Source organism: Grampus griseus, assembly GCF_964374135.1.
Source record: "Grampus griseus genome assembly, chromosome: 6".
NCBI lineage: Eukaryota > Metazoa > Chordata > Mammalia > Artiodactyla > Delphinidae > Grampus > Grampus griseus.
Window position 1 is genome coordinate 111,322,177 of NC_139000.1, and position 72,089 is coordinate 111,394,265.

General features: G+C 39.8%; 1 protein-coding gene across 1 annotated transcript; it reads left to right on the forward strand.

Moving 5' to 3' along the window:
* Nucleotides 1-26,969: 26,969 nt before the first annotated feature.
* Nucleotides 26,970-45,704, forward strand: LOC309824226 (inactive polypeptide N-acetylgalactosaminyltransferase-like protein 5; the record flags this gene model as incomplete). Its single annotated transcript, XM_082656939.1, has 3 exons — nt 26,970-27,181; nt 40,697-41,538; nt 45,568-45,704. The coding sequence occupies 3 exons, from the start codon at nt 26,970-26,972 to the stop codon at nt 45,702-45,704; spliced, it is 1,191 nt and encodes a 396-aa protein (XP_082513065.1).
* Nucleotides 45,705-72,089: the final 26,385 nt, after the last annotated feature.

A 72,089-nucleotide genomic window follows, 5' to 3' on the forward strand; every position in this document is an offset into this window, starting at 1 on the left:
TCCACCTGACTCAGCACACGAGGGACGTCAAGCCACAACTCGTCAGCTGAGCCTTGTCCACCATGCAATTGTGAGAAGTAACAGGACATTTTTTTGGCTTAAACTACCCACTTTGGGGTGTTCTGTTATACAGCTAAAAGTAATCATATTGACACATTAATGAAAAATTTAGTGTGCAAATATATTTAAATATTAACTAGGAAGTTATTTTCAAAAGCAGGGAAAAGGAGACTTGGTTTTGATATAGTTAAGAAAAAAAGTAAGTAAAACCAAAGAGAAGACAATGAGACTTATTGAGGGGAATTGGTTTTGGACTCAGCCAGCCTTAACTTGTCTCTGAATCCCTGCTCTGCTTCTTCCTGGTTGCTGAGGTCTCTTCAACCTCAGTTTTCCCATCAGTAAATGGGAAAAATATTAGCATTAGGCATGAAACTTAATAGAAAATCAGGGTTACTTATTGCTGAATTCTTCACAAAATTCCTCTCTCCTATTCCTCTGCAATATCATAGAATATTGAAACTAAAACAAATGTTAGGTGTAGTATGCATTACCATGCATTACCATCTTTTCAGTGGTACTCTTGGAAACGGATGCATTTGTGTGTTTCTATGACAACCCCACAATGCCTTGATCATGATTTATAACAGGTTTTTTGTTGCATTGATTTTGTCCAGTATGGCAAAATATAACTTAGTAATGTTTCCTTTGACGATTACTTACAATACTCACACATTTATTCTTCTATAAGATATTAAATGATTTTCCATTTTCCACCCACCCCAAAACATCAGCAATAATATACATACAAAAAATAGATTTTAGTTGAACTGAATTACATTTAGAGATAATTTTGTAAAAGGTTAACATTTTTCTAATATAAAGACATGTCATCCAAAAGAGGTTGATCCTTATTAGAGATGGTAGGATTAAACTATAAAAGTAGTAACTGAGCATGAATCTTGAGGGATGAGTACATTTCTATTAGGTAGAGATGAGAAAGGGAATTCTAGGAAAAGAAAATAGCAAACCGTGAAGACAGGCATTACAAGTCACGTGTGTATAATGCACAGACAGATTTATGTCTGGCCAAAGAGCTACATAATAGTTTAAAAGAGAATAGGAGCAGACACTCATTCCCCAAATTAAACTTGTAGTGTTTTTCTCCATAGATTAATAATATGTTGTTCTCATCTTGGGGAGAAGTTGAGGATGAAAAAACTTAGCATATTATTTTAAGTCATGTTACTATCTTATATCTACTGATTAGCATCACAAAAACTGGCTTCCTTTTCTTTTTTCCCATCCAATGATTTATTGACTTGTTGAAGGTCTGTGAATATGTTTTCAACACTGATTTGTATTCTGCAGTTTACTACTTTATGAAGGAATTATTTTCTTCAAAGTATTTTATCATTTGTATGGAAGGCTGCATAAAATAGAACAATTGCTATTATTAATTCCAAACCAGTGCAGCATACAAAAGGGTAGAAATTGTTGCTGTGCTTTTTTACATCTTAAGAATGTTGGGAAGTTCCAAAGATTGATTGTAATGGGGAAAAAAAGATTAATTTGACAAAATGCAACTAAACTTAACCTTATTTCTCACATCATTTTATTAGCAAGAATTTTTCATGTTTTTCAATGTCTCACTTAAATGTTTCTCAATTAAGGTAGCTTCTCAAGCCTAGCAAATACTCCTTTTCATTTATTGTCTTTCTATAGCAATCCTATAGAACACTGATCTCATTAAAATGAGACTGGGTATGTTAAATGATATGAAAATGGGTCTGTTAATGATAAGTTGCTCACACCATACATGCAGAGGGGGGCACTGTTAACATTCAATGATCTCACCAATCTTTATAAAGGGACAACTTCTACTAATTTAGTGAAGTGTTCTTACCTTAACCATTTTTCTGCTTCCTCCTATGTTAAATCTAGAATTCCCAAAAGCATCAGAACGTTAAAGATGAACAGAGCAAAGGCTTTTCATAAAACTATCTTAGTAGTCAAGAGGCCAAGTGGAATCAATGTGAAAAATTAATCCTAACTCAGTAATTTTTAAAATAGGGGAAATGTTTTCATTAAGACATTCCGTTTACACGTATAGTTGTTGACTTTTTTTTCTTCCTAAATTTTTAAGGAGTGGATTTGAATATGGACTGAATGGAATACTATGGGGTGAGAACAAAATTGAGAAACTGAATCTCTCACCCACCTGCTAAATAACAGTATTTTCTTGGCCAGCTTGTTTCCTGAGTATTTGTGAAACAGATGTAGACAGCAGGTAGAGAGAAAGAGAAATTTTAAATGACCCAGATTTCCTCCAGGAGATTGAAGAGAGATCAAAATCAGCAGAAAGGGGATAGGAAGAAAGGACAGATCCCAAAGGCTGGGATTTCAGGGAGTGAGGATGGATGAGCAGAGAGGGGAGTTTGGGGGAGCGTCTGCCATTCACGTGAAAGTTGTTGATGGCCACCAAGACAAAGACAAAAATTTAAAAGACATTTCAATATACATTAAGGATGTATGGCATGCTCTTTGAAAATATTTTATCAGGAAGTCGATAAAATTGTGAATGCATATTAGTGACCATAGTCTGATGGACTATACTGTATTGAATGTGCCTTTGTACAGCATCAGGGCACATGGGCCCCAACTGTGTAAAACTTTCTTTCTTGTGTATGTGTGTCTGTATGGGTTTAGCTGACAACTGTGATTTAGCAATAACAGAATTTGTCTTTATTTATAAAAGGGGAAAAGAGGGGAAAAGAAGAAAAAAGAGAAGTAGAACTACCTTGGTATAGGAAACAATGTAAATACATTTCTGAAATCCATTTCAAATATGAAATACATTAATACGTGAAACTCAGATGTTTAGAAATACAGGTTTTATAATCAGTCAGTTTGTAATGTCCTGAACTTGGCACCTAATTCTGCTGCTGACTTCTACCTTTGTTCACAGATCAAGATCTGTACCACCTTAAAACAAAGCAAACACTGAAATAAGAATAATATGTATATACTATGGATATGAGACTTATGTAAAGGCTCCTCTGTCATCTTTGGATATTAGAACAGATGTTAGTGGTAAGAATATTGGGAGGAAGAGACACAAAGCCTGTAATTTCCTCATTTATTTTCATTTTTGTCTATGAATCCATGAGTCTGTAAGAACAAATATTTTACAGCTTACAGTAACCTGTTTTTTTTTTTTTTTTTAACACAGTTTCCAGGAAAGGGAAACATACGCATATCAGAGCTTTACCTTTAGTGAAGTTTTACAACTCCCGAAGGTAGAGAGTGTGTGTAGTGGGTGGGTGGGAAAAACAGGTGAAGGGAGTTAAACGGTACAAACTTCCAGTTATAAAGGTAAATCATGGGATGTAATACAGAGCACGATGACAATAGCTAATAATACTGAATTGCATATTAGAAACTTCCTAAGAGAGTAGATCTTAAAAGTTCTCATCACAAGAAAAAAAAATTTTGTAACTATGGATGGTGACAGATGGTAACTAGACTTACTGTGGTGGTCATTTCACAGTATATACAAATATCAAATTTTATGTTGTACATCTGAAACTAATATAATGTTATATGGCATTTAGACCGCAATTAAAAAAAGAGCTGACTTCCCGTGATTCACAGGAACATGTAATTAAACTGCTCAGGGCACCTTTTGAGGAAGCTGTCCTGTGAAGCTGATATGCCCGCCAGCAAGGTTTTCAAGGACAGCCCATGTGTTACAGAGAAAGGACTTTGGGTACTTGGATATAAAAAGTAGATATGCACTGAAAATAATCTAACCAAAGGAAATGTTCAGTAAAATGAACATTTGTAAAAGCATGAAAAAAATGTTCTTTAGTATTGAGGAAATGACTTCCAGAGGTGCATGGTATTCTCATTTTGCAGGACCTGTTCTTTTTTTGCAAATGATGTGGCCAAAAAGGGATTAATCTCCAAAACACACAAGCAGCTCATGCAGCTCAACATCAAAAAAAAAATAAAAAATGGGCAGAAGATCTAAATAAACATTGCTCCAAGGAAGACATACAGATGGCCAAAAGGCACATGAAAGGATGCTCAACGTCGCTAATTAGAGAAATGCAAGTCAAAACTACAATAAGGTATCACCTCACACTGGTCAAAGTGGCCATCATTAAAAAACTACAAATAATAAATGCTGAAGAGGGTGTGGAGAAAAGAGAATCCTCCTACAGTGCTGGTGGGAACGTAAACTGGTGCAGCCACTACGGAGAACAGAATGGAGGTTCCTTACAAAACTAAAAATAGAGCTAACATATTATTCTGCAATCCTACTCCTGGGCATATATATGGAGAAACCCAAAATTTTAAAAGATACATGCACCCCAGTGTTCACTGCAGCACCACTTACAATAGCCAAGACGTGGAAGCAACCTAAATGTCCAAGGACAGAGATGAATGGTAATGAAGATGCGGTATATATATACGCACACACACAAAGACACACACACGCACAAACACAATGGAATATTACCCATCCATGAAGAAAGAATGAAATAATATAATTTGCAACAACATGAATGGACCTAGAGATTATCATACCAAGTGACGTAAGCCAGATAGAGAAAGACAAATATCAGATATCACCTTTAAAAACTCAGGGTAACCCGACTCAAGTTCCAAACTTAGCATGTTATCTGCATTTTTCCAAAAGGAGCTGAATGTCAAGGAATTTACATGAGTACTATTTTCATTTCCACAATAATAACATAATTCTAAGGGGCAGTGCAATTGTTCAAATTAAACCTCTAAAAGTGGTCACACACGAAAGTCTGTGCAGAAGAAAGCAGCTAAGTGGCTGCAGTCCACAACACACAGCAATTCTGCCATTTCTTCTTTAGAAACAACATAGGAAAGAGAATGTCCCAGAGCAAAACTCAACCAAATCTCCCTTTTCACAGATTCCTTCTTCCATCACACACAGAAGGAAAGATTTCTTTCAAAATGACTACTTTCAGTGTTCCATAAAAAATGAAATCTCCTGTTTCCAAAACACAACATTTTATTCTGGAAACATCAGCAATCTAGAAAAATGTGTTAATTAAGCAGTGATCGTCTCAACTCACACCACTTCTGTGGAATAAATAACCTTAAGGGATGAAAATGTTGAGGGCAGCTAACCCTACACTTTTTTTAATATCCAGGAAATGACCCAAAACACGGTCATTATAGATAATCTGCATCAATTTTCAAGAATCACTTGGATTAACAAGTATTATGGCTTTGACCTAATTATAAGCTTATTTTTCATGTCAGAGACATGGTATCAAAATACATGTTTGACCAAATCAGAATTTTTCATGGAATTATGATTAATTCTTTGACGTAAAATACATCAAGATCTTTTTTGACCCACCTCCTAGAGCAATGAAAAACAAAAATAAACAAATGGGACCTAATTTAACTTAAAAGCTTTTGTACAGCTAAGGAAACCATAAATAAGATGAAAAGACAACCCTCAGAATGGGAGGAAATATTTGCAAATGAAGCAATGGACAAAGGATTAATCTCCAAAATACATAAACAGTTCACGGAGCTCAATATCAAAAAACAAACAACCCAATCAAAAAATGGGCAGGAGACCCAAATAGACATATCTCCAAAGAAGACATACTGATGGCCCACAGGAACATGAAAATATGCTCAATATTACTAATTATTAGAGAAATGCAAATCAAAGCTACAATGAGGTATCACCTCACACTGGTCAGAATGGCCATCATCAAAAAATCTACAAAATAATGAATGCTAGAGAGAGTGTGGAGAAAAAGGAACCCTCTTGCACTGTTAGTGGGAATATTAATTAATACAGCCACTGTGGAGAATGGTATGGGGGTTCCTTAAAAAACTAAAAATAGAACTACCATATGACACAGCAATCCCAGTACTGGGCATATACCCTGAGAAAACCATAATTCAAAATGACACATGTACCCCAATGTTCATTTGCAGCACTATTTACAATAGCCAGGATATGGAAACAACCTAAATGTCCAACAACAGATGAATGGATAAAGAAGATGTGGTACATATATACAATGGAATATTACTCAGCCATAAAAAGGAATGAAATTGTGTCATTTATAAAGATGTGGATGGACCTAAAGTCTGTCATACAGAGTGAAGTAGGTCAGAAAGAGGAAAACAAATATTGTATATTAACACATATATGTGGAATCTAGAAAAATGGTACAGATGAACCTATTTGCAGGGCAGGAAGAGAGACGTAGACGTAGAGAATGGACATGTGGACAAAGGGGAAGGGGAGGGTGGGATGACTTGGGAGATTAGGATTGACATATATACACAACCGTGCGTAAAATAGATCTAGTGGGAACCTGCTCTATAGCACAGGGAGCTCAGCTCGGCGCTCTGTGGTGACCTAGATGGGCAGGAAGGGGGGTGGGGTGGGAGGGAGGCCCAGGAGGGAGGGGATATGTGCATACATATAGCTGCTTCACTTCATTGTACAGCAGAAACGAATACAACATTGTAAAGCAGTTATACTTCAATAAAAAAGCCACGGATTTGTCTATATTGTTTTATATAAAGATGTTTTAAACCCTGTCAAGGTTTGCTACTTTATCCTACAAGGTTTTGGTTAACTGCCAGCCCTTGTTCTTACTTAGGTACCTCTGACTTTACCCAAAAATGAAAGGTCTGAACTACAAGAGCCTTGGTAAGAGAATATGAACAGCTGGAACAGGCAAAGCTCTGTGATCATTAACAAGTTGATGAAAAATCACTCTGTTCTTTGCTGTTACATTGAGGTCAGTCATGAATATCTTGCACTAAACGTGAAGACTGAGGTGATGGAGGGAGCGTGACCTGCACATTTTTTTAAGAATTTTCTGTATGTTGGGAAGGAAAACACAAACTACTGTGATGGAAGCAGAAGAAGGAATTTAAGACAGAAAAAAGCAGTAAGTAGAATTGCTCTTATAGCCTTCCTCATGTGATAAACTCCTGGGGAACCATTTTCTATCTGGGTCTCCATTCAGGGGATGCCAGAGGCTCAGAAATTCTAACTTAGAATGGATAAAAGAATTTCATCCATTGGGAATGTAACTATGCTTGAATACTATGTTAGATATGAACAGAAATTTGGAAATATTCAGAGTTTTTGATGCGTGAAACTGAATTTTAAAGATGATATAGTATCTACATAAACTGATAGAATACACTTAATATTGTTTACGAAAAGGTACCTGAAATACAGCAGGAAGTATATTTGTGTTAGGAGCAGTGAGCTGGGAATAAGAAAAATAAATTACATGCTTTATGTTCTGTTTATCCTTGAGTAATTTGGCTTAAAAATTCAGTGTCTACCTTTCATTACAATATACCTTTAAACCTATATGAACTTTCTAAATATGTGACCAGCAGAGTTGTGGAGACGGCAGCTTGCTTCTCTAAGTTCTAGGATGCCATCCTACAAAACACTACCCCCCAATAATTCATATATAATAAACAACTTGGAAATTCTGCTGTAAACACCCAGAGAGGCTATTTTGAAGGCTCTTGCAGGAAATCCCTCACTTTCAGATGTCTCAAAAAGGCTTAGGGAAAGGGGCCAGTTTTAGTTGCCACCCCAGCTGTCAGTGTCACTGGGCCACATTCTCCTGCACTTCACCCTTCTGAGCAGTTTTGATCCCTCCTCCTTCCTCTTGCTCTGTGCATCACCTGTTCTTCTTGATGTGGCCTCACTGCCTGAAATAGGACCCTCTCCTCCTCCAATGGTGGGACATCCACTCCTATACAAACCCACTTCCTCCTGGGAGCCCGGCTGGAGCAGGGCTGCTCTGTAAGGGGTCCAGCTGCATGCTCCTGTCAGCTCTCTGTCAGAAGACCCATCACGTGCCCTGCGATGTCTCAGGCACCTGAATAAGCTCTGAGCTCAGAGAGCGCAGACACTACGCCCCCCATCTCTACATTCTTAGCATGTGGCAGAATCTGTCCGTAAGGGCTCAAAAACATTCATTCACAGCTTTGGCTCCAAGGCCAAGTACATCGAATAAAGTAAATTCTTAACCTCAAGACACTTTGTGGATTTTGTAAAATGTAAGAGCTCAGAAGATAAATTTCTATGGGCAAAGACATTGAATGCAGCCTTTGTCCTTATGTCCTATAGCTTAGGTAACTCGTATCCTTTATCAGGATGGAACTATGTCCCAGACAGAGCCTTCTCATTTCAAAATAGTGAAAAGAGGGGCTTCCCTGGTGGCGCAGTGGTTGAGAGTCTGCCTGCCGATGCAGGGGACACGGGTTCGTGCCCGGGTCCGGGAAGATCCCACATGCCGCGGAGCGGCTGGGCCCGTGAGCCGTGGCAGCTGAGCCTGCGCGTCTGGAGCCTGTGCTCCACAACGGGAGAGGCCACAGCAGTGAGAGACCCGCGTACCGCAAAAAAAAAAAAAAAAAAAAATAGTGAAAAGACCCCATACATCAGTAGTACAGTTAAATACTAAATGATTCTAAAGGAATATGCAATGCTAATTATCAAAATGAACAGTATTCCATTTTGTGTGTTTACAATTAGCCAAAATTAAAGCATAGAAAAGCTAACAATATTTTGAAAGGGTTTATTCTTTTTCAGATAGCAATGCATAATGGGCCAAAGTGTCTGCCAACTCCTCCCAACAAAGTCACCTAATCTCACCTGAGAAAATACTTAGCAACCAACACTCATAAAGGTGTAATGGAAACAGCATGAGGGATGAATAACAGCAAATGCTGTTAAACGTTCTCATGTTTTATTCACATCTACCCCATAATGTGTAAGACCATCATCATTGAGGCTATGTTGTGTTATGTAATTTGCTCAAGGTCGTAGCATTCTCGAGCGCGAGACCACAATCATGTCTCGGGCTCCAGCGATGCTGGCTGGCTTCCCGTTTGTGCCTTGTAGGAAAGCTAGGCTCTGAGTTACCTTGGGCCACTCAGCTTCCTATCAGTAGAATCGTCATCATTTCCTGCCGAGGTGTCTTCCACCTCAAATAGTCAAAGATAGTATCATTTTAGAAGTGGCCTCTTTCTGATAGTAGTTTCTTTCAGATATCCTTTACACTTTATTATTCCCCAAATAATTTGGAAGCTTAGATTTTTAAGCACATAATAGTCCCCTCGCAAATGACATGGGAAATAGTAAAAGTAAAGGACAACCAAAAGAATCTACCCTGAGAAAGAGGCCTCCTTCTGAAGTATTATTATCTGATGCCTTTGCTAAGATGGGAAATTTGAACAGCTCATAGAACTGAACTCTAAAATGGTATTTCTTTAAAAGGACTTTTCCATTAGTAACTCTTTTTACCACTGACTAGAACTAATCCATTCGTGCAACGAATATTACTTAATGCTTACAAGGCACCAGGTATTACCCTAGGTGCTAGGAATACACCAGTAAACAAAAGAAGAAATCTTGGCTCCCCCACAGGGTTTATAATCTAGTGAGAGAAGCCGGCAATAAAAAAGAGAAATACATAAAACACAGAGCATGTGAGATCACAGTTAAGTGCTACAGAACAGAGAAAGCGGTAGGAAGCACTGGGAAAGTTAAATATCCTGTTTTCCTTCTCCTTACTTATCAGCTGATACCAAGAAGGTAAGCTTACTGTGAGAGAAAACTGCAGCACCATTAAGGTAAAGGTGAGTGTTGATAGGATAAGAGAAAATGTCTGGAGAGGTAGAAATATGTAACTGTATATAGGGGATTTACATATACATGTAAATACAATCTGGTCATGTTTGAAGCATCCCCATGTGTGCATGTACGTATAAACATATGCCATAACATACGTACATAAGTACATACACGCACGCATGTATATACACACATATGTAATACATATATTTTTTTTTTTTTTTTTTTTGCGGTACGCGGGCCTCTCACTGTTGTAGCCTCTCCCGTTGCGAAGCACAGGCTCTGGACGCGCAGGCCCAGCGGCCATGGCTCACGGGCCCAGCCGCTTCGCGGCACGTGGGATCTTCCTGGACCGGGGCACGAACCCGTGTCCCCTGCATTGGCAGGCGGACTCTCAACCACTGTGCCACCAGGGAAGCCCCATAATACATATATTTAAAGCAGAAGCAGCACCCATGACAAAAGCAGTTATAGATAAGTCATACAAACCTCAGCATGTGCACACACACCCATCCGAGTCGAGAGCAGAACGAAGAATTAATAGTGAGACAAAAGTCTGCAACTGAATTTTATTTTGGGACTCAGCATCTATTTCAGCTGAGGGAGGAACGACTGGTGAACGTATCTAACTAAGAGCAAGCCAGTATGTAAATCCTGCACATTCCGCTGTAGTTTCTTAACTGACCTTAGGAAACATAGTGCAGGTTTTTAATTTTATGATAAAATATTTCAAAAAAAGTAGTCTGATAATTTGCCATAGTACATCTCTCAGAGAGTAAGAATAGCTCATATCTATGTCCCCTCCCCGCCCGCTGTGCACACACACACAAACACACACAGGTAGCCAAAAGCAAAAAGCTCTCAACAGTCAGGCAACCTTGTATAAGAACACATATTTTTTAATCACTTGAAAAACTCTGAAATGAAGACTACTGAGGTCTGTCCTAATACTGAAAGGAGTGTCAAGATTGCCATACAAATATGTTACATAAATGTCCTACCTCCCCGCTCTGACCAAGGTCTTCCCTGCATTTATCATTAAGTCTTTCCCTATTCAAGATATATATTTGGGGATTAGATTTGACTGCTAAAAAGAAGAAACCACCCCCCATCCCCAAATCAGTGGCTTATGTTTATTCCTTCACGTTAAAAAAAAATAATAAAAAGTACAGAGATTGACTGAGCATCCTGAGTAGGCCCAGGACCAAGACACTCACCAGGACCCAGGCTCCCCCTACATGTCTCCTCTGTTCTCTCCACACATGGCTTCCATTCTTATGCTGAAGCGTGTCTTCATAATGGCTGCTGGAGCTCCAGACATCACATCCACACTGCAGGCAGTAAGAAAGGTAAAGGGATTCAGACCCTAAAGGAGGCACTTTCAGAATAAGCCATCTCACTTTGAAGAGTATGCCTAGATTCTGACACAGCACCTCACAATGGTTAAATCTACCTATGTCTTAATAATTAAAAATCACAGGCCCACACTTAGATGCAGGATGGGAACATTACCACTGGGAATGAAATCAGGATTCCTTAACTGATGAAGAAGCAGTGAGAAGATTTCAGGCAGATAATCATTTGTCACTCTCATACTTAACTTCTGAAATTTTTTGACCCTCAACCCTATTAAACCCTTTAGAAGAAAATACCCCATTGTAAAGCTGTGTGAAAACTAGGAAATGGATTAGTTTATCTGCTCAGTCACCCCACCTTTCATATGCATGACAGTCATGTTTCTGAGCAAAGACTAAAGTCCACAGAAGTATCATAATTACTGGCGCACACAATGCATGCATGCATGTACACACAGAATCACTACTATGCAAAGCTGGCATCAGGGAGCTTTGAAGGCAGAGATTTTATTTTTTTTAATTATCTTTTCTTCTTTATATTTTGTAATAGTCAAGAGGTTCACAGGAAGTTGCAAACAAATGTACAAGGAAGTCCTGCTTACCCTTCCCTCAGCCTCACCGCAGTGTTAACTTGTTATACAACTATAGTTCAATAGCAAAATCAAAATACTGATATGGGCACGATTCATAGACCTTATTGAGATTTCATGAGTGATACATGTACCATTTGTGTGTGTGTGTTTATAGCTCTACACAGTTTTATCACATGTGTAGCCTTGCATAACCCACACAGCAATCAAGAAACTCAATTGAATCGTCACCACAAGACTCCCTTGTCTGACCCCTTTAGAGTCACTACTCTCCTGTCCCCTCCACCTCCACCCCTAGCCTCTGGCCACACTATTCTGTTTCTCCATGTTTATAATTATGTTATTTTACAGTTGTTACATAAATGGGATTATGCATTTTGTATCTTTTTTGAGATTGCTTTTCTTCACTCAGCGTAACTTCATTGAAGTTCATTCAATTTGGTGTGTCTATCAATAGTTCATCCCTTTTTAAAAAGTTTTTACTTATTTTTTTAACATGCTTATTGGAGTATAATTGCTTTACAATGTTGTTAGCTTCTGTTGTATAACAAAGTGAATCAGCTATACCTATACATATATCCCCATATCTCCTCCCTCTTGAGCCTCCCTCCCACCCTCCCTATCCCACCCCTCTAAGTAGTCACAAAGGACTGAGCTGATCTCCCTGTGCTATGCAGCTGCTTCCCACTAGCTATCTATTTTATGTTTGGTAGTGTATATATGTCCATGCTACTCTCTCACTTCGTGCCAGCTTACCCTTCTCCCTCCCTGTCTCCTCAAGTCCATCCTCTATGCCTATGTCTTTATTCCTGTCCTGCCCCTAGGTTCTTCAGAACCACTATTTTCTTTGTAGATTCCATATATATGTGTTAGTATATGGTATTTGTTTTTCTCTTTCTGACTTACTTCACTCTGTATGACAGACTCTAGGTCCATCCACCTCACTACAAATAACTCAATTTCGTTTCTTTTTATGGCTGAGTAATATTCCATTGTATATATTTGCCACATCTTCTTTATCCACTCATCTGTCAATGGACACTTAGGTTGCTTCCATGCCCTGGTTATTGTAAATAGAGATGCAATGAACACTGTGGTACATGACTCTTTCTGAATTATGGTTTTCTCTGGGTATATCCCCAGTAGTGGGATTGCTGGGTCATATAGTAGTTCTATTTTGAGTTTTTTAAGGAAACTCCATACTGTTCTCCGTAGTGGCTGTATCAATTTACATTCCCACCAACAGTGCAAGAGGGTTCCCTTTTCTCCACATCCTCTCCAGCATTTATTGTTTGTAGATTTTTTGATGATGGCTATTCTGACAGGTGGGAGGTGATACCTCACTGTAGTTTTGATTTGCATTTCTCTAATGATTAGTGATGTTGAGCATCCTTTCATGTGTTTCTTGGCAATCTGTATATTTTCTTTGGAGAAGCGTCTATTTAGGTCTTCTGCCCAATTTTGGATTGGGTTGTTTCATGTTTTGATATGGAGGTGCATGAGCTTCTTGTAAATTTTGGAGATTAATCCTTTGTCTGTTTCTTCATTTGCAAATATTCTCTCCCATTCTGAGGGCTGTCTTTTCGAAACCAAAAGCTTTGTGAGTTTATTTTTCTGTGTGGTGTTAGGAAGTGTTCTAATTTCATTCTTTCACATGTAGCTGTCCAGTTTTCCCAGCACCACTTATTGAAGATGCTGTCTTTTCTCCATTATATTCTTGCCTCCCTTATCAAAAATAAGGTGACCATATGTGCGTGGGTTTATCTCTGGGCTTTCTATCCTGTTCCATTGATCTATATTTCTGTTTTTGTGCCAGTACCATACTGTCTTGATTACTGTAGCTTTGTAGTCTAGTCTGAAGTCCGGGAGCCTGATTCCTCCAGCTCCATTTTTCTTTCTCAGGATTGCTTTGGCTATTCGGGATCGTTTGTGTTTCCATACAAATTGTGAAATTTTTTGTTCCAGTTCTGTGAAAAATGCCAGTGGTAGTTTGATAGGGATTGCACTGAATTTGTAGATTGCTTTGGGTAATATAGTCATTTTCACAATTTTGATTCTTGCAGTACAAGAACATGGTATATCTCTCCATCTATTTGTATCACCTTTAATTTCTTTCATCAGTGTATTACGTTTATAGCAATACAACCCTACCTCAAGAAACAAGAAACATCTTAAATAAACAACCTAACCTTATACCTAAAGCAATTAGAGAAAGAAGAACAAAAAAATCCCAAAGTTAGCAGAAGGAAAGAAATCATAAAGATCAGATCAGAAATAAATGAAAAGGAAATGAAGGAAACAATAGCAAAGATCAATAAAACTAAAAGCTGGTTGTTTGAGAAGATAAACAAAATTGATAAACCATTAGCCAGACTCATCAAAAAAAAAGGGACAAGACTCAAATCAGTAGAATTAGAAATGAAGAAGAAGTAACAACTGATACTGCAGAAATACAAAGGATCATGAGAGATTACTGCAAGCAATTCTGTGATAATAAAATGGACAACCTGGAAGAAATGGACAAATTCTTTGAAAAGCACAACCTTCTGAGACTGAATCAGAAAGAAATAGAAAATTTAAACAGACCAATCACAAGCACTCACATTGATACTGTGATTAAAAATCTTCCAACAAACAAAAGACCAGGACCAGATGGTTTCACAGGCGAATTCTATCAAACATTTAGAGAAGAGCTAACACCTATCCTTCTCAAACTCTTCCAAAATATAGCAGAGGGAGGAACACTGAAACTCATTCTACAAGGCCACCATCACCCTGATACCAAAACCAGACAAAGATGTCACAAAGGAAGAAAACTACAGGCCAATATCACTGATGAACATAGATGCAAAAATCCTCAACAAAATACTAGCAAACAGAATCCAACAGCACAGTAAAAGGATCATACACCATCATCAAGTGGGGTTTATCCCAGGAATGCAAGGCTTCTTCAATATACACAAGTCAATCGATGTGATAAACCATATTAACAAATTGACGAAGAAAAACCATATGACCATTCAATAGATGCCGAGAAAGCTTTCAACAAAATTCAACACCCATTTATGATAAAAACCCTCCAGAAAGTAGGCATAGAGGGAACTTTCCTCAACATAATAAAGGCCATATATGACAAACCCACAGCCAACATCGTCCTCAATGGTGAAAAACTGAAACCATTTCCACTAAGATCAAGAACAAGACAAGGTTGCCCACTCTCACCACTATTATTCAACATAGTTTTGGAATTTTTAGCCACAGCAATCAGAGAAGAAAAAGAAATAAAAGGATTCCAAATCAAAAGAAGAAGTAAAGCTGTCACTGTTTGCAGATGACGTGATACTATACATAGAGAATCCTAAAGATGCCACCAGAAAACTACTAGAGCTGATCAATGAATTTGGTAAAGTAGCAGGATAGAAAATTAACGCACAGAAATCTCTTGCATTCCTATACACTAATGATGAAAAATCTGAAAGAGAAGTTAAGGAAACAGTACCCATTTACCACTGCATCATTCAGACTTTGATCACCCTTTATAGTTGTATAACATTTTTTTCTGTCCTTCGCTATCAGCTTATTCTCAAGGAACAAACTGCCTTTTCAGCAGCATTTCTTAGACTGACAGGTTGTTCAAAGTCTGCCTTCTTGTGCACTGCCTGCGCCAATTGATAATGCATAGGACCTCCCTGTGATGGATGCTGGATTGTCATTCCTTTAAGTCAGTTTGAGCTGATAAAAATAGAATCATGTGAAATGTGCAATGGAAACACACCATCTCTCTCTAGCTTTTTGGCTGCTCAACGATTGTAAAGCACACTCTGATATGTTAATAGAACTAGACCATTATATTCTCCAGAAGGCACTGAATGCCAACATGAGGTGGGAACACATGATTTCACAATGCATTTCATGCAACACAAGCATAGCCATCCCAGGACCTTTTCCCGTACCCCAGTGATGTGGAGTCACTGTCTTTTCACATTTACAGCCTTTGTCAGCCTTTGAAAACATACTAATCTTAGTTAATGGCATCAGAGGAGAGAGGAAATTCTAGTGATTTTTTTAAAAAATTGATATACATTCAGGAGTATATAATTGCACATGGCAAAAGTGCCATAAGTAGGAAAAGTCTCTTCTCAATTCATCGAACAAAATAAAGAATTTTATACAGTGACCAGGATAATTAATGTAGTCAAGGTACTTTTTAGAGAAGAAACTTTATCTAGGTAACTTAAGAAAAAGTAGTCCTTTTACCTAATATTCAGAGATAAGAGTAGCTGCAAGACTTAGAATGTAGTTCTGGCATCTAAGTGGTAATTCTGGGCACCAGTCCCAAGCCTAATGTAAAACCATCTGACTTTACGGTGTCTTCACTCATTTGCCACTAAGAGATCCCAGAATGGTGGCAATTTCCAGACTAATAAAATGAGAATAAGAACAGTACCCTTTTGGATAATTCAAAAAGTATGCTTTAGCATATAAGACTTCAAAGACAGTTTAACATTCAAGGAAATTAAAGAAGTATATTTCTCTTAGCAATAAAAGAAATAATTTGATTTCATTTAATGCCTTTCCCAGATGATCAATTTTCTCCTAAAATAAAAGATATAAGAAGTTCCAGAATTGTGAACACGTTTAAAAATACCTTCATCCCTGAAGTCTTTCACCATTTCATCTCTAAACTGAAATTTTGCTGAGCTGATGACCAGAGATAGCCTTTCTGACCAACCTTTGCAAAGGAGAGACAGATTCTTTTTACATCCTTTTTGCCCCCAGAATCCATTTTACAGACAACTAAACCTTTATTTATTTTTTTGATATGGCTTTCCAGTGGTTAACTGGAAGACTCCTGCATGTCTCAGAATGTCTACAGTAGATACATTCACTACCTTGTATGTATACATACATATCTATTCCATGGTTCCTACAAAACTTAATGATCTGCATACATGCTCTCTTAGTTGCCTATGGACCCGCCTATGAGCGGGATGAATAAGCTGGAGGTGGTGGAGACGAGCAGGAGGGAGGAAGTGTAGAGGGTCTAGTGCTTGAAATTGAGACAAGAAATGGTCCAACCTTGATGAAGGGCATAGGCAACCTTGACAAGAACAGTTTAGGTGAAATGGCATGGGAAAAGACTGATTGGAGTGAATTAAAGAGAGAAATGAATAAACATGAATGAATTATACTTACATCCAGTGACTTAGATAAATCTACTTACGCATAATGTCCAGAAAGAAAGCCAGTAATAAGAGCACATTTACTGTGTATATCATTCCATTTATACAATGCAAAAACCAGGTAAAACTAAGTCTCAGTCTTTAGCAATGTCCACTCAGACAGTAAAAAGATAAAGAAAATAAAAAGAGTGATTACACTTATGGAAGAACAATGGGGTCTAGACTGTGAATGTCAAGTTTGAGGACACATTTCTGCAGTAGTGGAAATGTTCTATTTCTTGATCTACATAGAAGTTTCATCAGTGGTTTCTTTTCTATTAAACAGTAAGTTGTATACTACATTTTATGTTTACACCTGTATGTATGTGTTTTGCAAAATAAAGCATTTTGAAATGGGAAACACAGTGGGATAGAATTCTACTTTCATCCATGACAAAATTACTGATACTGGACTTGGCCCACTGTTCTAAACAATTATAACACTGGAGAAAAGATAACATAAACTGTACAAATCTACAACAGGCATTGGCTAGAGAGCTTCAACATACCATGATTCTTAAGAGAAGGGAAACACGTGCGGTGAGTTCTACAGTGCCCTGGTTTCCTTTATTGGAGGTAGAGCCAAAAAAAATACCAGTCTTACTGAAATTGAAAAGGTAAAATGGGATAACATCAACAGAGAACAGAACCAACAAAAAACAAAGCCAAGTCTGTCAGGTTCAGAAAGTCTTCAAGGAATTCTACTGCCATCCACAACAAAAATCAAAGACCTATAAATGAAGAGAAGATAATCTAGATTCCCTACAACATATAATTCACAGTATCCAGCACAGAGTTACAACTACTTAGCATGCAAAAAAAAAACAAAAACAAAAACAAAACAAACCCAGAAAACTCAATGTATATTCAAGGGAGGAAAAAAACACACAATTAAAACAGACTCTGAGATGACTCAGATGTTGAAATTACTAGACAAGGATGTTAAAAGAGCTATTATAAATAAACCAAGGACCTGAGGGAAAATATAGACAAAGAGTGAACGGATGATAGATCTCCATAGAGAAACAGAAAACCTTTAAAAGGATCAAATGGAAATTTGAGAGTAGAAAAGTATAATATTTCAGTGAAATTTTATTGAATGAGCTAACAACAGTTTGAAGAATAGAATACAGAAGAAGGGGGAGGTGAACTAGAAGACCAATCAATAATTGATATTATCCAATCTCAAAAACAGTTCTATTTATCTCTTGAAGTTAGAGGTCATGGCTGCAGAATTAGGCCAAGCAGCATGATGGAATATCCTTCAGCTACTTACACCTTCTGCAGTTTAGACAACAGGGCGGGCAGTTTGATTAACCAAGATTGTATTTTAGCCAGAAAAATCTAAAGAAATGAGGGAGGGGCTAGGGAGCTGAGGGGGGAAGCAGGAGAGAGTTTATGAAATTTGAACACAGCATTCAAGCTGTTTTAATAGACTAGTAAGAGCATGAAAAAGATTAAGAGTATGAATAAAGGTTGGGATTGATAAACCGTATCTCCAGGAGGTGTCCAAGACTGAGTCAGCCAACTAGAGGCAGTGAGCTGGAGATGTAGAAAGTAAGGGTCGGAAAGTGGAAGGTATAAAACCGAGATTGTGGAGGAATTTCAGTTACAGATACTGAAGGAGTCTAGGAGTCAGCACTACCCAGTAGAAATTTCTGCAAAGATGGAGGTGTTCTGAGCTGTCCAATATGGTGGCCAACTAGCCACACGTGCCTATCAAGCACTTGAAATATGGCCAGTGCAATTGAGGGACTGAAGTCCTAATTTGTAAAACTTTAATAGTCATATGTGGTTAATTTTATACTATTGTAGGCAGTGCAGGTTAGAGTATGATTACAGAAGTGAATGATGAGGCCAGAGAGGAAATAAGATTTATCCGGAAACTAAAGCCAGAACACTGAAAGGATCATCTACGTAGCTATTGAAATCACCAACTTTAATGTGTGTGGTGACATGAGAGGGACAGTGAGTCAGGAGTAGCAGCTTCAAGAAATGAAGGAGAGCGGTCTGGATGAGTGGAACAAGCAGGGCGATGGGTGCTCTAGTCGTCTGTCTGCCTGAGAGGGCTCCAGGGGGCCAGAAGCATGCACAGGGGAAAGGTGCCTACCCGTTACTCTGAGGCAGAAGAGAATGTCCAAAGAAAAGACTGAGACATTATTTTTATTTTCTGCCTGAAGCTCAGAGAGGTGAGGCAAATTGTTCAAGGTCACAGAGCTTAAATAAATGACAGAGGACTTGCAACTTGATATTTTCACTCCAGTGCCCCTTCTCCTAACCATTACACTCTACTGTACGCCCAGTACCCACTGCAGAGCCTAGAATATCTGAAGCACCTAGGACCTATTCAGTATTGTTCAAATTAGTGTTCAGTGAAACAGCACTGCAGAATGGCCATAACTATACCTAGCATTCAACTCCGCTGGCTACATATAACTGCATATAAACTGTGCCTATTTCATGGTGAAATCCAGCTGGTGATCTGAAGGACAGAAAAGTTTGTTTCTATTTGTTTTATGCTGCTATCAAGCAAAGTCCTGTGGACATGGTTTTCATCCTCTTCAAACTCCTCCCCCTTTCTGAAACACTAAAATGTAGTGTGATTATGTTTCATCACTGTGAAATAAATATTCGTTATCCTAAATTTTAGCCCTTCTAGTTTACCTTCCAGCCTTGCCAAATCATTCCTTTAGAGACACGAGGAGACAGACAGCAGTAGTTTTTGACAGTTTTAAAGTCACATAATTTACCCTGAATTTTCATGCAGTGTTATAAATACAATGTTAGACTACACTGAATCTCATAGAAAATTGGAAAGTTGGCTAAAGGAATGCTAATTCACTTCTTTACTAGAAATCGAAACCCAAATACGAAACCGTGAATCTTTCCTTTCAAAAGTTAATGAAACGCTTCCCTGGTGGCGCAGTGGTTGAGAGTCTGCCTGCCGATGCAGGGGACACGGGTTCGTGCCCCGGTCCGGGAAGACCCCACATGCCGCGGAGCGGCTGGGCCCGTGAGCCATGGTCGCTGAGCCTGCGCGTCCGGAGCCTGTGCTGCGCAACGGAGAGGCCACAACAGTGAGAGGGGACGGCGTACCGCAAAAAAAAAAAAAAAAAAAAAAAAAAAAAAGTTAATGAAGCTTGGCTGCTTGTAAGAGTTCTTTACACTTGGCTCAATTTTCTTCTATTTGCTAACTTCTTGGAGCTTAGGCTGAAAAATGTGCTTGTACCTATTTTTTTTAATAAAAAATGAAAACTTCAATCACTTGTCTTTATTATTTTCATTTTTTCCCCGGAAGTCTGTCAGTCCTACCTGTAAGTAGGGAAGGAGCAAGTGAAGAGATGTGGAGAGGAGGTGCCCTTAGAGAAAGGGGAGGTTCGGAAAGAATAAAACGCCAAGGAAACCTCAGAGCAAGGGGACTTGACAAGATACCTCTTTGAAGTGGGAGGCATGAAAGCGGCTCAGAGTGAACAGCCCGAGAGGGGATGTGTACTCGGAGGCGGCCTCATGAGGGGTCAGAGAATGAGAGCATCCCTGATGGTGAAATGATAAACCAAGGAACAGCCACGGGCAAAAGGCAGCACTGAGCATCCTGGGAGGAATGGGGTGTGGCCACGGCAGATGAGGGATGAGGGTGAAAATGGTGGCAGCAAATGGGAGGGGCCCTTCTGACGAATAGCTAGAAACAAACCAACCCTAAAGGACCAGCACAGTCATCTCCGAGGAAGTGCTTAGATCTGCACCGAGGCCCACTGGCTGACAGTGAATGAGTGCCATAAACAAGACACAGAACAACGGCCCCATGAAGTAACATACTGGGAAATAAAGTGCAAGGCAGAATTATCTGAAATGTCCCTAAGAGCCAGGATCTATGGAAAACACGGATGTCAGAAAGATGTATTTATCACGCGTGGGGCACCTGCAGTTAAACAGGCAAGACGGGTTCTCTAAAGATTTAGGGTCCAGTCACCAAGACATCAGCAGTGCAGTGTTCATGGAGCTGCGAGGTGTTCACAAAGCCGGACTACAAGCTAGTTGGAATACTCAATATTACACATGGTCCCTTCTCTAAAATCAATTGGAAAAAGAGAAAAGACTGAAAGAAAGTAAAAAATGAAGGAGCATATGTTTATTACTAGATGGCTGCGGGTTACGTGCAGAATGTATAGTTCCCTTGCGGTAGGACATTTGGCTTTTTTCCTTAAGTGATGTAACAAATAATACATGAAATATTTATATGCATGAAATGGACAGCTGTTTTTGCGTTCCTGCCATGTGTTTACAGGTCACTGCACAGGTGGATATGAGAGATGATCAAATGGAGGGACCAAGGCATAGACTTTGGACCCATGCTGCTGTGGAGCAAAGCCTGTCTCCATTGTTCACTGGCCATGCGATATCAGGCAAGTCCCTGTCTCCTCTGTCTCTAGGTTCCACGAGGACATGATACATTAGTGATTGTCAAGTTCCCGTCACAGACACCAGGCCCACGGTAACTGCTGCTATTACTGTTCTTTCTTTCTTTCTTTTTTTTTTTTTTTTGCTGTACGCGGGCCTCTCACTGTTGTGGCCTCTCCCGTTGCGGAGCACAGGCTCCGGATGCACAGGCTCGGCGGCCATGGCTCACGGGCCCAGCCACTCCGCGGCATGTGGGATCCCCCCGGACCGGGGCACGAACCCGTATCCCCTGCATCGGCAGGCAGACTCTCAACCACTGCGCCACCAGGGAAGCCCTATTACTGTTCTTCTCATCATATCACTGAAGGGCTAGAAAAGGTGCCTCTTTCATACTGTAAACCACATCATTTATTTGGGTTCACGGATGATACTTAATTAAAGCAGATTTACTAGCACTATCAAATGTTTTTACATAGGAAATAAAACACAGGAAAATGAAAGCAAATGTCTGTACCCAGAGAAGACTGCAGATGAAAGGCTGGCCAGTGTGAGCCAGCGCATTTCAGTAGGTGGATGCTGCGGCCTCATTAGGTTACTCAGTCAGGACTACTTCTGATTCTCTAAACATAGTGATCATGGACCAAAGTTGAGGGAGACCCTGAAACCCGTACTCCCCTGAAAGTGACTGACACCCGGGTAAACCACTGACCCATCACTGACTGAACTGTGTCCCAGTATACTGTGCTCTTCTAGGACTCAATTTTCAAAGCTGGAAGGCAATGATGAAATCCCAACAAAAGTCTCAGATTTGTACCTAGTTTGTCCACTTAAAGATTTTCTCACTTGTTTTTCTATCACATTTTTCTAACAATGCCTCTCATTGTTAAAATCTGTCTTATAGGCAGATGTTTTAACGCATCAAATGTTATCATCTTTCTGATTTTCCTTTCCTGCCTAATAAAAAGGAAACATTGTTGCTTTGACTTTTTTTTAAAAAATTGTATTTAAAGTAGATGCATTTTACAATATGATTTTCAAAAGGTTGGTTATCTTACTAATTTTTTTTCTTGCTTATCATTCTTGAGTTCCTTTCTTAGTTATTTTTCAGGATATATTCAACATAATCTTATTAAATCCCTATAGATAAGGAAATTATATTTTCTGAAGTTGCTCTTTTCATTTCTGTTGTATGCAGTTTTTTGTTTTATTTTTAATGTTTATTATCAGAAACTTTTCAATAGTTTCAGAAAAAGATTAATTCATCCCAATAAATTGTTAATATATGTGTATATGTATATATATATACAAATACACATATACATATGTAAACATAGAGAATTAAAAATTATTAAAGCTTGTTATATAAAATGATAAATAAAGTCTGAAACTGTACATTATAATTGAAAGCTGTCATTTTTTAGTTAAAAGAAACATGTTTAGCTCTATTCCTGTTAACAAAGAATTTGACATTAATTAACAAAAAACTTTTGGAATAATGTAGGAGGTTCGGGGAAAAAAGCCTGGCATTTATAATCAAGGCCAGAAAATTATTGAATAGAAGCAAGTCAACAAATAACTTTCCAACTGAAATTCCTCTTCCCCATCTTTCACTTGCTTTTTCAAATGCATAATAATTCATCTGACATAAGTCCCAATTTTTAAAAACTGAGACTTTGTGAATGATTCTTAGAGAACATTTGAAATTAAACAGTAAGAATAATCTTTTAGGTTCCTTCATATTTCATTCAGAAAGTTGCCTTTTATAAATGCCATTTGCAGCAACATGGATGGACCTGGAGATTATCGTATTAAGTCAGTCAGACAGAGAAAGGCAAACACCATATGATATTACTTATATGTGGAATCTAAACTATGACACAAATGAACCTATCTACGAAACAGAAACAGACTCACAGATAAAGAGAATAGACTTGTGGTTGCCAAGCGGCGGGGAGGAATGGACTGGGAGTGTGGGATTAGCAGATGCAAACTAGTATATACAGGATGGATAAACAACAAGGTCCTACTGTAGAGCACAGGGAACTATATTCAATATCATGTGATAAACCAATAATGGAAAAGAATATATATATATGTATAACTGAATCACTTTGCTGTACAGCAGAAGTTAGCACACTGTAAATCAACTACACTTTAATTTTTAAAAAATTCTATTTAAATAAATAAATAAAATTTAAAAAAAGAAAGTTGCCTTTTAAATTCAGTTACCAATAAAAGAGGAGGGCTTCCCTGGTGGTGCAGTGGTTAGGAATCTACCTGCCAATGCAGGGGACATGGGTTTGACCCCTGGTGCAGGAAGATCCCACATGCCGCAGAGAAACTAAGCCCATGTGCCATAACTACTGAGCCTGTGCTCTACAGCCCGTGAGCCACAACTACTGAGCCTGTGCACCACAGCTACTGGAGCCTGCGTGCCACAACTACTGAAGCCCACGCACCTAGACCCGTACTCTGCAATGAGAGAAGCCACCACAATGAGAAGCCCGCGCACCACAAGGAAGGGTAGCCCCCGCTCGCCGCAACTAGAGAAAAGCCCACGCATGGCAACAAAGACCCAACGCAGCCAAAGATAAATAAAAATAAATTTTAAACAATAAAAGAGGAAAACATTCTAATATTCCAGCTGTTATAAATTTTCCTACTAAATTGTAAAGATTAAGCAATTTTACAGATGGATCAGTTTGAAATGATATGACTTCATCTTTATGAACATCAACGACAAGATTTGTGCCAAAGCCTCTCTAGCTAAGATTTAGGGAATGGGTCATCGATTCTGGCAGTCTTGGGTTTGCCACCAAACAGGCTCCCCAGTATTCAGGTAAGAAATTAGATCACCATAAAGCAAATACCTGGATTCTCAGCTCTCTGTCTCCCATTTGCTTAAGCAGGACACAAAGTTTTCCTCATCTCTAGACAGCCCTAGAGGGTGTCTCACCTGCCCCCATCACGTCCCAGGCTTCTTTGTTCCAGGGTCCCCTCAGACCACAGATCTCCCTGAGGCCCGAAACTGACAATCCCCCAACCAGTGAAGCTTACAAAATGCACAGTGACAGGACAGCTCGGCCAAGAGAGGAGAAAGCTCTCTCTCCATGTGTGCACAGTAGGGCAGCCTGAGCCCTGAGATGCAACAGCGCCTGATGTTTTATGTCTTGGAATTATTCCAAACTTCCTTGGGCCACACATCCACACTACACCCTCCCCAAGCCAATTCATATTTCCTCGAGTGCTGTAAACAGCATTCTCCTAAAATGACTGTCTTATGGGTACACCTAGTTTATGGCATTGACTTCCTTCTCCTCTTCGCTACAGCCAGTCCCTATATGCTGGGTCTCCTTGCTTCTTTGACCATGATGACCTCCGCCCTCTTTCTCTGTAAACCTGTCATATGTAAACTACAGCTGTGAATGGAACGTGTGATTTTTCTGAAGAAGCTCCTGGACCATCAGCAGATGCAAATAGATAACCAGCAACCAGCCACAGCAAGATGAACTGAAAGCCCAGCCCTCACACAGCAGGAAACTCTGCTTCAACTATTTGAACCATTTTATTATAAAAGACTCTACCATGCTCCATCCTGACTTCTGAAAAATCTCTTCCCAGTTTCATGATAAATACACCCAGAGCAATTTGAAAATTACTGATAAACTGGAATCTCTGCTGCATTTTGAAAATTTCATTACAGGTCAAATAATTGATCAAAAGTTTCTGAAGGGCCTCCCTGGTGGCACAGTTGTTGGGAGTCCGCATGCTGATGCAGGGGACACGGGTTCGTGCCCCGGTCTGGGAGGATCCCGCATGCCGCGGAGCGGCTGGGCCCGTGGGCCATGGCCGCTGGGCCTGTGTGTCCGGAGCCTGTGCTCCGCAACGGGAGAGGCCACGACAGTGAGAGCCCCGCGTACCGCAAAAAAAAAAAGTTTCTGAAATGCTAGGAAAATACAGAAAACTAAGGCTCATGGAGCAGGTGATCATATGAATTTATCACAGTTGATGTGATAGGGTTTTTTTTTCCACTCTCATAATCATCTATCTCTGTAGAACAGACCAGTTACATACTATTCACGCTCTAGCAAGTGACCTGTAAAATTAACGATCCAATCATCCGTACAGACAGGCTCTAAAATTTATCGCCTTTTTATGGGCCATTCTATTGAGCTAATGGAACCCTTGGCTTTTCTGACATAACTCCACCTAATTATCAGATGTTACTGGTGGGATTATCAGCAATAAAATGTTAACAGTATTTTGCTTGTATCAAAATTAAAAGCCCAAAAATCATTAAAATAAGGAAAGATGAAAGTATTCATCTGTACGATAACTAACGAAGTTTCAGGTCCATATGGTGGATTAACGAATACTAGAGTAATGCTGATGTTTCTGATGAGGATGGTGATAGTAATGATGTGAGCAATACTTTATGTATAATGATGAGGACAAAATCACCCTACACTCTAAATCACTGAGATTTCAAGGTCCCTTCCTCGTACTTCACAGCTTATAGCCACTGGCGTGCATATACGCAGTTAATTTTGTCCAATCTCATGTAACACTGCCAAGGTGAAAACGGGATCAAAAGATTTGCTGATGCATGTTGTGTATTTTTCATATAGCATATCAAATATTCAAGAGGCAAAGAGTATATTATATCCTTTCAAAAGATCTTACACGACTAAGTACCAGGAAGCAGGTTCAGTAGCACAAAATTCACAGAAATTGATATTTTTTAAAGTTAAAAATAACTCACGAAATGGAAGGCTTTACCGGTCACAGAGCCAGCCCTGACTCATTTTTATGAAGGCTAGATCTCACACACTAAGGAGGCTTTACAGGAGTCTTGCCACTGTCAGAGCAGCCCAGCAGGTATTACCATGCTGCTGCGGATTTGATCATTTCTCCTTCTCTATGTCTCTTTTTTACAGAAAGGGGAAAAATAGCTCCACTAGATATAAAAGGTTTTAAAGAAAGTGTCTTTTCACATATTGAATATATTTTCAGTTTTTCATGTGTGTGTGTGTATGTGTGTGTGTGTGTATACACACACACACACATATATATAAAGCAGTTCTGTATATGTGAAATTAGAGAATACCTTAAAATAATATGGAATAAATTCAGAGGAAATTAGACTTTGCAGCATATTCCTGTGTCCTTGAACACTCAGCTCTTATAAAATAAAGACCATTTGAAGTCTTCCAAATTATCAACTATACTTAGTTTGGGGCAATGGAAGTCTCTTTTTTATTTTTTTAATAATACCAATATTATTGGCATTGGTTTCTAAAAATAAATGGGGTTCAGTCCATTTACCCTAGTTAGGAGTTAGAGGGAGGAAAAACTACTATTCAATAAAAAAGAATTTCTTCCCTGGGCTTAGCAAATCCCCAAAGGGTAGAAAATCCACTTCTGGTGCTGCAACATCATTTCAAGAGAGGGACAGCACAGCAGTTGTGTCAGACACGATGTGAAAAAGTGGTCCTTCCTGGCCAGGACAGCTGTTCTCTGGGCCAAATAAGCCAGACATTACCTAATGCAGTTTAGAGAACTCAGAAGATCCTTATATGAATTATTTCCTTGTCCTAAGAGAAGTTTATATTCACCATAAGTAATCTACTTTTGTTGAAGGCACTGATGTTCCCATTAAAACTCACAGGTAGGCTCAGTCTTTTCATGACTAAGGTCTTTAAAGAAGTGAGCAACAATCATGACTTTCTTGATGGGGGATGACATAGAAGCTGCTGCTCAACTTTCCCACAGTTCAAGCTCGGATGTCGTAGGAGTGGACCATCAGGGTCATGGGTGGGCAGCTTTTTCTGTAAAAGACCAGATGATAAATATTTTCAGCTTTGCGGGCTGTGTGGTCTTTCTTGCAACTACTCCACTCTGCTGGTATAGCAGGCGGACAGCCATAGACAAGTAAGTGTGACTATGTCACCACTTCATTCATGGGCGGCGGAATGTGAATTCCATGTAAACTTCACATTTTACATAATAGTATTTATTAATAGTTACTTTTCAACTATTTAAAACTGTGAAAACCATCCTTAGTTTGTGGGTCTACAAAGACAGTAAGTGAAGGAGATCTGCCTGGTGGACAGGAGTTTGCAGACCTCAGATCTAGGCGATGCAGACGTCGAATTCAACGTGTCTAAAATAGACCAGCTCTCTCCACCCCCAACGCACAAGGCTCCACATCTCGGTAAACGCTGTTCAGTTACGCATGGCAACAGCTTGATGCTTTTCCTTAATCCGTCTCTTTTTCTCTTTATCTATCTCTTTTTCTCTTACATCCCAAACCTAGTCCTGTCATCTGAACCTTCAAAATACACTCAGAGCCCTCACACTTTTCACCAAATGAACTCCTGGCACGTTAGTCAAACCACCTATGACGAACCCACTTGATGAAGTGATGTCTTACCTAGTCTATTGCATGAGCTGCCCTAATGTCCAGTCTTAGCAAACTCAATCCACTCTCCAGATTAATTCACAATCCAGAAAGATCTTTCTCTAAGATAAGTCAGCCTGGTCTCCACTCTTCTGTTTAAAAAACTCTCAGCTTCCCATCCCACACACAAGGAAAACCTCAGCCCATACTTGGGCCTACAAAGTCCTCAAGTCCCGATTCCCTCTGCTATCTTTGGCCCCCTTGTCCACCACTCCCACCTCTGCTCCAGCCAAACCAGCCTCCCTGTTGTTTCCAGAACACGTTTTCCTCAAGGTGTTGCATGTCTGTACTGTCCCCTCTCTACCTAGAGAGCTCTTTCTCCATAGATATGTGTGACTCACTCCCTCATTACTAAAAAATGTTTCCCTAACCAGAGTATCAAATAGCACCTCTCACCACCACTTTTTTTTCCATTACATTCTCTGTAGCACATACCACCTCTTGTCTTAGGACACATTTACTTGTTTCCCTATTTTTTCCTATAATGTAGACTCTGCAAAAAGAGACTTTTTTTCTTGACTGCTGTATCCCCTGCTGATAGAACATTAGCTGAATGAATATAGAAATGAATGAAATGACATCAGAACTGTCAAACGGGCAGATGGACACGGAGGGGATACCTGTCCACGTAGGCATCTTATTTTGGGCTAGCCTCTTCCTTGTTTCATCATGAAAGCTGGCAGAGGCGTGTTGCCTAGTTGCTAAGAACAGGGGCTTTGTGTTAGGCACTTCCATCCTCCACCTCCTCTCCAGCTACCTAAGTATTTTTGGAAGGTATATTCCATTGTGTATATCTGCCACATCTTCTTTATTCATTCATCTGTCGATGGACATCAGGTTGCTTCCATCTCCTGGCTATTGTAAATAGAGCTGCAATGAACATTGTGGTACATGACTCTTTTTGAATTATGGTTTTCTCAGGGTGTATGCCCAGTAGTGGAATTGCTGGGTTGTATGGTAGTTCTATTTTTAGTTTTTTAAGGAACCTCCATACTGTTCTCCATAGTGGCTGTATCAATTTATATTCCCACCAACAGGGCAAGAGGGTTCCCTTTTCTCCACACCCTCTCCAGCATTTGTTGTTTGTAGATTTTTTGATGATGGCCATTCTGACTGGTGTGAGGTGATACCACATTGTAGTTTTGATTTGCATTTCTCTAATGATTAGTGATGTTGAGCATCCTTTCATAGGTTTGTTGGCAATCTGTATGTCTTCTTTGAAGAAATGTTTATTTAGGCCTTCTGCCCATTTTTGGATTGGGTTGTTTGTTTTTTTGTTATTGAGCTGCATGAGCTGCTTGTAAATTTTGGAGTTTAATCCTTTTCGGTTACTTCATCTGCAAATATTTTCTTCCATTCTGAGGGTTGTCTTTTCATCTTGTTTATGGTTTCCTTTGCTGTGCAAAAGCTTTTCAGTTTCATTAGGTCCCATTTATTTATTTTTGTTTTTATTTCCATTTCTCTTGGAGGTGGGTCAAAAAGGACCTTGTTGTCATTTATGTCAGAGAGTGTTCGGCCTGTGTTTTCCTCTAAGAGTTTCATAGTCTCTGGCCTTACATTTAGGTCTTTAATCCATTGTGAGTTTATTTTTATGTATGGTATTTGGGAGTGTTCTAATTTCATTCTTTTATATGTAGCTGTCTTGTTTAACCAGCACCACTTATTGAAGAGGCTGTCTATTCTCCATTGTACATTCTTGCCTCCTTTATCAAAGATAAGGTGATCATATGTACGTGGGTTTATCTCTGGGCTTTCTATTCTGTACCATTGATCTACATTTCTGTTTTTGTGGCAGTACCATACTGTCTTGATTACTGAAGCTTTGTAGTATAGTCTGAAGTCCAGAAGCCTGATTCCTCCAGCTCTGTTTTTATTTCTCAAGATTGCTTTGGCTATTCCAGGTCTTTTGTGTTTTCATACAAATTGTGAAATTTTTTGTTCTAGTTCTGTGAAAAATGAATTGGTAGTTTGACAGGGATTGCATTGAATCTGCAGATTGCTTTAGGTAGTACAGTCATTTTCACAGTGTTGATTCTTCCAATCCAAGAACATGGTATATCTCTCCATCTGTTTGTATCATCTTTAATTTCTTTCATCAGTGTCTTAGAATTTTCTGCATACAGGTCTTTTGTCTCCTTAGGTAGGTTTATTCCTAGATATTTTATTCTTTTTGTTGCAATGGTAAATGGGAGTGTTTCCTTAATTTCTCTTTCAGATTTTTCATCATTAGTGTATAGGAATGCAAGAGATTTCTGTGCATTAATTTATTGATTAGCTCTAGTAGTTTTCTGGTAGCATCTTTAGGATTATCTATGTACTGTATCATGTCATCTGCAAACAGTGACAGTTTTACTTCCTCTTTTCTGATTTGGATAACTTTTATTTCTTTTCTTCTATGATTGCTGTCGCTAGAAGTTCCAAAACTATGTTGAGTAACAGTGGTGAGAGTGGGCAACCTTGTCTTGTTCCTGATCTTAGTAGAAATGGTTTCAGTGTTTCACCATTGAGAATAATGTTGGCTGTGGGTTTCTCATATATGGCCTTTATTATGTTGAGGAAAGTTACCTCTATGCCTACCTTCTGCAGGGTCTTTATCATAAACAGGTGGTGAATTCTGTTGAAAGCTTTTTCTGCATCTATTGAGATTATCATATGTATTCTGTTGTTTTTGGATGGAATGTCCTATAAATATCAATTAAGTCCATGTAGATTAATGTGTCATTTAAAGCTTGTATTTATTTTCATTTTGGTTGATCTGTCCTTTGGTTAAGTGGGGTGTTAATGTCCCCTACTATTTTGTGTTAATGTCAATTTCCCCCCACCTTTTTTTTTTTTTTTTGCAGTACATGGGCCTCTCACTGTTGTGGCCTCTCCCATTGCGGAGCACAGGCTCCGGACGCGCAGCCTCAGCGGCCATGGCTCACGAGCCCAGCTGCTCCGCTGCATATGGGATCTTCCCTGACCGGGGCACGAACCCGTGTCCCCTGCATCGGCAGGTGGACTCTCAACCACTGCGCCACTAGGGAAGCCCTCAATTTCCCCTTTTATGGCTGTTAGCATGTGCCTTATGTATTGAGGTGCTCCTATTTCGGGTGCATAAATATTTACAATTGTTATATCTTCTTCTTGGATTGATCCCTTGATCATTATGTAGTGTCCTTCTTTGTATCTTGCAATAGTCTTTAAAGTCTATTTTGTCTGATATGAGAATTGCTACTCCAGCTTTCTTTTGATTTCCATTTGCATGGAATATCTTTTTCCATCCCCTCACTTTCAGTCTGTTATGTGTCCCTGGGTCTGAAGTGGGTCTCTTGTAGACAGCATATATATGGGTCTTGTTTGTGAACCCATTCAGCCAGTCTGTGTCTTCTGGTTGGATCATTTAATCCGTTTACATTTAAGGTAGTTATAGGTATGTATGTTCCTATTACTATTTTCTTAATTGTTTTGGGTTTGTTGTTGTAGTTCTTCTTCTCTTGATTTCCTGCATAGAGAAGTTCCTTTAGCATTTGTTGTAGTGCTGGTTTGGAGATGCTGAATTCTCTCAACTTTTGCTTGGCTGTAAAGGTTTTAATTTCTCTGTCGAATCTGAATGAGACCCTTGCTGCATAGTGAAATCTTGGTTGTAGGTTTTTCTCCTTCAACACTTTCAATATGTCCTGCCAGTCCCTTCTGGCTTGCAGAGTTTCCGCCGAAAGATCAGCTGTTAACCTTTGGGGATTCTCTTGTATGTTATTTGTTGCTTTTTCCTTGCTGCTTTTAATATTTTCTCTTTGTATTTAATTTTTGATAGTTTGATTAATATGGGTCTTGATGTGTTTCACCTCGGATTTCTCCTGTATGGGACTCTCTGTGATTCCTGGACTATTTCCTTTCCCATATTAGAGAAGTTTTCAACTATAATCTCTTCAAATATTTTCTCAGACCCTTCTTCCCTCTTTTTCTTTTAGGACCCCTAAAATTCAAATGTTGGAGTGTTTAGTGTTGTCTCAGAGGTCTCTGAGACTGTCCTCAATTCTTTTCATTCTTTTTTCTTTATTCTGCTCTGTGGTAGTTATTTCCACTATTTTATCTTCCAGGTCACTTATCCATTCTTCTGCCTCAGTTATTCTGCTACTGATTCTTTCTAGAGAATTTTTAATTTCATTTATTGTGTTTTTCATCATTGTTTGTTTCCTCTTTAGTTCTTCTAGGTCCTTGTTAAACGTTTCTTGTATTTTCTCCATTCTATTTCCAAGATTTTGGATCATCTTCACTATCATTACTCTGAATGCTTTTTCGGGTAGACTGCCTATTTCCTCTTCATTTGTTTGGTCTGGTGAGTTTTTACCTTGTTCCTTCATCTGCCGTGTGTTTCTCTGTCTTCTCATTTTGCTTAGCTTACTGTGTTTGGGGTCTCCTTTTCACAGGCTGCAGGCTCATTGTTCCCGTAGTTTTTGGTGTCTGCCCCCAGTGGCTAAAGTTGGTTCAGTGGGTTGTGTAGGCTTCCTCAGGGAGGGAACTAGTGCCTGTGTTCTGGTGGATGAAGCTGGATCTTGTCTTTCTGATGGGCAGGTCCATATCTGGTAGTGTGTTTTGGGATGTCTGTGATCTTATTACGATTTTAGGCAGCCTCTCTGCTAATGGGTGGTGTTGTGTTCCTGTCTTGCTAGTTGTTTGGCATAGGGTGTCCAGCACTGTAGCTTGCTGGTTGTTGAGTAGAGGTGGGTCTTAGTGTTGAGATGGATATCTCTGGTAGAGCTTTCTCCATATGATATTACATGGGGCTGGGAGGTCTCTGATGGAGCAATGTCCAGAACTTGGCTATCCCACCTCAGAGGCTCAGGCCTGACACCTGGCCAGTGCACCAAGACCCTGTCAGACACACAGCTCAGAAGAAAAGGGAAAGAAAAAAAAGGAATAACTAAATAAAATAAAATAAAATAAAAAGTTATTAAAATAAAAAATATTAAAAATAAAAAATTAAAAAAACGAAAGAAGGAAGAGAGCAACAAACCAAAACACAAATCCAGCAATGATAACAAGCACTAACAACTATACTACAAAAAAAAAGTGGACAGACAGAACCCTAGGAGAAATTGTAAAAGCAAAACTATACAGACACAATCACACAATGCAGCAAACACATAAACACCAAAAGAGAAAAATGAAAAACATATATATATATATAAAAAGAGAGAAATCAAACCAATAAACAAATCTACCAATGCTAATAAACTCTAAATACTAAACTAGGATAAACATAAAACCAGAAACAAACTAGACACAGAAAGCAAACCCCAAGTCTACAGTTGCTCCCCAAGTCCACTGCCTCAATTTGGGCTGATTCGTTGTCTATTCAGGTATTCCACAGATGCAGGGTACATCAAGTTGACTGTGGACATTTAATCCACTGCTCCTTAGGCTGCACAGAGAAATTTCCCTTTCTCCTCTTTGTTCGCAAAGCTCCTGGGGTTCAGCTTTGGAGTTGGCCCCGCCTCTCCATGTAGGTTGCCCTCCGGCATCTGTTCTTTGCCCAGACAGGAGGGAGTTAAAGCAGTGGCTGATTAGGGGGCTCTGGCTCACTCAGGCCGAGGGGAGGGAGGGGTATGGAATGCGGGGTGAGCCTGTGGTGGCAGAGGCCAGCGTGATGCTACAACAGCCTGAGGCATATCATGTGTTTTCTCAGGGAAGCTGTCCCTGGATCATGGGACCCTGGCAGTGCCGGGCTGCACAGGCTCCCGGGAGGGGAGGTGTGGATAGTGAGCTGTGCTGGCACACAGGCTTCTTAGCGGCTGCAGCAGCAGCCTTAGCGTCTCATGCCCGTCTCTGGGGTCCACACTGATAGCCACCACTGGCGCCCGTCTCCGGAGCTCGTTTAGGTGGTGCTCTGGATCCCCTCTCCTTCCACACCCTGAAACAATGGTTTCTTGCCTCTTAGGCAGGTTCAGACTTTTTCCCAGACTCCCTCCAAGCTAGCTGTGGTGCACTAGCCCCCTTTAGGCTGTGTTCGTGCAGCCAACCCCAGTCCTCTCCCTGGGATCTGACCTCTGAAGCCCGAGCCTCAGCTCCCAGCCCACACCCACCCTGGCGGGTGAGCAGACAAGCCTCTCAGGCTGGTGAGTGCTGGTCGGCACTGATCCTCTGTGTGAGAATCTCTCTGCTTTGCTCTGTTTGCCCCTGTTGCTGCACTCTCCTCCACGGCTCCAAAGCTTCCCCCCCACCACCCCCCGTCTCCACTAGTGAAGGGGCTTCCTAGTGTGTGGAAACTTTTCCTCCTTCAGAGTTCCCTCCCACTAGTGCAGGTCCCATCCCTATTCTTTTGCCTCTGTTTTTTCTTTTTTCTTTTGCCCTCCCCAGGTATGTGGGGAGTTTCTTGCCTTTTGGGAAGTCTGAGGTTTTCTGCCAGTGTTCAGTAGGTGTTCTGTAGGAGCTGTTCCACATGTAGATGTATTTCTGGGGAACAAGGTGATCTCCACGTCTTACTCCTCCGTCATCTTGAAGGTCTCCCTGAGGTTGTATTTTTAAATGAAGAAAGGAGATGGTACAAACTCCTCACCATTCTGTTATTAAAACAAAAAAAGAAAAACTTGAGGTGGTTGAAGAGAAGGGATTGACATCACCACCTGGTGGTTATATAGCCTAACTGCAGGAAAACCCACATGGGAAGAAACCTCCATGATTGACTGAATAACCTGGAGTAAGAGAGGACATATGAGCTAAAAGGACCAAATAGATTTTAGTAAGAGGGCAAAAAAAAGGAAACAATAGTTAATGCATTCTTAAATTTAAAGTTTACTTATCAAGAAAGGAACTGTAGAAAGTATTTTGAATATGTTGCCCTATTAATCACAAAGAAAGCCTGTGAGTAGATGGTATTATCCTCAAGTTACAGATAAGAAGCTGAGGCTCAGTAAGTTAAATAGTCACAGAGCTGTGAAGTGGAAGGGTTGGCCCTCCCAAATCGACAGGTCTGGATTTAGGACTCACAATGATTAAAAGTTATTCAATTATACAGAAAGGACTCATGGGTTTATTTTTCCCCCTTCCCTCAACTCATAATGACAAAATGGAATGATCTATATACCTTATATATTTAATTATTTCAACTGACTAAATAAAATATAGCAGCTACATGAATTAAAATGATTCCTAGTCTTTGAAACTAAAAAGGTAGGCTTTTTATTTATTTTAAATATCAAATTAACTTATCTCACACCATTTACTTGTACACACATCTTAAGACTGTGGTGGCAGACAATTGTGTAATCATGTTAGCCAAGCATGGCACACAAAAGTGGGGATTATAAAAGACCCTGCATGAGTATTGTCTTTGACGCTAATCTGCAGAGAAAATTACATTTTAAGACATGGGCCCTGAGTATAGCACAGGTGGATAACTAGTAACTTCTCCATTAGGGGAGATCCAAAAACTATACTGAAAACCAACCTAGGATTATTTATCCTGGCCTTCTACCAACCCAAATAAAATACTGGATAAAACTGTCCTTAATTATAAATAGATATAATAAAATAATAAAACACATACTAAAAACAAGAAGTTACAGCTTTTGAATCCCAAACTTTGTATTTACAACAAGGGTTTTTCGGTCATCCTAAATGAACTTTATCCAGAACTGTCTAATGAGCATATAAACTGAAAAACATCTTAAAAGAAAGCACAGAAAAATTATTCATACATTTACAGATCTTTTTCTATTAATGAATATTTTTAAGTTTCTCATTAAAGCTATTTGCCAGACAGAAGGTACTCAGTATTCAATTACACTTTTACAGTTCAAACATTTATATGCATTTTAATTTCTTCATAGAGTAGCCAGATAACAATTAATGTGACTAATGTTTAAAATGTTTGAAGAAAAATTGACTTAGAATATTCTGAAACCAATTTTATCTGAAATGAACACGGACATATCCTCAAAATTCCAGGTATATGTGTCCTAAAAGTAAATTGGTATGTGTATGACTGAAGAACAAAAGTTCTCTGTACCAATTCTAGAGAATGGAATATATATATATATATATATATAGTGTATATGTATGTATATATATATATACACTATATATATATATACACTATATATATATATATACACTATATATATATATATATATATATATATATATATACACTATATATATATAGTTTTTTTTTCTTAGTAGATACTTTCACCTAGGTAGGTGTCTCCTAGACACTGACCATGTTCCAAGCCAATTTTATTCTCTCTCCCCCTAAAGTCTACAATCACACCTGCTTCTTCAACGTAATATCCATCCTTCCAGGGAACAATGTATCATCTTCGATTACCCCATCCTTCCCTCTTACCTACACGCAATAAATCATCAAAACACACAGACTTCACCTTCTACACAGTTTTAAACTTATGCTTTCCCTTTTGTACACGTGCTTTCTCCCCCACCCACTCCCTCACGTTTTGCCCAGCTAATTTCAAAAACATGCCAAGTGTTTCCCTTGCCTGTGATTTCTTCCTCCTTTGATCCATAATCCATATGTTTATGACAGTTCACTTTCCAGAATGCAATGCTGACCCATTTGTACTTTTTCTTTAGCCTCTTCCTGACCTCTTTGTGTTCACAGGATGGAACCAAGCTCCTTAGTGGAGACCATGTCATGAGCGCCCTGTGACACGACCCTGGCTTTTGCCTCCAGATACATTTCATTCACTCACCGCTTGATGCTTTGTATCTAGGCAACAGTATACGATGCTAATATCACCTTGTTCACACGAATAACACACTTCCTTCATCTTGGAATGCTGCTTTTCCTTAACTGGCTGTTGGATTGATATGCACCATTTACAATCCAACTTGAAGAATAAAAATACACAAAGATGGCTACAAAAGTTGCCTCTCCTGATTCTTTTCACCTAAACAGGCCCATTTTACCCCACCCAAATTGAGTGATTCACCTCTCCAGTTTATACATGCTTCTATTATTTCATTTAACTACATACGTTTTAAAATATTTACCTATCTATTTTCCTTAAAAAAAAGTAAACTCTGTGTAAAAGGAAACACCTCCTCCATTCTGGCAGCTTTCAGCGGGTTCCACATGCTGGCAACCATCTCCTGGGTTCTCTTCTGAGCATAATTTGAAAGTCCCCCCTCTGACTTCCAGGCTTGGCTTGTCCAGCACCCTGTCATTCAGTGGGGTCTACCTTTAGACCATTGGAAACAATCAGTTTAAGGGGTAAGACAATGCCCTCGATCATGTAACAGTTGATAAAAACAGAAGTATTAAGAAAATTAGAGGAGGACCTTCAAGATGGTGGAAGAGTAAGACGCAGAGATAACCTTCTTTCCCACAAATACATCAGAAATACATCTACATGTGGAACAGCTCCTACAGAACACCTACTGAACACTGGCAGAAGACCTGAGACCTCCCAAAAGGCAAGAAACTCCCCATGTACCTGGGGAGGGCAAAAGAAAAAAAGAAGAAACATAGGTAAAAGAATAGGGATGGGATCTCCCCCTCTGGGAGGGAGCTGTGAAGGAGGAAAACCTTCCACACTCTAGGAAGACCCTTCACTGGCAGAGACGGGGGTGACAGGGGGGAGGCTTCGGAGCCATGGAGGAGAGTGCAGCAACAGGGGTGTGGAGGGCAAAGCAGAGAGATTCCCGCACAGAGGATCGGTGCCGACCAGCACTCACTAGCCTGAGAGGCTTGTCTGCTCCCCCGCCGGGGCGGGCAGGGCTGGGAGCTGAGGCTCGGGCTTCGGAGGTCAGACCCCAGGGAGAGGACTGGGGTTGGCTGCGTGAACACAGCCTGAAGGGGGCTAGTGTGCCACAGCTAGCTGGGAAGGAGTCTGGGGAAAAGTCTGGACCTGTCTAAGAGGCAAGAAACCATTGTTTTGGGGTGCATGAGGAGATGGGATTCATGGCACCACCTATACAAGCTCCAGAGACGGGCGTGAGCTGCGGCTATCCATGCGGACACCAGAGACGGGCATGAAATGCTAAGGCTGCTGTGCAGCCACTAGGAATCCTGTGTGCGAGCACAGGTCACTATCCACACTTCCTCTCCCAGGACCCTATGCATCCCACCACTGCCAGGGTCCCGTGATCCAGGGACAACAACAACAAAAATGATAAACCATAGCCAGACTCATCAAAAAAAAAGGGAGAAGACTCTAATCAACAGAATTAGAAATGAGAAAGGAGAAGTAACAAGTGACACTGAAGAATACAAAGGATCATGAGAGATTACTACAAGCAATGCTATGCCAATAAAATGGACAGCCTGGAAGAAATGGACAAATTCTTTGAAAAGCACAACCTTCCAAGACTGAACCAGGAAGAAATAGAAAATATAAACAGACTAATCACAAGCACTGAAATTGAAACTGTGATTAAAAATCTCTCAACAAACAAAAGCCCAGGACAGGATGGCTTCACAGGTGAATTCTATCAAACATTTAGAAAAGAGTTTACAACTATCCTTCTCAAACTCTTCCAAAATATAGCAGAGGGAGGAACACTCCCAAACTCATTCTACGAGGCCACCATCACCCTGATACCAAAACCAGACAAAGATGTCACAAAGAAGGAAAACTACAGGTGGATATCACTGATGAACATAGATGCAAAAATCCTCAACAAAATATTAGCAAGAGGAATTCAGCAGCCCACTGAAAGGATCATACACCATGATCAAGTGGGGTTTATCCCAGGAATGCAAGGATTCTTCAGTATACACAAATCAATCAACGTGATAAACCATATTAACAAATTAAAGGAGAAAAACCATATGATCCTCTCAATAGATGCAGAAAAACCTTTCAACAAAATTCAACACCCATTTATGATAAAAATCCTCCAGAAAGTAGGCATAGAGGGAACTTAATAAAGGCCATATATGACAAATCCACAGCCAACATCGTTCTCAATGGTGAAAGATTGAAACCATTTCCTCTAAGATCATTGAGGTTTTAATTCATATTGCCCTTATTACTCAAGAAATCTCTTGCATTCCTATACACTAATGATGAAAAAACTGAAAGTGAAATTAAGGAAACACTCTCATTTACCATTGCAAAAAAAGAATAAAATACCTAGGAATAAACCTACCTAAGGGGACAAAAGACCTGTATGCAGAAAACTATAAGATACTGATGAAGGAAATTAAAGATGATACAAACAGATGGAGAGATATACCATGTTCTTGGATTGGAATAATCAACATTGTGAAAATGACTATACTACCCTGAACAACCTATAGATTCAGTGCAATCCCTACCAAACTACCAATGGCATTTTTCACAGAACAAGAACAAAATTTTCACAATTTTTATGGAAACACAGAAGACCCCGAATAGCCAAAGCAATCCTGAGAACGAAAAACAGAGCTGGAGGAATCGGGTTCCCTTACTTCAGACTATACTACAAAGCTACAGTAATCAAGACAGTATGGTACTGGCACAAAAACAGAAATATAGATCAATGGAACAGGATAAAAAGCCCAGAGATAGGCCCACACACATATGGTCACGTTATTTTTGATAAAGGAGGCAAGAATATATAATGGAGAAAAGACAGCCTGTTCAATAAGTGGTGCTGGGAAAACGGGACAGCTACATGTAAAAGAATGAAATTAGAACACTCCCTAACACCATACACGAAAATAAACTCAAAATGTATTAAAGACCTAATTGTAAGGCCAGACATTATAAAACTCTTAGAGGAAAACATAGGCCGAACACTCTTTGACATAAATCACAGCAAGATCCTTTTTGATCCACCTCCTAGAGAAATGGAAATAAAAACAAAACAAAAAAAAAAACAAATGGGACCTAATGAAACTTAAAAGCTTTTGCACAGCAAAGGAAACCATAAACAAGACGAAAAGACAACCCTCAGAATGGGAGAAAATATTTGCAAATGAAGCAACAGACAAAGGATTAATCTCCAAAATTTACAAGCATCTCATGCAGCTCAATATCAAAAAAAACAAACAACCCAATCCAAAAATGGGCAGAAGACCTAAACAGACATTTCTCCAAAGAAGATATACAGACTGCCAACAAACACATGAAAGGATGCGCAACATCATTAATCACTAGAGAAATGAAAAACAAAACTAGAATGCGGTATCACCTCACACCAGTCAGAATGGCCATCATCAAAAAATCTACAAACAACAAATGCTGGAGAGGGTGTGGAGAAAAGGGAACCCTCTTGCACTGTTGGTGGGAATGTAAAGTGATACAGCCACTATGGAGAACAGTATGGAGGTTCCTTAAAAAACTAAAAATAAAACTTCCATACGACCCAGCAATCCCAATACTGGGCATGTACCCAGAGGAAACCATAATTCAAAAAGAGTTATGTACAAGAATATTCACTGCAGCTCTATTTACAATAGCCAGGACATGGAAGCAACCTAACTGTCCACCGACAGATGAATGGATAAAGAAGATGTGGCACATATATACAATGGAATATTACTCAGCCATAAAAAAACCGAAATTGAGTTATTTGTAGTGAGGTGGATGGACCTAGAGTCTGTCATACAGAGTGCCGTAAGTCAGAAAGAGAAAAAGTAGTACCGTATGCTAACACATATATATGGAATCTAAAAGGAAAAAAAAAAATAGGCATGAAGAACCTAGGGGCAGGATGGGAATAAAGACGCAGACCTACTAGAGAATGGACCTGAGGATACGGGGAGGGGGAAGGGTGAGCTGGGACAAAGTGAGAGAGTGGTATGTACATATATACACTACCAACTGTACAACAGATAGCTAGTGGGAAGCAGCCGCATAGCACAAGATCAGCTCTGTGCTTTGTGTCCACCTGGAGGGGTGGGATAGGGAGGGTGGGAGGGAGACGCGAGAGGGAGTAGACATGGGGATATATATATATATATATATATATATATATATATATATATATGTATAGCTGATTCACTTTGTTATAAAGCAGAAACTAACACACCATTGTAAAGCAATTATACTCCAATAAAGATGCTTGAAAAAAAAAAAAAAGGAGTGCCCATCCAACCTACCTAGTGCCAGGATTGTCATTTGTTTCCACAATGAAGAATTTAATGTCTTGTTTCGGACAGTGTCCAGTGTCATGACTCTCACTCCACAGCATATCCTTGAAGAAATTATTTTGGTAGATGACATGAGGGAATTTGATGATTTGAAAGAGAAACTACACTACCATGTGGAAAATTTTCGGGGAAAGATTAAATTAATAAGAAACAAAAAGAGAGCGGGACTGATTCGAGCAAGGCTGACTGGAGCATCGCGTGCTTCAGGGGACGTTCTGATGCTCCTGGATAGCCACTGCAAAGTGACTAAAGTATGGCTGGAGCCTGTGCTGAATGCCATTGCTAAGGACCCCCAAATGGGGGTGTGTCCTCTGATAGATGCCAGTGATTATGTGACCCTGGAATACCAGTCCTCTCCTGTTGTCAGGGGAGCTTTCAACTGGTATCTGCAATTTAAACGGGATCGTGATTTCTCTTATGAGATGGATGGACCAGAAGGACCCACTAGACCTATCTGGTCACCTGCAATGACTGGAGGAAGTTGTGCTATAAATAGGCATTATTTTAATGCAATCGCAAAGTACAAGGGCATAAATCTCTGGGGAGGAGAAAATTTGGAACTTTCACTAAGGACCTGGATGTATGGAGGCCAACTCTTTATACTCCCCTGCTCTCGAGTAGGACATATTGATAAGCAACACTTTGCAAACCACACTGGAATTGTAAAAGCCTTGGTATATAACAATCTCAGACTGGTGCACATTTGGCTAGATGAATACAAGGTGAAGGATACGTCCCTGGTTTGGATAGGTGAGTGAGAGTACAGAGAAGAAGCCTTCTGCTGCTTTCCAGATACCAATTTTTGTACTTTTCCTTAAATTAGGGCAACCTTCAGCTGTTCACCCACCCATTTTCAGACCCTATTCTCAATTTGTTCATTCTAAGCTGCTACACTTGCACCTTACTCTTTTTTTAATCTCTAGGGAAACTCAAGTTTCTCAGAAGTAAATCAATCAACACAAGAAGTCTTCTTTTCACCCCTAGATCTACCTTCCTCCCACAAAGATTGCCTGTATGTGGCAAACACCTCTCTCTGCCCCCATTCCCATGGGCAAATTTTTGGATTCTCTTCCTCCACTACCGGGCTTCCAAGTGATGTGACTGCAGCTGTTCTGGGGACCACACAAGATCCTCTGCTACCTTTTTTCTCTAACAGTCAAAGATTTTTACATCAAAGCCAGGTCCCTTCATTTGTGCATCTCCCCATGGTTTAAGCCCCTTGCCGGGACCTTTAGAATGCACATAGAGAGAACATATAGATACAGCTTCATTTTAATTTGAAAGTTCAAACAAATAGGGACAGTAACAACAAGATCTCATTTCACATACATGGGTAGAAATATGTAAGAATCTCTCTGTGATATTATATGTCCTGTTCTTGATTTAATATTTCTTTATTATTTTAAATTATAAAAGTAATAATACTGAATTTCTTGAGTAATCAGGGCAATATGAATTAAAATCTCAATGAGATATTCCTACATAGCCACCTAGATTGGCAAAACATTTTCAAAGTCTGATAGGACCATGTGTTGGCAAGCACAGGAAGTCTCAGACACTGTGGGTGGGAGTGTTAATTGTTACAAACTCACTTTGGAAAACAGTTTGGCAATATCAAGTAATAAAAAGACATGAATATCCCATGAAAAAATAAATAAATAAATAAAAATACAACCTCTTTTAATGAGGCCCAAACTCTCAACTGTTACAACTTACTTCAGCTAAAATCTGTACTATTTTTAAAAATTTAAGGGCCCTCTTTTATCTTCTAGCATGAAACATTTTCCAGCTTTAAAATCCCTTTTTTGCACTCAGGTTTAAAGTGACTTCTGATTTCTAATCTCTTGCCACTTAACGAGGGCTGAAATCTCCAGGCATATCTACTGAAACTTAATCAAGATTTTGCAGAACTAAAGATTGCGTTAATAAAGTTTATTTCCTAGTCCAATGGCACAGTTTACTATGTACGGTCAAAATTATGCAAGTTTATCTCATATGCTTTCCTTTACCTGTCTCAAGAAGTGAAGTTTCAAATATTACTATCCCATACACTAGTAATCCTAGAGATTGACACTTCTGATCCTGCAGACAAGTGTTTCATCCTAAACCTACTATGTGATAGTCATTGAGCTTTGGGGAGATACAAAAAAACCAGAACTGACACTTGCCCTCAAGCAGGTAGATGCAGGCGTCTAGGCAAGACAAGTCATGGAACAGAAGGTAGAAAGAGGTATGACTTAAAAGCAGTAGCAATAAAGTATGATAGCATACAATTAACTCAAAAAAACAGTGCAAACACACACACACACACACACACACACACACACACTTCTTCCTCCTTGGCAAAGCCTTGTTCACATAATTGTATTTTACATGGATGAATGTCCAAGGGATGGGACCCATCTCCAACTTCAGGTGGTAATATGCTGTTCAGTGGTGTTATTTTCCTTACAAGAGTTTGATTAGGTATGGACATTGGACTCCATTCTGGCTAGAAACTTGGGAAGCTTCAATTTCTATTTTCCAGATAAATGCACCTGAATGCACATAATTTTCTGGGTATTGTTTAGTCTCTATATGATGCTTGGAGATTCTATAGTCTTCTTGAAATCTGAGGAGATAACATCCCCACACTGGGCTTTTCCAAGTGGAAACATGGAAAGAATCTAGATCCTTCAAGATGCTGAGCTTCTGAACGGCCAACCCTGGAACCATCCTGACTCTATACTTCATATAAAGAGTTAGATAATAGATTTACTGTTTGAGCAACTTCAAACTGGGCTTCTGTTTCTCATAGCCAAGAATATCTTAACTGATACAAAAGTTATTGTTACTCAGAGAAATAATGTCAAGTGTCCAAATGGCTTCATAATTGCAGTAATATTCAAACGGAGTTAGATGTAGATATTATTAGATAAGAGGGGGATGGAAAAGAGAGATATCTCTTTTTCAAACGGCATGTAAATTGTGGCCAATGACTGATACAGATATGGATATATTCAAGCAAAAATACAGGAGTAACACTCTTAATTATAGGATTTACATATATACATATACACATATATATACATACATACAGAGACAAAGCGACAGAGAGATATACAGAGAGGGGGGGAGAGAGAGAGAGAGAGAGGGGGAGAGAGAGAAAACAAAGGTGAGAAAACAAAGGTACAAATATGGAAAACTTTCACAGATTTACAGAGAAGTCACCCCATCTACATATTCAACTTCTAGAAACATGGTGTCATATTTTGACTTCATTTGTTTACGGGGATCTTTTTACTTTCACTCTATCAAATTTGTCACTAAGTATGGCCAACATCCTCTATCAAGATCCCAAGTCAAAGTGATGACATTTGGAATTACACCATGATACTAATTTCTGTGATATTACCCTTGTATCTAATATCTATCTTTAAATGTGGCTAACTTTTAATATTCTTTAATAGATTTAATGGCAGCAATATTTGTCCCCCTCTTCAATAAGGAAATTCAACTTTGACCTCAGTTGGGTCTGCTGAAAGTGTTTTATATCACTGCCTGAGATCAAAAGAGCCATCTCAAATATTGCATCCTTTCAAGATTAGATGCTCAGATCAAGTTCTCAGTTTACCTGCACTGACTCGAATCTTGGCATTGGTCTTGACCTCATCTTCCCCTCTGCCTCTCTCCTCACGGCTGTTGCCTTCTGAAATAGATTTCCATTCTGAACATACTTTTCACGTCATTTCACGTCTTACCTGGAAAGAGGCTGAAATACATTTGGCGCTCTTTCGAATAAGAAAAAGAGGAATAAAGCCAATTTGTTACTTTAAAATCTTTTAAAAATTCTATTAAAGGCTTTCTATCAAATAGTGTTGTTTACTCACATGTCAAATCTTCCTGAAGTTTTAAGAGGCAATACTTTAAAATACTCTTAAAATATTAAAATGCACTCTCTGTCTCACTTAAATGAACAAGAAAAGGCAGAATGATTCCATTATACTGCAGAATTTGTGTACTTTACCAGTTTATAAGAAAACTGCTCCAACCTAAGACGTTCCCCTGTCCCCCCCAAAATATAACATAGGGCAGAATCACAAAAGGCAGTGATGAAATCAGACAACAGAACTTAGCAACCCTAACTCTGAGTCAACACTGTTTCACCAAAACAACAAAACCTCAAGAGAATTTAAGAGAGCAGCAGCAAAAATCTCCAACTGAATATATAAAATCACCAACCACGTTCGCTGTGAAAAAGAACTAGTACCCAGGAGGCCTCTGACTTTTTGTTTCAGAATTATGTCTTGTTTCTATACACTCATTTTCAATTTTCTAGGGAAAGATGCATAGCTTTTACTAAAACCTCAATGAATCTGTGGCCTTTGAAAGACTCAGAACTATTCCTAAGTGTCCCTGAAAGAATATCAATTTGAACTTCAACTCCTCAAGTTTAAGGGGGAGGTTTGCCTGATTTTCAAAAAAGACATGCAAGTGTAGGGCAGAAGTGGTGCTCTGTTTCATTCTGTGTCACCAGCGTAGGTTCAATTGCAGCATGAGAAGGCGCTTCAAACACGTGTCCACGGACTAGCCCACGCAGGCTACCGTCTGCTTCCCCGCACTCCCCAAAACTCAGAGGTCTTTTCTCTAGGGGGGCTCATCTTCATTGAAAATATCCAAGATTAGTTTTATATGCTGATGGACCCCAAAGCAATATTTGGAGTTCTGATCTCTCTCTCAAACTGCAGGGTCCCAGGATTAAATGGCTTTTCCTTTCAGACTGTCCTCACTCAACTTCAGGTTCTCAGAAAGACGGCTTTGCTTACAGTCCTTCTGCAGCTACTCAGAGGTGCCAGCTGACCGCTGCCCAGGTGATGGCTCCCATCACTTGGGCCTCCGCACACGCCTGCTGCAGAGGTTTCAGACAGGATGTGTGAGGACAGTGCTGGGCAATTACTAGAACAGGGGCTATTCTCTGAGTCACTCTAGGAGTTACTCTGGGAGCTGGTTTAACATCCAAGCTGGGCGCCTTCTCATCCCAACATGACAACTCCAAGGTGAACTGTATTAAAGCAAAAGGTGAGGGGCACGCAGTGAGTTCAAGCCAGTGGTGACTAAATCCAGTTAGGAGGGTCACTGTCTGACTAGGTCTCCTCTAAGCTCTTAATACCTGAGATCAGAGGAAATTTTCACTGAAACGAACCTGCAGCCGCAGTATCAAAACAGCAAGTTTTGTTTGTTAATAGAAACAGTGAACAGTTTCGATATGTTTGAATGTAATATGTAATAGAAAATGAACTGCCAATCCCTCCACACCACGCTAAGTAATTTGAAAGCTCCAGAGGAAATTGCATAGAAGACAGAGGCCAGATAGCTAGTGAAACAGAGGAAAACCAGGGGAGAAAACACAGTGAATAAGGTTTTTTAAAAAGGAGGGTCAACTGGGTCTAACATGATTTACAGGTCAATGTAGAAGAGGACTGAGGTGTGACCCCTAGATGTAATAAGTCTGTAAATCGCCGCTTACCTGAACAACATAAATTTGCATGGAGTGGTCTGATGGGAGAATTGGAGGCTAGCAGATCATTAGTGACAGCTAGGACAGTCAACTCCTTGGAAGTTTTTTGTTATAAAAGCGAGAGGAGAAATAAGTCAGTAACATCAAGAATACTTTTTTAAATGGAAGAAGTAAGAGCACGCTTGACTACTGATTCACTGGAGAAGGAAGATTAGATGCACCAGGAAACCTGAGTAGGTGACAGGGGACAGGATCTAGTACACGAGTGATGGCATCACAGACAGTTCATCCGTATCCGGACGGAGCCCCCAGTGTGCGTGAGAACAGGTGAGGATACACCTGTAAATACGAGCAATGGCTCATGGAAATGCTCTACTGATTGTTTCTATGTTCTCGGCGAAATAAGGTACAAGGCCATCAGCTGAAACCGAGGATGTGGCAGACGATCAGAAGTTTGAAAGCAGACCAAATATGGGAGAGTTCTCTGTTTAATGAGACTGGCTAGGCAACCAAGGCTATCCATGCAGAGCTCTGAAGGCCACCGTGAGGCACTGCATTTCATTTAGACTGCAATGAAACACTGTACTTACCATCAACCTTTCCTTAAATGGATCTGCTTATAGTCTCCTCCTTATTCCTGAGAGATAACGACTCTCTTTGTCTGTGCCACATTAGTTTTTTTTTGGATAGGGAGAGAGACAGAGATATCTATACAGCATGTATAGATATGATATCCTTTTAAGGGTCTCTTTTTAAAATTTTCTTTTTAAAATGTATCATACCAATAAGATAAAAACCTCTCTGGAAAAGGTATCATGCTTTGATTTTCTTTCTCTTATATAGCAGATGTTCAAAATATATTGGTTGGATTTAAGAGAGAATCTACTGGGTTGGCCAAAAAGTTTGCACGGGTTTTTCCATAACATCTTATGGAATATAAAATAAATATAAATATAAAATGTTTAATATAAAACGTGAGTTCTTAAAAATGCACCTTGTCAAAACCACCTGTAAATATGGCCAGCTCCTTGAGCTGGCATGTACTCTAAAAGCGTTAGGATTTATAAAATTGTTTTTTGAATGTTAATAACGCTTTCAACGTCTGCAAGACAGTTTTTCTTAGATTAGGATGTTATGAATCCAGCTCACCTATCTAATCAAATTTTCCAGGTTACCTGGAGAATTCTATTAAAAAACAAAGATAACATTTACTCGCTTCATAAGAGTATTATATGAACTAATGAGATAATTCTTGTAAATCACTTTAGTTCCTCAGAGATAAGTGCTCAATAAAGAGAAAATGATATTATTATTCTCCAGAGCCCACTGGTTCTTTGTCTACACACTGCTGTTTAGAGAGATATCAGTTGTACACAGGCATCTGCTGCTGTGAATTGGTGCACACTTCAAGATTTAGAAACACACTTTCACAAATGCAGTCCTTCATAGATTGGACAAGTTGCCTCTCATTTAGATTATGGGTATCAGCATTCAACAAGGGAGCTCTGCATGCAAGGAGACTTGGTCTAATGATAGAATACAATAAAATTTAGTTAAAATTTTCAACTACACGAATTTTCAATTAAAGTCTTCAAATTGCTGGAGAGGCCAATGAAGATTTATTTTTTTACTCCGTTGGCCCAGATTTAATGACACCATCTCATTGTCAAGCTTTGAAAATTATACCCTGAGCCTATGACCTGACTTCACTAATTCCTAAATCTTTCTACATAAGAGAGAAACAATAACTTCCAAGGTTGCCATAAATATAATGCATCTTGCCTGTGTGCTATCCTTTGTTTTTGTGCCAACAAAGTAAGTATTCTCTCTAAATCATAACCTGCTCCTTGGCTAAACTACAGTAATCTTCCATAGACTCTTGTACATATATTTTTTATATTTTTAACATTGTATTATAATTTGTAAACATGTCTATTAGACAAAAAATAATGTGACTTGAGTAATGATTTCTATTTCATTTATTTTGGTATTCCTAGTACCTAACACATTCTATACTAATAGAACATATTCTGGGCTAGAAAATAAATCTCAATAAAATTATAATTATACTGGACTTCCCTGGTGGCACAGTGGTTAAGAATCTGCTGCCAATGCAGGGGACACGGGTTCAAGCCCTGGTCCAGGAAGATCCCACATGCTGTGGAGCAACTAAGCCCGTGCGCCACAACTACTGAGCCTGTGCTCTAGAGCCCGTGTGCCACAATTACTGAGCCTATGCTCTAGAGCCCGCGAGCCACAACTACTGAAGGCCGTGTGCCTAGATCCCCTGCTCTGCAACAAGAGAAGCCACCGCAATGAGAAGCCTGCGCATCGCACCAAAGAGTAGCCCCTGCTTGCCGCAACTAGAGAAAGCCCGTGCGCAGCAACGAAGACCCAACGCAGCCCAAAAAAAATACATATATGTATATATATATAATTATACAATATATGTTCTCTTAACAACAGAATTATATTAGAAATTAATAACAGAAACAGAAAATATTCAAGCATTTGAAAACTAAATAACACACTTCCAAGAATCCCATTGATCAAAGAAAAAAAATCAAAGGAGAATTAGAAACTCTTTGGTATTGAATGATGTGTGATCTATCCACTTGGATTGAAACGGCCAAGTTGAATGGATAGATCAGGCTGCTATTTACTTAATTCATATCAGTAACACAAGACACACCTAAGGAACTTCTGGATCTTAGATATGCCAAAATCATTTCTACATCCTGCCCAGCGTAGCTGGGTTCCTGATGTGTCATAAGGTATACATCATGGGATTCAAGGTATCAGAATTCCACTCAGTAATCATCTATATACTTACAGACTATTTCACCAGGCTATTCCTTTATTCCTGTGATGGTATAAACTTAGAATATAGGTCACCTTTAGATACTTAAAATAAAAATCCCTATTTGCAGGCTAAAGACATTTGAAAATGAAGAGTTTTTATATCACTGTATGTCAGGGATGAATAGCTTCAGTTTACTCAGTGTAAGTGCAAGGATCTAGGTGAAAATCTCTGAACTTTTTATTCTGCTCGAATTCAAAGCAACAGTATTCACTTTAGGATTTGTCTTACAGACATAAGTGTTTTCTCTGGAAAAGTTTCCAAGAGGGGCTACAAGATGAACAAGAAGATCAATATTTAAAAAAACAAGAAAGAAAGAGAACTCTGATAGGTTAAATCAGAGAAACCACAAGTCACCAAACATTTTTGGTTTAGTTAATATATTTATTGATGATCTGTTTTATGGTAAAAAAAATAATGCTTCCCTTGAGTAGTTAAAATCTGGTGGAATGATTACCTTCAGGGGAGAGAGAGAGAGAATGTCTGTTGTGTCTGTGTGCCTGTGTGCCATTTACTCCTTTAGGTAGATGCTCTGATAGTCACATGCATGAGTGCTTCCAATAAAAGCACATCTAAAAGGAACCCAACCACAGTTGTGTGTATGTTTGGGGTAAGGGATAGGAGAGATTGGAAGAAGTCTAACTTTGTTGAGAAAGAGTGTTCTAGGCAGAGAAAACATCTAGAGCAAAGGAATAGAAAGAAGAGGCTGGTACTATTGACATTTATTATTCTAACTGACAGAGTGGGGACCAAGATAGGAAGAAGGTAAGTAGGAAACTCTTCTTGGAAGGCCTTCTCTCCCTGGTAAATTAGACTTCATTCCATACGGAGTTAGTATTTGTCTTGGAAGGGGATGGGCGAGTGCGGGCAGTAAGGAAACAGGAGCCGGCAGGCAAGGATTGATGGAGCATAATCAAGTAAAAAAGGTGACAGTTTTTTTTTTTTTTTAATGTAATTGAGAAACACGATACTGAAGACAGAAAAACGAGATAAAAGCTCAAGTAACAGTCCACGTGAGAGAAGGTAACTAAGATGAAATTAAGATAATAACAGTAGGGATAAGTAAAGTTGACAAATAGAAAAACAATTAAGAGGTAAAGATCAACCAGGCTTGATACCTGTTTGGCTATGGGTAAGGTGAAAGGTGCCAAGTCATGAATAAATTGAAGATCTGGGAATTGACAACAAAGGAGCTGATGGGGCTCCCCATCCAATCATGGACCCTGTCTCTTCCATTGCATCCAAACAAGAACGATGTATGGTTCTACTCATCATCTTGCTCCCGGTGACTATCAAAGTGCCTGGCTCAGAACTTTCTCAGTAAGGATGCCTTGCATAAATTAGCCTATTAGGAGTGGAAGGTAACAGATTTAACTTCAAATAACTTGAGTCAGACATACCTGTGAAACCTGCAAGCATGAACATGTCACTCAAGTTAGAAAAATTAATTTCTGTCCCAAGAGAATGTGAAATGTGACAGAAAGACTAAGTCAGTTGGTTACTGGGGAATATTTTGTAGATATTCACATTGGCATGCTGCCGCTATAATATTTCTGGGATCCAGGGCAAAACTGCAAATGAATCCCATACATCATGGATCTAAGTATTTAAATGTAATAAAATTAAGCTCACACATTGTTTAGAAGAACATGTGCTAGCCTCCTATGTAGATAAATACATCATTACGATGACAGAATTATGTATAGAATTCTCAGGATCCTCAAAATTTTCAGCAAGGATGTAGAGACACAGGGAGAACTGGCTAGTGGCTCTGGATCGCGGCCCACCTCCCTTCTCTTTCTGCACTGAGCTTTGTCCATAAAGCCAGGGCCTCACATGTCCAAGGTCCATCCACTCCCTGCAGACCTCTGTCCATAGCCCATGCCAGGGCCCAAGGGTATACATGGCTACTGCATGGACGGCCCTCAGAAGAATGTGCCTGAGGAGAAGGATTTCATAGGCTCTGATAGGATGCTTGAGGCTAGAATATCAGAGAATTCAAGACCCCAGGTACCCAAAACCTAGCCTAGAAGAGGGATAAAACTGGAGCAGACCCTAGGAAGGGTTTCCTCTTGCCTTGGTCTGAGAACAATACCGCATATTGGAGCAGTTCTGACAGACTATTGACAAATAGCCTGCAAAACTTAGACCACAGAGGGGGACAGAGATGAAGTAACGGACAGAGAGAAGCAAAACATGAAGCCTGAAAGACACAATTGAAACCTAGTGATGCTGCAGTTCTTCTGAAATCTAGCCAACCTTTTTGCAGTTGATGTCCATGAGATTTTTCTCTGGTTTTGTAATATTTTTCTAGGTGATTTGGGTTGTTTTTCGGTCCCTTGTGATCACATTATCCATAACTAAGAAAGTATAATTATTAAAACTATGAGAATACCCAAAGAGGGAACACAGAATGCAAAAAGGGCTAAGAATATGACCTGTTATCTTACCGAGTTGACTAAGATGATATATTTCACACGGAATACGTGGACGTGGCCCAGAAGGAGGGCTCAAAGACCCACAGCAAATTTTTACTAACTTTACTTGCCTTCTTTAAATTGTTTCCATTCTTTCCTCTGTTATTTCTAGGTATTAAAGCACAGCCTACACAAATCAAAAAGGCCATCTTTAAATTAGGAGTTTGGGATTAACATACACACACTACTACATATAAAATAGATAAACAACAAGGACCTACTATATAGCACAGGGAACTATAGTCAATGTCTTGTAATAACCTATAAGGGAAAAGAATCTGAAAAAGAATATATATATATAAACTGAGTAAATATATAAACCGAATCACTTTGCTGTACACCCGAAGCTAACACAACATTGTAAATTAACTATACTTCAATTTTAAAATGATTTTTTTAAAAAAGGCCATCTTTCAAGTAGTACTTCCCTAAGTTCACTAAGTAAAGTAAAATCTGATATCAGCTGGTTCATGCACAATTACTGCCCATTTTCTCAGCTCCAGCATTTAAAACGCTCCTACTGTATTTCATGTGCCCTCAGAGAACAGATACCTGACTTGGTTAAAAAATGTTCAGAGAGAAAACTTGCACATAAATTCCTTCTAACAAGGGTCTGCGCTAATCAATGCAAAAGAAGGAGAGAATGTCAAGAAACAAACAACACAAACCACTGCTTCTCAATTCCACCGAGACCTCTTTTTTGAGAATTCAGCAGATGATAAAAAATGAGAAACAAAGTTACCGTGGCAAAGACAAGGTGCCTTGTGTGTTGGGAGGAGAACAGCAAAAAAACAAAGAAAAGGATCACATCACTTGGGTAAATACGTTTTCACATGTTCAAGAAACAGACACAAGCAATTCCACAGGAGTGAGTGATTTTAGAAGTCTATCAGGCATAATGGGCCAAACCGCCATAAAAATCAACAGAAAATGCAGAGTGTCATCCAAGTGTTTGCAATAAGGGTGTAAATTGTACAGATGGAATGGGAGGGGGAAGTAAATTGTAAAAATGGAACATCTGTCCTGAGACCTAAATAAGCCACTGACAGATGAAGAAATTCACTTCAACCTAATCATGAAGGACCCAAGTGCTAAGTAGAAGAGAAGCCAAGAGCAGCACAGACACTGTAGAAGTAGTGCCTCAGAAAAGAAAGTAACATCCTAATCACATGTGCACATCACAGAGTCCTCAGGCTTATAAATATCTAAGGTACAGGGACAAGGAATATATAAATAGAAAGCAAGTCCATCCTGAGAGAGAATATTTATGAAATGAAGAAATTATGTATGCATTAGGACTAGCATGAACTCAATGGACATAGAATGGAAAATAGTCTAGAAAATGTCTTAGCTACCATGTCCTCAAATATTTTCATTTTACATCTGAGGAAAGTAAGAAACAGAGTGGGCAAATGCTATCTTATACCAAGTGAGAGAGTGGCATGGACATATATACACTACCAAAAGTAAGGTAGATAGCTAGTGGGAAGCAGCCGCATAGCACAGGGAGATCAGCTCCGTGCTTTGTGACCACCTAGAGGGGTGGGGATAGCGAGGGTGGGAGGGAGACGCAAGAGGGAGGAGATACGGGGATGTATGTATACTTAGAGCTGATTCACTTTGTTATACAGTAGAAACTAACACAATACTGTAAAGCAACTATACTCCAATAAAGATGTTAAAAAAATATAATAATATTGGGGCAACGTCTACAATTAATGAGAGGCTAATTTTAAATGTTCAGTGTAAACCAATACAAACAATAAAACCAATAAAAATAAGGTATATGGATATTTTTCCATTCAAAATTAGCTCATTAAAATGTTTACTCCCTCAATGAAATGATAAAATCTTAATTCTTTAAAAAAATCTAACAAGTATTTAGTAAGCATCTATTTTACTTAGGACATGGGAAATACCATGAGATTTTTGTTTGTTTATGTATTTCTTTTTTTTTTATTGGGGTATAGTTGTTTTACAATGTTGTATTAGTTTCTACTGTACAGTGAAGTGAAGTGAAAAGACATTATTTCTAGGTCTGGTTACCAAAGGGGAAAGGTGGCGGGAGGGATAAATTGGGAGTTTGAGATTAACATATACACACTACTATACATAAAATAGATAATCAACAACGACCTACTGTATAGCACAGGGAACTCTACTCAATATTCGGTAATAACCTAAATGGGAAAAGAATTTGAAAAAAGGATACATATATATGTATAACTGAATCACTTTGCTGCACACCTGAAACTAACACAACATTGTTTATCAACTGTAGTTCAATATATAAGAATTTTTTTAAATAAAGACTTTTTTTTCATCTTTACAGTTTGTTTTGGTTCATAATATATACCAACCTCAAAGGTGACATTGACTAACTATAATATAAACAGTAGAAATATATTCTATGTTCATTTTATGATTAACTTTGTGATTCTCACTCTATCAACCTAGGTCAAAACAAAGGGATCAATGACCCAAACTGTCAGATGTCAGCTATAGGGGCCACTCCCCTCCCCCCAAGTATATACTCTGTTTTCCTTTCTTTATTGTCTTTCAACCGTATGACACAACTGTGGAGCTCCTTGAAAATCCTCACCACTTGTCAATAAGTTTACGCACTTCTCAGTATCAGGTGCCCTGGAAGAGTTTAGCAGGCCAACAACCTGCTTTCTGCATTGATCCTGAGGCAGCTACTGACCATTAGATGGATAAAGTCCTTGCCTTGCTAATTTCTGCCCTTGTTTCAACTAAGGCTTCTGGAGAACTGATTGCCTGGCAGGAGTCAGACAAGATGAGGATAGCCTCGCTAAGAAACAAGGAGCTGAGCCCTTCCACTCCAGGCAGCATCATGCCGAGTGGACAACAACATTAATTCCCTGATGCTATTTTGCAACTCTTGTTCTCAGCACCATGTTGAAAATATTGCATTTGCGGATGATGGCACTCTTTCCCTCGCTTAAAAGCCTATTTATTTTTCAGCACCACAAAGGATATGTTATTTCAGAATGGAATGATTTCTTTGTATTGCTAGAAATTGTACCATGACCTATTTGGAAATATATATGGAGTCATTTTGGTGCTACAGGTACTGGAAAATCTATTCCTGAAATATGCAATCCAAGTCTCCTTCCACAGCCTGGTCAGCAGCAACTTTAGAGCCGTGTTGCTGATTCTCCATAACTCCTAGAGACACATGTTGTGAGGTGTGCCTGAGTGTGACTCACAAGAACACCTGTGGACCTTGTGATTAAGGGAGATAACCCCTCCGCTAAATAAGTAAACCTCACAGGCCCAAGTCAGAAGTTTCTTTTGACCTGGTCCCTCCAACCACTACCCAGACTTGTGAAACTTCTGAACGAGAGTTTTTCTGCTTCCCTTGGAACTGCTCGTACCAAATTCTCTCAGTCCAGATAGGCTTGGAGGTAGCATGGTGTTAAGGAGCAAAAAAAAAAAAAAAAAAAAAAAGAGACAGAAGACAAAACCAGGAATGAGTATCACAGAGGCAGATGCACACATCTCAAAAAAATAGTTCTAAGAAGTCTAAAATTCAGATTTTATGGAAACATGAATAGTCAATAGGAGTTTAGTTGCTAACAACTACCAACTAGAAGAAAGCACAGATTTAATGAATGACACAGAGACTCGATTCTCTGTCAACTTGAAAGGACCTTTGCAGTATTTACAAAGCAACATAAATATTAAAAAAAAAAAAACTCATAAGACAATCTTACAACAAAGCATGTAAGGTGTCTGTGAGTGCAGAGCATATAAAAAGTGAGCCAGAACTGTGCAGCTAAAAGAATGCAGGGCTCAGGTCCCCGGATGTCAACAGCATATTTAGCAATTCACTCAGCAGTTGCCTTACCTGTTATATATGAATCATGCCACATGTGAACATTCTCGGTACTCTAGTAAAAACAGAATTAGCAACTGTTGGGATAATATTGTGAGAAATGTAAAGTACCCTATAAATCAATATTGTAATTATCACTTGAGCTAATTAGTAACAAATTTAATGCCTATCAGCATCAATTTATCAGAATACAGGACCACTGGGATATGCCCTTGTCAGTACTCCAGCAGGAATTCTGTTTTTAGATTCCAACCCAATCAAGCTTTCTCTCAAGGGATGTGCTTCCTCATAAAAATGGAACTGCCCTGGCTGAGCGACTCTCGGGAGGGGTAGAGTCTTCTTTTTATTACGGGCATATATTACAGTGAAGATGCAGCCCAGAAATTTGTATTCTGGGAATAAAAGACCGAAACCTTACTGACATATGGATTACAGAAGGGAGGAGTGCGGCCTCCACCTTATGTTACAAAATCCCACATGCTGAGAATTTTGAGACTCCAATATCTCATCCCGGACCCTCACAAAGAACATGACTTCCGAGACACAAGGTTAACTGGGATTTCACACAGGAACAATGTACCTTTTAGATACAAACAATCACCACTGCCAGTGATAGCTATTTCCCCCCTATTTTCCCAGATTCAAGTGTTCATTCATGTTCACGGACTCGCATCGCTAAGGAAAGCTATGTTACCATTTTTATTTTACTGCATTTCGTTTCCACTGTGCTTAACAAAGATAATCTGCAGAGGTTCATAGTACAACTAAAATATAACTACTAATTGGTTTTACAATTTTTGTCAACATACGTGGAAATCAAACACGTTAAAAGTTTATTTTGTTAAAAACAACAGTGTCTTATTTTAACAAGGTGATTGAATATAAGTGTATCCCCTAAAATTGAGTATAATGAGACTAATGAGGAAGAACATGAATAAACCCCAAAAGACAAAGAAAACTGGAAAGCAACGGCAGCAGGTAGGATGTCAAGGGAACGTTTATAGCCGGAAAGCAGGACACATTTCAACTTATTAAGCACAGCAGGGAAAGTGAAAATCTAAGTCAGCAGTCAGGAGGAAGAGGGAGAAAGGTAAAACTTTTTGTGTCACAGAACCTGGAATGGTTCAAGTTGGGGAAGCTGTTACTTTTGAAGGCAGAAATAGAGAGGAGGGACCAAAAGCAGAAGCATTTGTTCAAAGTCTGTTTAAGAAGCAATGTGACTACCGGAACTGCTCACTCTTTACTGCCTCCTTGCTGCCCTGGCAGAGGACTGGGCTCAAGTCACACACATAGTTGCAGAAACAAACGTGAAAGTCCCTGTGCTGCAAAATGTGATCCATCAGACCTCCCCCGCTTGTTGGGTCCAAGAAGGCTGAAAAAAGTTATCAACGCCTCAGGCAAGAGATGGGGTTACTCTCTAGAGAACCTGGCCGTCCCAAGAGAAAACCTACAGATCCTTATATCTGGGCACCCAGGAACAAGGTCCCCAAGACAGAGAGATCGAGGGAAGGAGGGACAAATGAGGGAGGGGAAAGGAGGAAGGAAGGGAGGAAAGGAGGAAAGGAAGGAGACAGTGAGAGATTACCTACATTGGATGCACTTGAACCCTGCCCCAATCCACTTTACTGGGCTAGTGTACCCATCCTCCATCTAGTGGATGCTAAGGGCACCCATCTATCCCCTCTTCTGTCCTGGGCCAAGAGACAGCCACCAGGCCCTGGAGACTAGAAGCTCCACCCACCCTGCCCCACAGTGCTAAGAACTCAGAGGTAACTCTGCCCTTGGAAGCAGACAAAAGGGAAACACCCTTGCTCACTTCCTGTCCCAGACCAGCGCTTCCTGCACTCTTCTCGTGGGGGTGCTCACCCAATCAGATCCATGCATCCACACCCCCTTCTCCAGCTCTATTTCCAGGGAACCTGAACTGAGACCTTACTTGGTTTATTTAAATACATTGAGAAGAGCTTTACATCTCTGACAGTTTGGGAATAGGTTCCTAAGAAAAAACAAGAAGGATCAATTACTGACCCGCAAGGAAAACAAGAACTTGTACAAGGAAGAGAATGAAATAGTTACATGACACTATATGATTCCACTATGGATAAACACAAAATACCCATTTAATCTGAATAAGAGACAAACGTGTTGGGAGGATAAAGAGAAAATAGTTGTGTGGGTGTTGAGGGCAGGGACGTGAGAAAAGAAAATCTATTTCCCACATGAATAATTCAATACATAACCCCTTAAAAACTGAATGGCCGTTATTCGGTATATGGAAGCAATTAATCGAAGACACACTTAAAGGGTTTGAAAATGGATGTCTTGGGAAAGCAAAAATGGTGGAGCAAAGGAATGCTGCTTTTTAATTAAAAGTCTTAGAGAACTAGTTGATTTTTTAAATTTTATACATGTACTTATTTATAAAATGTAGATTCACGTTCAACATACATCTGCACATAAGAAGTACCTACTAATTTTAGAAAAACCAGAAAAGTAAAAGAACGTAAAAAGAAGCTATAGCCTCAATACTGCATCAGAGATAATTCTTTTTAACATTCTATTATGGATCTCCTCAGTCTTGTTTTCTCCGGTTATTTTATCTTTCACAATTTTAATTATTCTGTACACGGAATTTTCTTTCATTTAATATTACATCATATGCATTGTCTGCCATTTTTAATGACTTTTTATAAGCATTATTTTGTTGGTAAAGTATTTTATTATATAACTTTTATAATGTGTTTAACCATTCTCTCCTTTTTGTATTTTTACAAAACTCCCCATACTTCTCTATTATAAATAATGCTGCAGTGCGCATCTATGAGCATAAGATTTTATTCTCCATATTTTTTAACGTGCAGATACCGAGTATTGTCCCTAAATCTTATCAATTTGTAGGGGCTTTCACATCTGAAATCATTTCAACAAAATTTTGCCCCCATAAAACAACTTAAAGGCACTGTAGGTTTCATTCTAATGAGATGTTACCTATGTAAATGATTTTCCAGTTCTTTGGTTTTAGGAGTTTGCCATCTCCCCCTGGGAAACTTTTCACTTTCTCGTAGAACTTCAAGCTTTCCCCAATGAGCACTAAAACAAATAAGTCATTCATTTTTTGCGCTGCATTTGCTTCTCTCATTGAATTCATTTCAATCTCCCCCAAGGGACTTATAATCTTCCTTCCCTGTCTTCTCAGTTCACATATATTTGAAATTCTCCGTTTTTCTTCCCAAAACATGCATTCTTCTTGCAGGTCTTCTTATGATTTTTTAACTGTATGTGCCTTTGCCCTACATTTGTAATATTGATTTAGATTTCTTATCCTCTATGCCTTTTTATTTTGGACAATCTTTATGTTTTTCCCTAGATGTATTTTCCCTTGTTTGTTGTCTTCTTCAGCTAATGTTTATTAACGATTCCAACACTGTTTAACTCCCATGAGTCAAGAGCAACCATATGTTGCATTCCCACTGTATGCCAGGAATCTCTTGTGTCAAATATAATACCTCATTTTTTTCTTTACTATAACCTGTAAATTATGGATTAGTGGTATTTCACTTTTACATTAGAGGAAAACAACACCAATTGTAGTGTAAAACAACCAGACCTGCTAGTTATTTGAAATAAAGATAGAGCTTCCTATTCTACTCCTTAGAAAATAGAAATGAGAGAGTGAGTCATCGGTCTTGCTTGTTGGTTAGTTTTAAATAACTAAATTGAGTCAAACCAATGAAACTCAAGTAAAGTTGACATTTTCCCTTCCATTCTCTGATTAAATGATTACTTTTTTCATCTGATTTTTCCCATTGCCTGAGCTAAATCTCTGTAGGGGTCAATTAGCAACACTTTGCAAATCAAACACTGACTGCTTGATTCTAACTACCTAGCATTCAAATACATGGCTCTTGGCGGAAAAGTGAACTTGGGAAAAAAAGAATAGATTGTGTAAGTCCCTCTCTACTATTGAGGGGAAAACTATTTAAAAAGCAATATCTAATTAAACATTATTTTTTTTGTACAGGGTGACCCATTTATACCTAAAAATTATGCATTTGCTATTTCTAATATTTTAAAGTATTTTGTGTATTCCACTGTTTGATATCAGCAAGTGTTTAAAGACTTGAATGATTAATCTTCGTGATGTGTTCATCTAATGCAATGTTTCTGATGCCAGTGGTAATTCCTTAACATTCTTCTCTCTCACTGATGGAAAGGAACATAGTTCAGAGCAGGATGCACCAGGGGACTTCTTCCAACAGCGACACTTCATTCGCGTTCTTTTCTTCGTATTGGACTTGATCCTGGCCTTTGTCTTGTTTGATCTACTTCATCTTTGGAAACCCTGCCTCAAGTGAGTTATCATTAAATCCTTCAGTCTCATTGTCTGTATTCATAAGTGAGTGAGGTGAAGACAGCTTTCAGGCTTATACTATACGCACCCTAACCATAGTTTTTTCCTTTTTATTTCTGCATTGTTGATGGAACCTGTATGTTTGCGTCTACGTCCTGGATTTTTGTCTTCCTTTTCATTTTCTTGCTGTCTGCTGTATTCTGTTGCACCACACCTTGAACCTGTTTTTGCACACTTCCCCATTCTCACACTCTCTGTGTCCATCCCCTCTCTTACGCCAACCCTTCTTCCCAGGCTTTTGGCAACTGCGTATGTTTCTTCTCCCCATCCCAGTCCTGTCTCGACCACAGGCTTACCCCTTTCTCTCTCCCAGCACTTAGGGTCTCAGTAACAATGTATGATTCTCATTCCAGTTCCAACCTGTATGGGTTTTTCCCCACACCAGCAAGCGATTCCCTGACTGAGTGTCCTACAACTAACTCACTTCTGATGGAGACAGCATCAGAGCCCATAGGTTAAGGGTTCAGTCCTACAAGACTGCCCCCACTTCAGATGCTAATCACAAATCCAGGTTGTCGTCTGTGCTTCTGACCAATCCGCTGTAGATCAGAGCTTCCAATGGCCCTCTCCTCGGACTCAATTAATTTGCTAGAGTGGCCCACAGAATGCAGAGAAATATTTTACTTACTAGATTACCAATGTATTATAATAGGACATAACTCAGAAACAGCCAGTTGGAAGAGATGCATAGGGTGAGATATGCGGAAAAGTCACAGAGCTCCCATGCCCTCTCTCTGAGCCCCCCACTCTCCCTGAATCTCCCCGTGTTCACCAACCCGGAAGCTCGAAGAACCTGGTCCTTCTGGGTTTAATGGAGGTTTCTTTAAATAGGCATGATTGATTACATCATTGGCCATTGGTCCTCGAGTCAGCCTCCAGCCCCTCTCCCCTCCCTGGAGGTAGGCAGTAGTGAATGAAAGTTCCAACCTTCTAATCATGTGGTTGGTTTCCCTGGCAACCAGCCTCCCTCCTTAGGTGCTTTCAAAAGCCACCTCATTAACATAACAAAAGACAACTGTATCGCTCTCATCACTTAGGAAATTCCAAGGACTGTAGGAGCTCTGTGCCAGAAATAGGGCCAATGACCAAATATATATTTCTTATCATAAAACACAATATCACACAACCTCAGTCCTCAGTTTCTTCCAGCTGGAAGTAGTTCAGATTTCCTATTTTTAGGTGACTTTCCAATTTGATGTGTTGAACATGCACTTGCCTATATAACTAAGACGTCCAAGCTCACTTCCTTCACATTATAAGAACACCAAAACTACACTTGTTCTCAGCCCACACCTGCAAGTTTTGTCAAATGTCACACACAGCCCTTGTGTGAGGTCTGGTTCTCTGAGAAGACCTCAGCTGGGAATCAGCACGTATGGAGGTGAGGGGAGAGGGAGCAGCAGTGACTGGGCAGAGCCTTGGAATCATGATGCTATTCTGACCCCTGTCAAAGGAGAGGGGAAGGAAGAAGCAGGTGAGAATAGTCTCAGACTGCAGCTCCATTTTAGAAAATGTTTGTCCAGACCAATGGAGAGTCCTTAGGATAAAGTCATCCATTAGAGGATGGCACGTCACAGGAACAGCTTGGCACTAGACCCCCTACTGCGCTCAGACAAGGCAGACAACGTCCTGGGGAAACCATGGTTTTGACACAGAATGGGAAACCTGGACGACAGCAGCTGGGCTGCCTGCCCACTTACACTCTGCCACGGGAGATCACAGCGGGGTACACAGCAGCAGTTTCATGGCCACCACAGCACCTGAGCATCTCATAATGAGACACCAGACATTATTCTTTGCCTTGAGTCTGGCTTCTTGGGATCCTCACGGCTGTTCTCTGTGCTCCTGCCTCTCAGAATGACCTGAGGCAGGTCTCAGGCTTGGGTGACCTATTTCTGGCACACCATCCTAGGATGATGGGGGTGTGGCTCATGGGAGCATTACTGCCTGCACTATTATATCCAAGGCATGGCACTGGCCTTTCTCTTAGTTCTTCCATCACAGAAGAAAACAGTGTGTAACTTGTGGTAGATGTTTGTTAAGCTTGCATTAATTTACCGGAGAGAATTACAACACAGTAGCTTATAACCTACAGTACACATGGCTGCTGTCAGAGCTCAAAGGATCTGGCCAGTCCTCTACACAAATAATAATGTCATATACAGACAAAGCTAGTTTTATTTCTTCCTTCCTGATCAGTATGCCTTATATTTCCTTTTCTTGTCTTATCACTTTAGCTAGGACATCCAATACTATGTTAAAAAGCAATGGTGAGAGGGAACATCCTTGCCTTGCTCCAGACCTACATGAGAAAATGCCAAGTGCCTCCATACTTGTAGAGCATTATCTTCCCCTGAAGTCTCCAACCTGCCCCTCCATGAAAGGACCAGCTCAACCCAACCAGTGAGAGTGCCCGAAAGGAAAGCTGATCCTCAGCTTTGAGGTCTCAACAACTGGGAACAAAGAGCGGTCCCTGCCTTAGGCCCTGGATGTGCCTCATCATGGGATCACAGATGGTGGAAATTCAGAGCCCACCCAAGGAAATCAGGGTACACGTGTGCACTCTTATCTAGTGGCCCTGAAAGCACAGTCGCATCAGAACATAATATTCCAACACCAGTACACCCTACAACATCCTGGTTATTGACCTATGTAGAATGACGTACAGGTCATTCCCGGAACAAACAGGCAGAACCTCACTCAAGTACAATCCCTTCCTTCTAGACACCACTTGATATCTCCTGTCAATGAACCTTCCAACAAGAACAAACCCAGAAGGAAACTCTATAGAGAAAATACAGTCTAAATCCGCATGAAGAAAGACACACTCTTCACTCTCATGAGCAGAAAAGTCCGTGGAGACAGTCCTGTCTCAGTAATACCCAACCAAGTAGAATCCTCACTTGGATTCCTCACACTCCCCTTTGCAGTCAAAAAACCTCCTCATTAAAGCTAATAATTACTTCAAAATGTCCCCAAAGGACAATACGAAGCTACTTTGCATTGATAAAGGATCTTCTAAATAGTTATTATAAACAGTGAAACGGAAAGTCCAATGGGGATATTTAAGGCTTTACCTCAGAGACTGAAAATGTTTATAGCTTTAAAATGACATCTTTTCCCAACAACTGCCAGTTCTATAGAAATTCACAAAAATATCTGAACCTTTTACATATAAAACCATACATATAAATCCAACATCTTTAAAGTACCAAACGTACAAATTTTTAGTCTGTAAATCTGTACATGTAAACTACCTACGGAATCCCCTCTGTGACTCACCTTTATGATATCACCTCCTAAATCTTCCAGGAATGTGCAAAGTACTCTTTGTAGCAGAGTTTCAAAGCGACTCCCTTCCAAATCCAATTATTCCACTTCTAAAGAGATTATTTACACTTAATAACCTTATGTATTAGAAAATCCCTGCTCTTATTTAGCCATATATGTTTCCCATTATGCTTCCTGCTGCTCTCTGGATACACAAAAAAAGTCTGATCCTCCAAATACCTAACAACATTTATCATTTTTTTCTCTTCATGCTAAATAGGCCCTTTTCTTTCAACCATGTCTCATATTATATGATGTGGGATATTTTAAACAGCATTTTCCTTGGTTAGCAAGGAAATATAGATTTTTCCACTCTCGGCTACATTTAGAGCCTTAGCAACATCCCTAAGTCTAATTTTTCACATCTTTAATATGGAGCCGTGGAGAGACGAGCATCTACTTCCATTGGCAATTATGAAGTTAAATAGAGATTATGCATTTAAATCAAATAGCACACTACTTGGCACATAATATTAGCTCTTGTGCACTTTTGTCTGCATAATAGCTCCTATCTTTATTAAAATAAAGTATTTGAGCAAATTAGCAGGTGATTTGAGGCACTCTTTTCCTTATAACATCACTGAAATGCACATGCCTTGTCAACAGCCGCAGATCATGCTCATATTCAGGTGAGCATTTCCTCTCCAGAGAGTGCACTTCGGTCCCTTCTTTAAATCACAATCATTGTTTGGTGTGGACCAGTGATCAACAAGTCCATGTGGAAGGCAGGAAGCACAACCACGAGGAGGTGAAGATCCAACCCCTGACCTCCGATGCCCACCAGGCAGGAAGATGTACAGACTTGTAGATCAACAGTTGTAAGGATCACACATGGAATATGTGTGAAAAGAGCTATGAAGGAAAGGTGTAAAACGTGTTACCCAAACAGAGATAATTACCAAATACTTTTCTCAGGAGGATGTCCTATTGAAGAGGCCTTCTATGGGAGTTCCAACATATTCATTCAATCATCTATCCATCTATTCACTTATTCACTAAATCTTTAATGATTTCTGTGTTCTAGGGACTGTGCTTTCTCTAGTAATGGTTGCAGACAATACAGTGATAAAGATACGACCCTTGTCCCCAAAGAGAAAACTATCTAGTAGAAGAGAAAAACATATTAACAACTACTTCAATATATGGTGGTTAGAGCCATGAACTCTAGGATGTTAAGAGAACATATGATTTGGTTCTAAGAAAAGGCTTCATTGTACTCTAAGTAGGATTGCTAGATTTAGCAAATAAAAATACACGATGCGGGCTTCCCTGGTGGCGCAGTGGTTGAGAGTCCACCTGCGGATGCAGGGGACACGAGTTCGTGCCCCGGTCCGGGAAGATCCCACATGCTGCGGAGCGGCTGGGCCCGTGAGCCATGGCCGCTGAGCCTGCGCAGCCGGAGCCTGTGCTCCGCAATGGGAGAGGCCACAACAGTGAGAGGCCCGCATACTGCAAAAAAAAAAATAAAAAAATAAAAAAAATAAATAAATAAATAAATAAAAAAAATACACGATGCCCATTTATATTTGACTTTCAGATAAACAACATTTTGTAGTATAAACATGTCCCATGAACTATGTGGGACAGACTTATGCAACAAGTTATTTGCTATTTAGATGAAGTTAAAATTTTAGTGGGTGTCCTGTTTTTTTTTATCTGACAGCTCTAAATCTGAGGGATGAACGGAATAAAAGTTTTCCCACACCTGGGATGTGTGGAGAAAACTGGGAGACCATGTGAAACAGAGGAAACAGCATCTAAGAGGGCTGGAGACTCGACACATTGTGAGTCAGACGAACAAAGATAAGACCAGACAGGTGAAGAAAATATTATAAACTCTCTCTCAAGGAGATGGAATTCTATTCCTGAGAGTTACTCGCAGCTATTTAAGGGATTTACGCAGGGGGTTGACATGTTCAATTTCTATTTTCCAAACATCAATCTGGCTGCAGTGGGAAGAATGGATTCAGGAAGCGGGTCTGGAGGCAGAGAGGAGGGGCCAATTTAGAAGAGAAAGAATATAAAGTAGGGTGTTCTTGTCGGAGGGAATGGTTTGAATGAAGCCTTAAGACAAAGACGTGAAAATCATGGTGTGTCCAGAGAACAGTAAACAGCCTGGATTGCAAGGGGCAGAGTAGGAGGAAACGCAACTCCCAAGTGAGGTTAAGGTCAATTTTTTTTAGGAAGCTTAAATGGTAAAGTCTTAGACTTAATCCCTAGAAAGTGGTTGAAAGATTTTAAAGGGATTATCGTTATTATCTTATTTCTCACCTTGAGAAAAGGGAGAGGTTAGCCTGACTTCTCAAAAATGCCAGATGCAATAATGTCAGTGATAATTCTCTGGTGAAGTTGATAATGAGATCAAGTCAGGGAAGAAATCATTAAACTATGCTCCTTCTAATCAAATGCCTTAACTTAGAAAAAAATTAATACGGGTTAAAACTGATCCTCTAACGCGTTCTGTAGAAACTTAGATCTTAAAGTACCAAGATTAGCATTCGGAGTGAATGTAAAACCCAAGACAAAGAAACATAAGGAAAGGGTTATGCTACAACTTGTCCTTGTAAACATTTTCCTCTTCCAGCCCACCTTCCCAGATCCATCTTCATCACCATGACTATCACTACCGTCCTCACCATCATGAACTACATTTATACGGTACTTACTGTGTTCCAGCCAGGAACACTCACAGCAACCTCACGCGGTTGGGGCTGTCTTTATCCCCATGTTACCAATAAGGAATTGAAAGCACAGATAAATCTATAAGTTGTCCAAGGGCGCACAGCTAGAAAGTGGCAGGTTGATCCAAAGATAGGAAATACGCTTCCACATTGATATATTCCGATATGTGAGTCTTATTATCTTAAATCTACTAACACTTAAATAATGAAAAGAACTGCCCCAAAAAGAATAGTTAAAATGAAAGATAAAATGGTCACTGGAGAAAAAAAAAAAATAAGGTGAGGAAAATAAGTATTCTCAAAGTGTATCACTACCATCAGTTTGGACCGGTTGTCAAAGACAATTTTAGATTCTCCATAGCCAGGCTGCTATTCAACAGAGATGTTGGTAAAAGCAATGTCTATTTCATCTATCATACGCTTCATCTATTATATACAGGTCTTGTCAACATTTCAAAAGAAAGAAACAAGCACATCTAGTTCTGTGAATTCATCAGTACCTCAAAAGTAGCTCTGTATTTGAGAGGCAGACCTGTAACCAACTTGACCAAAGTAATGCACAGATTAGAATTCCAGCCCACAGTCACTGCTACTACTCCTTTTCTCAATATTATAATCAAGAGTAACCCCCCTAATTAAACTGGTAGATAAAATGCAAATACATCTTTATAAATGTATCTAGAGTTGTCATAAAAGAAATACTCTGGCTAAGATGTAAGCAAAGGTCGGGTGCAGGTAGGTAAAAAATGTGCTATGGGGCTTCCCTGGTGGCGCAGTGGTTGAGAGTCCGCCTGCCGATGCAGGGGACACGGGTTCGTGCCCCCGTCCGGGAAGATCCCACAAGCCGCGGAGCGGCTGGGCCTGTGAGCCATGGCTGCTGAGCCTGCACGTCTGGAGCCTGTGCTCCGCAATGGGAGAGGCCACAACAGTGAGAGGCCCACGTACCGCAAAAAAAAAAAAAAAAAAAAAAAAGAAACCTAGTACTGAAATTAGAAGGTTGGTGAATGGGTTTAGATGTAACTAAAGGGATAATTAATAAATGTATGATGGTCACAGATCAGGAACACAGGCCCACTGCAAGACTGAGATTTAAGAGTAAGTTTATAGAACACTTCCCCTCCCAGCGCCCACTGACCACCACATCCATGGGTTCCAGCATCATATCAGTGGATCACAGCTAAAAGAGCTAGAGGACACAGACTCAATTTAAAGAGGACACAGAAACAAGAACACTGGAGGAATCTGAGGTCTCTATCACCTATAGATATAGTAAACATTAGACACAGCCCTAACTGCTAGTCAGATTAACAAGAAACCTCACCCAAAAGTCTTTTTTTCAGGTCCTATTACCTATTACATTATTTCCTGTGTTCTACAAAAAATTATAAGACCACATAAAACATAGTGTGAAGAGACAAAGCTAGCATCAGAATCAGACTCAACTACAACACAGACGTTGGAATTAGGAGACAGGGAATTTAACTATAATGACCATGTTATGGATTCTAATAAAAAAAAAGACAACATGCAAGAACATATGGGTAAGGTAAGCAGAGAGAGAGAAATTCTAAGAAAAATCGAAAGGGAGTTCTAGGGTTTTCCTGGTGGCGCAGTAGTTAAGAATCTACCTGCCAATGCAGGGGACACGGGTTCGAGCCCTGGTCTGGGAAGATCTCACATGCCACCGAGTAACAAGCCCGTGAGCTACAACTAGTGAGCCTGCACTCTAGAGCCTGTGAGCCACAACTACTGAAGCCTGCGCGCATAGAGCCCGTGCTCCACAACAAGAGAAGCCACCGCAATGAGAAGCCCGCGCACCGCAATGAAGAGTAGCCCCTGCTCACCGCAACTAGAGAAAGCCTGCGTGCAGCAATGAAGACCCAACGCAGCCATAAATAAATAAATATTTTTTAAAAAAGGAGTTCTAGAAGTCAACAACACTGTAACAGAAATGAAGAACACAATGCTTTTGATAAGCACATCAGTACATTGCGCACAGCCGAGAAGAGAATCAATGATCTTGAAGATATGTCAATAGAAACGTCTCAAACTAAAATGCAGAGATAAAAAGGAATAGAGGGGAAAAAAGAACATCCAAGAACTGAGGGACAATTTGAAAAGGTTTAGCATGAACATAATTGGAATACTAGAAGGAGAAAAGAGAGAAAATGAAGCAGAAAGAGTATGTGAAAGAATAATGGCTGATATTTTTACGGAATTAATGACAAATACCAAACCACCATTCCAGGAAGAGCAGAATAAATACCAAAAATATACACTTGAGAATTTCATATGTAAACTACAGAAAACAGAAGACAAAGACAAGAGCTTGGGGCTTCCCTGGTGGCCCAGTGGTTGAGAGTCCGCCTGCCGATGCAGGGGACGCGGGTTTGTGCCCCGGTCCGGGAAGATCCCACATGCCGCGGAGCGGCTAGCCCCGTGAGCCATGGCCGCTGAGCCTGCGCGTCCGAAGCCTGTGCTCTGCAATGGGAGAGGCCACAACAGTGAGAGGGCTGCGTACCGCAAAAAAAAAAAAAAAAAAAAAAAAAAAAAAAGACAAGAGCTTGAAAGAAGCCAGAGGAAAATAAAAACACCTAACCTACAGAGGAACATTGATACAGAAGTAGTAAATGGAACTTCTCCTCGGAAACCAGGCAAGGAAGACAGAATGGACAGATTTATTTAATGTGTTAAAGAAAACAAAAAACCTATAATTCTCTATTCAATGAAATTGTCCTTCAAAATGAGGGGAAAATAGACTTTCGCAGAAAACCAAAAGTTGCCCAGATTCATTGCCAACTGACTTATCCTTCAAGGAATTTTTAAAGAAAATCTTTAAGGAGAAGAAAAATGATACCGATCAGAAACTGGTATACACATAGAGAAAGGAAGAATGGCAGATAAGAAATAAATGAAGGTTGAATGAAGCCTTTATTTTTCTTATTCTTAATTGATCTAAAAGATAGCTGTTTTTTAGAGTAATAGTAGTAAGAATAAGTGATTATAGCAAATGGATAAGTGATATTAGTGACAGCAATATCATAAAAGACAGGAAACCTACAAACCTCAGTACTGGTTATTTGAAGACTGATTCAGAATAGTTGTAATTTCATACTGCAAACTCCAGGGCAACCACGAAAAAAGTTTAAAAAATATATAATTGCTATGCTAACAGATGAGATAACATGGAATCATACACAGTGCTCAATTAAACCCAGAGAAGAAGGATAGAAGAAAGGTGAAAATAGAAAAAAACTTGTTGTACAAGTGCAACAATATAGAAAACTGTTACAAACATGGTAGATATTAATCCAATGATATAATCGATTTAAATGTTAATGGTCTAAACACACCAATTAAAAGTCAGAGCTTAGGAAAGTTGATAAAAACAAGAACCAACTATACCTTGTCTATAAAAAACCCACTTTAAATATGAAGACTCAGGTTAAAAGTAAAGGGATGGAAAAAATATACCCTGCTAACTCTGATCAGAAGAAAGTAGGGTAGTTGTATTAATTTCGGACTAAGCAGGATGTACAGAAGAAGAAAATTATCAGGGATAAAGAGGGATATTATGTAATGATAATGGGGTCAGTTCTCCAGGAAGACATAACAACCCTTCACACACACACACACACACACACACACACACACACACACACACACACGGATAATGGAGCATCAAAACAGGGGTCGCTAAAATCATTATCCCATGGCAAGCAAAGACATCCTTCTGACTGGAGCTAGTTTGTTGAAAGTGCAGTGCACTCAAGATACGGGGGGTAAGGCAGCTTTATTTTTCCCCTTTTGTTCCTACAAGCCTGCTCCGGGCCACTAGATCTCCTTCCCCCGTCCTCTGTCACTTTAGACAGCCCCAACGAGTCAGTAATTGCTATGTCCATCCCAGGGAAATAATTAAAGCTGTGGAATTTAAAGGCGTTTCTCCTCTTCCAGCCCTGACCTTCTGCGGTGGGAAAAGGACTCCTCCGGTTTTCCTCCCTGCTAGCTGTGTGGTTTCTGGCAGCTCCACATTTGGAGCAGATGAAAGAACAAGTAATGGGACAGAAAAGCTCTCTCTTGACTTGGCACTGAACATAGTTTGGCTTTTTACAGTCGACATTTCTATGGCTGTAAAAAGGGTTTACAGCTAATTGTAGATGTGATGGTTAACTGTATGTGTCAACTTGGCTTGCTCACAGTATCCAGGTATCTGGTCAGACAGCAGTCTGGATGTTGCTGTGAAGGCACTTTTTTACATGAGCTCAACATTTACGTCAGTGGACTTTGAGCAAAGCAGATGACCCTCCATGATGTGGGTGGGCCTCGTCCAATCAGTTGAAGGCCTTAAGAGAAAAAAGACTGACCTTCCCTGAGAAAAAGGGAACCGTGCTGCCTCCAGACTGTGTTCAGACTTGAGTTGCAGCATCATCTCTTCCCTGGGTCTCCAGCCTGCCAGCCCACCCTAAAGATTTTGGACTAACCAGTTCCGACAAACACATAAGCCAGTTCCTTAAAACACACACACACACACACACACACACACACACACACACACACACACACACACACACACACACACACACACACACACACACACACACACACACACACACACACACACCCTATTTGTTCTGTTTCTCCAGAGAACCCTGACTAATACAGCGGGGTTTGCTGAGACAGGCCCTTTATGAGGACCCCCACCTCTGGTTCCCTGGCATGGCTGATAAACTCTTTAGAGCCACTTAAAACCCATCCCATCAGTCCTTGCTTCTCAGTGGTCCATCCGGGTATCATCCCAGCTAAAGTACCTCTTATAAAAATAACTCCAAGTGTGTCTGACCGTTTGATCTCCCGCCCGACCACATCAGGTCACTAGGAAAAGCACAGGTAGACTTGTTACTACCCTAACCACACCACAGCTTACACTTTGCTGGTACAGGTGCTGCAGCCACAGTCTCATCTTTGGTCGTTCTCAGCCCTGTATCCCCCAAGCTGTGGGGGACAAATATGACGGTATCCGAAAGAGCCATTGGGAACCCCACCTCCCTCTCAAGGGGAGACGTGACGCATCTCATAGCACAGTGAACTTCCCACATCCATCGTCTCTCCAGTATCACCTCTGTATCTCAGCATCTCCACCCTCTTGTATAGTCTGGAGGCTGATGTCAGTGACATTCATCACATCCCTCATCTGAGACCCCCTTTGCAAATCTTCCTCAGGCCGCCTACCCCTCACAGTGTTCGGCACTTAGAGTCTTGAGGTTTCGCCAAAAACACAGACAGAAAATTACCATTTTAATATCTGCATTTACATAAAGCAATTATGATCATGTTAGTCCCCTGCTTTGAATGTTTTAATAGATCCCTGTGGGCGCTGGTGTGCAGTTTCCTTTCTTAGGACAACATACCAGGCTCCTTGCCTTTCTCTCCGGCCTCAACGTTACCTCTCCGGTCCTCAAACCTGAGCTCTAGGGATTGATTTCTTCTCAGTCCCTGAACTGGTCTTTACTCTTTTCTCTCTTTCAAACCTCAATCCCACTGTTGGCTCTTCCATGCTGTTGCCTCCACTGCACCAGATAAGTCCTGCTCGTCCATTAGCACTGAGCTAATCTATTGTTCTCTCTGAACCTTCACCTGGCCTCCCTAGCAATACCAACTTAGATGCCCCTGCTAAGTGCTCGTAAGCACCCTTCTCCACGGTGGCTAGTAATTGCGTGGTTAATTGCTTATCATCTCAATTAACGTGTTGTAAGGGCACGTGCACGGCGTAAGGGCAGGCATCGTGTGTATCTAGCTCCAGGCTGTGCACCCAGAACCTAGCATAGTGACTAATAACGCTTAGCACCCAATAAATATGTATTAGATGAATCAACTAACTGTTTGGTTTGGGCTTGGCACTCATTATTGGGAAAAACTAAATCACATCCATTTCAGTCACATGAAAAATGAAAAACAGGATTCTGCCTGTTGTCTAACTTGGCATTTGACTGGATTTCCAAGGTACAGTTACAAAATTATTAAAAAGACCTCTGGGACTTCTGTTACAGCATACAGTGTCAGGATTTAAAATAAATGGGGACCCCAGAGACTATTTTAAACATCTTTGGAGTTTCAAAGAGGAAGTCAAAAGAAACTTTCTTTGGGGGACTCTGATAATACAATTCTTGTATGTTGTGAAGTTACAGC